Source organism: Bidens hawaiensis, unplaced genomic scaffold (genome assembly GCF_021521415.1).
Source record: "Bidens hawaiensis isolate Kalapana, Puna unplaced genomic scaffold, B.hawaiensis_p1.1 tig00012232_1, whole genome shotgun sequence".
In the NCBI taxonomy this organism is placed as follows: domain Eukaryota; kingdom Viridiplantae; phylum Streptophyta; class Magnoliopsida; order Asterales; family Asteraceae; genus Bidens; species Bidens hawaiensis.
Genome location: NW_027491991.1, coordinates 514,600 through 586,688, shown reverse-complemented (window position 1 = coordinate 586,688; position 72,089 = coordinate 514,600). Strand labels below are relative to the sequence as shown.

At 38.8% G+C, this 72,089-nt stretch overlaps 5 protein-coding genes and 1 pseudogene across 5 annotated transcripts; all 6 read right to left on the bottom strand.

Moving 5' to 3' along the window:
• Window positions 1–7,226: 7,226 nt before the first annotated feature.
• LOC143540481 (auxin-induced protein 15A-like) lies at window positions 7,227–7,526 on the bottom strand. Its single transcript, XM_077033529.1, has one exon. It carries the CDS (start codon window positions 7,524–7,526, stop codon window positions 7,227–7,229), a length of 300 nt encoding a protein of 99 aa, XP_076889644.1.
• Window positions 7,527–55,408: 47,882 nt separating this feature from the next.
• On the bottom strand, window positions 55,409–56,058 carry LOC143540470 (auxin-induced protein 15A-like). The gene has a single exon (XM_077033521.1). It carries the CDS (start codon window positions 55,803–55,805, stop codon window positions 55,476–55,478), a length of 330 nt encoding a protein of 109 aa, XP_076889636.1. The 5' UTR covers window positions 55,806–56,058; the 3' UTR covers window positions 55,409–55,475.
• Window positions 56,059–61,253: 5,195 nt separating this feature from the next.
• LOC143540480 (auxin-induced protein 15A-like) lies at window positions 61,254–61,553 on the bottom strand. The gene has a single exon (XM_077033528.1). The coding sequence runs from the start codon at window positions 61,551–61,553 to the stop codon at window positions 61,254–61,256; it is 300 nt and encodes a 99-aa protein (XP_076889643.1).
• A 4,405-nt stretch (window positions 61,554–65,958) lies between these two features.
• LOC143540479 (auxin-responsive protein SAUR19 pseudogene) lies at window positions 65,959–66,258 on the bottom strand (annotated as a pseudogene).
• A 3,203-nt stretch (window positions 66,259–69,461) lies between these two features.
• On the bottom strand, window positions 69,462–69,761 carry LOC143540478 (auxin-induced protein 15A-like). The gene has a single exon (XM_077033527.1). It carries the CDS (start codon window positions 69,759–69,761, stop codon window positions 69,462–69,464), a length of 300 nt encoding a protein of 99 aa, XP_076889642.1.
• Window positions 69,762–71,229: 1,468 nt separating this feature from the next.
• Window positions 71,230–71,529, bottom strand: LOC143540477 (auxin-induced protein 15A-like). Its single transcript, XM_077033526.1, has one exon. It carries the CDS (start codon window positions 71,527–71,529, stop codon window positions 71,230–71,232), a length of 300 nt encoding a protein of 99 aa, XP_076889641.1.
• Between the last annotated feature and the right edge of the window lie 560 nt (window positions 71,530–72,089).

Sequence of the window (72,089 nt, the reverse complement as noted above, 5' to 3'; positions counted from 1 at the left end):
CTTGATAATTTCGCTGATTTATATACTAAAGCGTTTGACAAATCAAGATTTCAAAACCTTGTTGAGTTGAATGGGATGATCAACATCGAGTAACCATGCTTTTTGTGCATATATATAAAAAAAAATGTCACTATCGCTTAAAATTATGTCGGTTATCTCAATTTGAAGGACATATCCTCGGATATGTTTGGTCCTCATTTTCTACTTGTAGAGTATGAGGGTTGCCATTAACCAGATGACTGAAAGTGACCGGGGCGATTATGATGTCTTTTTATTCTTTCGCTGAAAATTAGTCGATCATACTTAGTTAGAAGGACACATACTTATATGTGGTCGGTCCAGCTAATCCATTGGATTCGCAGGATAACCGTTTACCTGAAGACTTTGAACTGATCGGGGCGATTGAAGTCAAAAATTTTTTTAGGGAAATGAAATTATTTTTCAAGTCTACTACTTCGTAAGAAGTTACTTTACTATGTTTAACAGAAAATTGATCCAACCTTGGAAAGTGATAGATATACTGATTCTGTGTGCTTAACTAGTGAAGTTATTAGGCTTAAAAGGCTTTAGAAGAGTCATTGTATGTCATGGTAGCTTTTTATGGTGCGTAAAAGTAGATGTGATACAAACTAAATCTACTCGATTTTACGTGGAAACTCCTTAAGAGTTTTGCATGTCTTCATATATATCTTTCCGAATGATAGGCAGAAAAGCGATTACCCAGTCATACACGAGCCCGTAAGTGTTCTGATTCCCGTAAAGATAGTGTGTGAAGAAACTGCAGTGATCCAGATTCGGGACTTGCAGTTGTTTACTACTCTGAAGTCTATGTAAATGTTTATCGTAAAATTAAAAAAAAAAAAAAAAAAAAACCTTAAGAGTTATTGAAACATTCTAGAGCTGACAATGTCAAGACTTCTCAATCATGGAGTAAGAAAGAGAACGGGAAGCAGATGAAGAGTACTTACAAACTTAATCAGACACTATGGGTTGAAGTCAATTCGGGGTGACTTGGGGAAAGCCAAATACGCTTTGAGAATAGATAGGAGGCATCATAATCTCTGAGTTGTTGCCCACTTAATTTTTGAGCTTAATTGAACTTAACTCGTATCACAGAAACGATGAAAACCACTTAAGTTATTTACCTGCTTACAACCTGTTTCTTTATGTCATAATACAGCTGAACACGGATCTGTGTGACAGTCACGAAATTAGTATGATTCCTATTTGGATCTTTTCTAAAACATGGTAGTCCCTGTCGGGACTGAAATTTGATCCCGTGTACTTTAATTTTTCAAATTTTTGTTACTTTTGTAATTGTTTGATTTTATACCTGGTTACTTGGTCTTGATCGTATCATTTAACGCGTTAAAGGATGTTTTTAAAACTTTATTGAAAATATAGGGGTGTGTTTTGTAAATACAGGCGAACTTGTTGATAACTTCGCCTGGAATAGGCGAAGTTGTCGATAACTTCGCCTGTACTAACTTTGACCCTATATAAAGAAGTTTTAAGGTCAAATAGGATCATAATTTCAAAAACCCAGCGAACTTAACTCCCTGTCAACCGGCGAACTTATATCATCGATCATCTGTTATTTTTTACCTCGATTCAAATCAGATTAAAGGTGTGTAGGGTTCTATATTCGTATAATCATGGTCGTTAATGTTAATCACAGGTCGATTCGAACCGTTTCGTGACCTCGATTATTTGAAACCTAAACACCCGATTTTCAAACTTGATATTACGTGATAGTAATTTGCATGACGTCTATAACTTCATAAAATCATGTATTTCGGAGTCCTCGATCTCCGAAATCATCATCTACACGTCGTTCTAAATCCCTAACTGTTGCCGATTCAAATTCGGCGAAGTTACAGTTTAGGCGAAGTTATCCGTAACTTCGCCTGAGGTTTAACTTCGCCTGATTATTGATTTTGAAACAGTTTATGAGGCGATGTTGTGATTAGGCGAAGTTATCCGTAACTTCGCCTGGATCATTTTACTTAACTATTATCAGACGAAGTTCAAGTTGAAGCGAAGTTGTTTCCCAACTTCGCCTCACCTTTAACTTCGCCTATACAGAATTGATCACAACTTCGCTCATGGTAACAGGCGAACTTGTGATTCGCTTTGATGTTTATCTAACTTAACCTGTTTGTTGCAGATATGGCTGCTGTTGCTGGAGCAGGTGGTGCAGGCGGTGATGACGGAGGTGATCAACAAAGACAGTTCTTCCCGGGTCACAACATGTATATCACCTTAGACCCGGAAGCGAGCGGAATTGATGATTTCCGCGAAATCATCACCTTCCTTTTACGCTCGAGGATATTCCACGCCATTACGACAACTCTGCCGATTTCCTTGCCCAACATTGAGGATTTATGGCAGACGGTGGAATATGACTGCCGCGTCGACCCCCCGGTGATGCGTGCAACGGTAAATGGTCAGGATGTTCAGTTCTCGTCTGAACAAATCCGGGTGGCTTTGCAATTCGGAGAGGAGACGAGGGACGACCCGACAGAGTTTGTTGCTCCGTTCCGTGATGGAGCATTTCTACGAATGGGATATTCTGGTCCCTTGGGGGATACATAAAGAAGGAAAGGTTTCTTGCTCGATCAGTGGCGCTTCCTCATGCACGTAATGATTGTCTGCATGTCAGGGAGGAAGGCGGGCACTGACGGGATGGGCGCGACCTTGCAGTCGGCGATGACTGCTCTGACTTATAACAAGCGTTACAGCTTGAGTCAGATGGTCTTCTATGAGATTGATCGACAGCGAAGGGCAATGGGGCGTGAGAGATTCATCATGTATCCAAGATTTCTCCAAATGATCTTGAATCATGTTGCTCCCACGTTGCCTCAACGTCGCCCTATCAGATACGTGGAGAGTGTGAACAAGCGTATCTTTGCTCAATGTAGAACTTCGAGTGCTAGAAGCAAGCCTGAACTGCGTCCTAGGCATACTCCACTGTTTGGGTATTTAATCAACCCGGAGTATGTTCCTGCTAATGGGGACGAGTTTAGAGATCCTCAAACACAACAGGCGGGAGCACCTCAAGCTGTACCTGCTGCGCCTGTTGTGACAGCTGAAGAAGAGGTAGACCTTGACGCTGCTTTTGGCGGCCAAGGATTTTTTGACATGGACCGAGTTGATCTTCAAGAAAATATACAGGTCTCGGTTCCACAGAGTACGGGAGTAAATGTTACTAGAGCAGCTACGACGGTGGATGACTCAGATTTTGATGATGTAATGGATGAGGCAAGACGTATGATGGTGACTCAAAAGAGGACGTATGGGAAGAGAAAGAGGGCAGATTACAACAGTGAGTCAGAAGAAGAAGAAGACATTCATAAGTTGATCAGACGTTCAAGAAGGGACAGGACAGGTGCAGGTAGGGGAGCTGGTGAGAGCTCTAGAGTCATACGTTTTGCTCCGCCCGCACTGTCCGGTATGTCAATTGTCCCTACACCATTACAGGTCACAAGGCCAAGCGCCACGGACGTTTCCGTGCTGGCTACATCATCATCTGTTGGCCTCCCATCCATCACACTCCAGCTGACGACTCCAGATATTGTATCGTTGCCGCCTCCAACGCTTACTCCGTCGGAGGTTGTTGCACAGGTTATTGAGTCGACAGTGGTTCACACTGCAGGGTTGTCGGTCACGATACCACCTGCGGTTATGTCCACAGCTACTTCTGATGTCCCGGTTTCATTCGAAATCCCTCCTCAGTATGCTCAAGACATATCTCACATGAGGTTCGATTTCGATGCAACCCTATCAGACTCGGAAAGAATAGCTGCACTAGAGCGGGTCGTGGCAGAGCAATCTAGGATATATCTTATCCAGACCCAGGCTATTCAGCGCCTAGTAGCAGAAAATCAACTACAGTCTTCCCTCCTGGTTGAACATGGAAAATTATAGATGCTATGAAGGAGTTCTTGGCATCTCAGGGGGAGACGAGCTGTAAAGGCGACGAGCTCAGGACAAAGAAGAAGAATGACAGAGACGATGATCCCAATGCATCGAAAGGTGCAGGTGGTGAGTTGCCAAGAACTACTCAAGCTCTTGGGACAACCACAGCTCAGGGGGAGTCTGCAGGTGCAGCTGGCGGTTCTGGTGGTGATGAGGTGGTGATGGTAGATGACGAGGAGATGGGAGATGATGTGATCGATGCCTTGAAGGAGTTGGATGATGATATGTTAGATGATGATGATGTGTGTGATGATGATGTGCTGCCATTAGAAGAAATTGAGAAGATTGGTGCACAGATAGTGATAGAAGATGATGTTGAAGAAGGTGAAATTGTAGAGGAGAATGTTGAACACGAGCTTCCAACCGTTGAGAAGTCGAATGTATGTGAAGATACAGTAGTTGATGATACATAATGGGAGGAGCAGCCTAGATGGAAGGAAGGCTATGCTCATTGGTTTATCAAAACGAAGAAGCCAGTGGTACCTACAATGTTCAAGAAAAGTTATAATATTAAAGGGTACGCTGAGTCAAAGAAAGGCATTATCTGTTGGTTATATGATGAACAGCTAAAAGTGTTCGTGGTGAAAAGATATGATGGGATCCAATACTTTAAGAGGACGTTGAGATCTCTAAATACCTTACCTGAGTGTGAGGTAAAGGATTTGGCCAGACTGGAGTTGATTAATAGAAGTGATGATAATATGGCCAGAGTTATTGGGAAGATAGTATGGAAAGAAAGTATTAAAGAGAAAAAGTTTGAGTTGTTAAAACCACAGAAAGGGAAATTAGTTGAAGATACTGAAAGAGGAATGAGAGCAGATGGCAAACTTTGGATGGTGATGAAATATAAGCCGATTCGGTGTTTGAAAGAGGTTCCAATGAGGACTATGCCTCAAGATGTGCTGAAAGATCTGAAATGGTGGTATGTGGATTGCCAGACTGCTGAAGCCGTGATGGAAGACGAAGACGAACAAGAAGTGCTAAGAGTGTATGATCCGATGCATCTTGTTAATTTATCTAAAGCTGATCTGCAGGTGTTAAACGAGAAGAAGATATTCTATATTCCTGCTTGGAAAGGCGAAGCGAGGAAATATCAGCGAGTAGTCACGGTCTGTGTAAGAGAGGGAGTGCATGCATGAAGATTACAAGACAAGTGCTTAAAGATAAAGATATGAAGCTACTGCAAAGGGGGAGTCTGTTGGTGCATAATGTCAGTAGTTCATAGTCTAGTGTCTGTAATCCAGTCTGTAATGTTAATTGTGTTTTGTTTATGTTTAAGCGAAGTTACTGACAAGTTCGCTTATCAGGCGAACTTGTTAGTCAAGCGAAGTTAGCAACAACTTCGCCTGAACATATCAGGCGAAGTTGTCGTGTATTTATACGCTAGGTTACGGCTTGTTTAGGTTGTTGAAGGTAATCGTATACAGACGTGTGTGAGTCGAGAGACGTGAGAACCAGAGAGTATTGAGTCTGTATTAAGTGATTATATCACGTGTTTCGGTTATAATATAACGTGTGTTCGTTTATTCGTATCGTGTGTTTGTTTGAGTGGTGTTCTACGCTCGTAACAACCTACGGAGGGATTCCGCACCTGTGTAGATCGAGATATCCCGTGTAGATCCATCCAGGGAACCTACACGAGTACGAGTTGATGGGCCTTAGCAAAGAAGACATCCAAAAGCTCTACAACTCGCCCCTGCCCACAGCAGTAGCAGAAGACATTGGCCGTCAGAACACAGACAAGATAGTTGAAGCTTTCAACAAGTTTATCGAGAGACTTGTTGAGATTCCACTCTCTGAAGATGGGGTTCTGGAGTACGCCACTGACGGCTTCGAATACTAAAGACTAGAGGGAGATTGTTGGGCCTCGTTTTGTTTATTATTAGTCTTTTGTATTGTTAGTAGTATTGGGCTTATATTTTGTAATCATATTGGGCCCAAAGCCATGTACATAAGCCCATTGGACAATATATTAATGAAATCCATTCTCATGCAAGCTTCCCTATAAATAGGAAGCTTGTCATGAGAATACACAAGCTTTTGTAAAATCTTATCTTCTTATTCTCTCTTGTTCTCGCACAAAAAAGCCGAACATAAAAGTTCCAAGATACGAGACCAAGGTGACTCGGTGTGATATTCTGCTAGCACCGTGTTTGGTTGATCCAAGATTGTTGTTAGATCCACCCCTTCGGGACCAACAAACTCATTTCAAACAAACTACTCTCTTGAAAATAAAAGTTTCTCTCCACCCTTCACCCACTTTTTTCTTTTATTTTAACAAAACTAAGATCCGAGATCTGAGTGTTGTCAACCAACAACACATATTTGATCCGAGTGAAGTTGTGAAATCCATGTAGAGGACCTACAGTAACAAACGTCAATTAATGTGTATTGATCCTTTACCACATGTCGCTTTCCATTTGTTTCAACCGTTTTTTTTCTACAAGAAACACTCGTGAATCCAGGTACAAGAAGGCATGTCTTCTGAATTGCTTTGAAATAAAAACATAATTTGTTGATTATTTATAAATATGTCGGAGGAATAGTTTGAGTATGAAACGCAATGTCAATAGTGACAAAAGGTAGTGATTGAAAATTATCAAAGACTGCCTATGAACCGCAATGTCAATAGTGACAAAAGGTATACAACTTGGGCGATCGCCAGCTAGCTAATTAATTTACGTAACCCACACAACCTGTTTGTCGTTTTTAACCATGTATTGCGTTTTACGTAAAACAAATGTAATGTGGGTCGAAGCGATCTAGCTAACCACGTATTCTTCAATTTGAACTTAAGGTAGTCAAGCCTGAAATCCAACTCAATCAACATCCACATTGTTTATGATGACCAATGAATCGTTGTTGTTTCCGACCCAAACACAACGAATGAGACTGTAACAGACGTCAATTCCATAAATAATATGTGTATTGACAATTTACCTAAAGACGTTTTCCCTATGTTTCAATCTTTTTTTTTCCTACAAGAAACAGATCCTTAGGTAATCGTATACACTTCTATCGCGTTTTGTTTATACATTTGGTAAAAATTCAGCTACAAAAATTAAAGAACGTGAAATACGTATTTCCTTCATATGGTCATTGCTTATAGCAAAAGTTATATATAGTTCAATAAACTTGAGGTTGCTCCAAATTTGAATTTCACAAAACTTTGTTACGAATCTCTATTTACAAATATGTATAAGATCCTACGATGTTCTTTACAAAAATGTTATATGATAAACATGGTATCACAAGGCACCAAAACGTGATGCTAGATCAGCAAATACATCTTCACTACATGGAATGGTGAGCCCACCCATTGGATGGTCGTACTCAAACTGTTCCTCCGCCAGTTGCAGTAGTTCTTGAAATTCTGGCCGGCTTAACAGTGACACGTGAACCAGAAATCGGCTTTTCTCTTCTTCCCCGACATACACAGCAAAATATCCTTTAGGAATGTCCATGGGTGTTGCTGCTCTTGTTCCATTAGAGAACGATCGTCTCAGAATCTGTTTTGCTAGTGTGATTCGTGGCATAAAGATGGCCATTTTTGTCAAAAGGTTTAGTAGTGTTTCTACAACAAGGATGTTGATGTAGAAAAAGGACTCGGTAAAAGACTTTTTGGAGTACGGAAGTTGTGGTTGATTTGCTTTGAAACACTGAATGGCTTAAATAGCCAGCTGGTTGAACAAGATAGTAGACATTAACGCATGATGGAAAAAAGCTTCACATGGAATTGTCTCTCTTTATCGAAAAGACTCAAAATAATTTGAATGACATTTATGAACCCGAACGACCTGTTACAATATATATGTCGAACAGGAAATCCCTTATGGTCCCTGTCTGATGTTAGATGCCTAATCTTTAATATGTAGGACATTCCGCATTATCACCAAATAACCTATAAGTAATTTTTTGTGTGGACCAAATGTGACCTGTTTATGGCTTAGATTTCACATTTTGACAAACCTGTCCAAGTAATTTGTTAATAACTCAGCTGACATGGTTACAACATAAAGGACCTATTGACCTTAATTATTAATATATTAGGAGTATCTATATGCTATTAGGATAAGAGTAGATAATTAAGAGGTAGTTTTATTAGATTTCAACGGAATAACATCTGACTATAGAGATAGGCGACATATTTATATATATAGTCTATTATCCGCTTATGATTCGTGTTTCCATAGACCTAACGAGAATCTTTCGGTACCTTTAAGACGAAACACACACACTCGTGAATCCGGGTACAGGAATTTTGACGCTTATAGAAAGAGACATGCTGAATTGCTTTGAAATAAAGACATAATTTTTTGAATATTTAGGTTTAGAATAAAGGTAGTGATTGAAGATTATCAATGACTGCCTATGAACCGGAATGTCAATAGTGACAAAAGGTATACAACTTGGGCGATCGCTAGCTAGCTAATTAATTTACGTAACCTACACAACCTGTTTGTCGTTTTTAACCATGTATGGTGTTTTACGTAAAACGAATGTATTGTGGGTCGAAGGGATACAGCTAACCATGTATTCTTCAATTTGAAATTAAGGTAGTCAAGCCTGAAATCCAACTCAATCAACATCCACATTGTTTATGATGCACCAATGAATCGTTGTTGTTTCCGACCCAAACACAACGAATGAGACTGTAACATATGTCAATTCCATAAAAAATATGTGTATTGACAATTTACCCCAAGGATGTAGGGCCTCTAGATGGATCTCACAACTTTACTCGGATCAATCCGTGTTGTTGGTTAGCAGAAATCACCAAGGACACTCGGATCTCGGACCTTAGTTTGTTTATGTAAAAGAGAGAAAATGGAGAGAGGTGAGAGAATCTTATTTTCAAGAGTTTTTTTGAATTTGTGTTGGGGTTGTAGAGATTTGGACAAATGGGTAAGTGGCCCTTTATAGGGTCCCCATTTCTCCAATACTTACAAAATTAACTTACAAAATAAACGTACTTGGTATGTACTACCCTGACTAAAAGCAAACTAAAAACGACATATACAATCCTAAAAACAATATATAATATTGGCCCTACAATCTCACTCTAGGATTGAGTATGTCGAGGAACCTTTGTCAAGTTCTTTGCTTCGTCTTTATTTCTTGAAACTCAGTACTTGTCTTGATCCATGAGCTTGAACAAGATTGGATCTTGGACAAATCTTTATTTTCTGGTCTTGTAGACTTGAATTTCCATCTTATTTCTGGGAAGGATCAGCAACAGCAAATTTTAGAAACATCAGATGCGGGAGGCTCGACATCTGATTTTCTTTTGTTCACTTTCTTGAGCCGACTGGTTTCTTTCCTTGTCTTCGGATGCAATCAGTTCATTTTTAGCTTCAACCACCAACTTTCACGTTCTCATTTTCTTTTCGCTTGAGCATCTGCAACTCCAAGCACACTTGATCTTGATGTACGTGTCCATGTATAACTGAACAAAACTTATAACGAATAATATTAGTTCACAGACCCTTTTTAAGGGTCAAAGAAGAATTCATTCACAGGCCCTCCCAATTTCAGTCCCTCAACTTGTAAGTGATTTGTTTAAGTCCTAGGTTTCCACAAACTTTGGATGGACGATCTTAACAACAAAACACATGATTTTAAATAAAATAAGGTTTAATAAAATATGTATGAAGACAATAAAAATTTAAAATCTTTTTGGCATTTTCATATATTTTAAAATAACGAAAATATATACATAATATTTTGAAGTTGAAACATAAATAAAACAAAAAATAAGATAGGAGTAAAGATGAAATTAATATTATATATCAACAATATTTTTGTGAGAAAGATCACGACATGAAATAACATTATCTGTTAACGTTCTAGATCACACTTCTATTTGTACATTATTATACCAAGAACCTTGTAGATATAATTTGTCCACTTTAAACTTAACAAGTATTTGGATGTCAATGTGATATGTTAAGGTATGTATTAGGCACAATGCTTAAGAACCTTGTAGATATAATTTGTCCACTTTAAACTTAACAAGTATTTGGATGTCAATGTGATATGTTAAGGTATGTATTAGGCACAATGCTTGTATGGTCCCCATTTAATGTGACATGTTACAGACTCCATCATACCTTAGACTTAATTTGCTTTCACATGTCACCTCAACTTGACTTAAACCTTTCGTATCTGATCACAGTACTCTTATTAACACACTTGACACTTTATTTTTGTACACTTGACTCGATCTAAAAAGATTAAAATAAAGCGAAGTTCAGGGCCTTAACAATCAGGTCAGATAATACCATATTATCGCGCAGAGAAAGTCCAAGGCTTGAACAAAAGAAAGAAAATAAAAGAAAGCAGAAGATTCAGGGCCTTAACAATCAGGTCGGATAATACCATATTATCGCGCGGGAGAAAGTCCAAGGCTTGAATCAAAATAAAGAAATAAATAAAGCAGAAGTCAAAATTCCTAGGACTGACTTTCCTTGACTCTTTTTCATTATTTTTCTTTTTCTTTTCCGACTCCTTTTGTTTTTCTTTTCTTGACGCTTTTCTTTACTCAATAAAAATAAAAAATTAACACTGATTTTCATAAGACAACTGTGATCAGGTAAAGAGAGGCTCGGGTATGACATGTTTAATTACATTTCGGCCTTCATGGACATGACTTTAACGGAATCATGCAACCGCATCATAACATGTAACCACTATCATAGGCAGATATTTAAGTTTATATCACTATGACACTTACTCATTTGTCAAGCCTATTTACACATCAAGCAATGATCTTGTTGGCTTTTGATATACTCTTTTCATGTGCTAGAATCGTTAGAGATAATTTCTTATCATTTTCCAAGGGTCGGATCAATTTCTCAAAATTTGAAAATTTATTATATGACTCCCTCTAAGCAAGAGCTCCCTCTAAATGAGACAATTCCTTTTAGATTTTCTTACAAGTAATTTAATTTTTTTTTTTGTAAATCAAATGATTTGTTTTTACTTTTCTTAAGATAAATTGAATATCTTTTTGGTGAGTTATAAATAACTCAATTTTCTCCCTCTAAAATTGTGACATATTTTAAAAATATTTACAATTTTATATACAAAAAGATAGATAGGTTGTTTTAATCAAAATTGATCATGCCGAACGATCCAACCATAAATTCAAAACGAGCATGAGTGATGGTTTTAGTGAAAAGGTCAGCAAAGTTGTTGTCAGATGGACTATCTTAAGCATGCATTATCACATTGTATAACAAAGTTGAAGAGATATAAACCGAGACCCAACAGCTGATGCTGGATCCATCACTTGAGAGAAGCAGTTGGACGAGGCTAGTTTGAGAAACGCTTGATAAGTTGTTGTTGACCCATTTAAACAAGGCTTCCCTTCATTGAAGTTTGTCCTCCCATATCGCTTATGAAAGACTCGAATCCGCCATCGAATGGTTTAGCATCAAACAGCAAGGGTTCGTCTCCGGTGCAATCACTATCTAAGTACCTAATACTATTAATAGTCCTCCTTGATTAACCCTGCATGCACTAAGCGTTTAAATAGACATGGTTCCCGGGATACTTTTGCCCTTGGAAGGTTAACCAAAAATCGACCAAACTTGATTTTATTTCTTGAAAACCATTTATTTCTTGTTGGAGCCTCACTTGATGAAGAGTAGTCCTTGGGAATCCAAGCAAAAACTTGTTCCTAGGTTTTGGAAATTTTGGACTTCTCTTTTCTTAATTTTTGGATCCTTTTTGATTTTTATCCTTCTTTGTTTTCCAAAAAGGTTCTTTTTGTGTTTTACTTTATTTACTTTGGATCTCACATCCATTTCACTTGGTTCACTATTAGCTTGATCAGTCCTTGAATCCAGGCTATTAAAAGCTCCTTTTGGGGACAGACTAAGCCGCCTTTGAATATCAAGCTGTTGCTTGAACCAGTGCTTGCAATGTCTCGCAATGTGAGAAGAGTGACCACACACAAAACAACACTTTCTCCTAGGAGTTCAATAGAATTCATATGAACTATAATTTGGTTGGTGTGGTGGGAAAGGTGATCATTGGAAACGAACATGATTATAAAAAGCATTTGTGTAATATGGATCAACAAAAATTTTGTTGATAATAACCATAGTTGTTGTTGTCATAGAAGTTGTGTTAGACCCCTTTTGTTTATTTTAGTCTTTTGTATTGTAATTATATGTATTGAGCTTTAGTTGTTTGTTTTGCATGTATAGGCCCAAGGGAAAAACTTGTAATCAAGCCCATTGGGCATTATGGAAATAAAGTAACCTCTCATGCATGCTCCTCTATAAATAGGGAGCATGCCATGAGAAGAACATCCTTTTGCCAATTTGCGTCGTTGAGGCAAATTCGGAGCCACATGGTTCAAGATCATCTGGATGAATCTTGGATACATTATGAACCGCTCACGAGCCATCGCCCTCCTCTGTTTGTCGATCTCATAAAAGACCATCTGACTGAAGCTATAACGTTTGTTATAGGTCAGAGCAGTCATTGCGGACTGCATGGTCTCACCCATTCCGTCAGTACCCGCCTTCCTCCCAGACATACACACAATCATGACGTGCATGAGGAAGCGCCACTGATCGAGCAGGAACCCCTTCCGTCTCTGGGTATCGCCCAATGGACCAGAATAGCCCATTCTTAGAAATGCTCCATCGCGAAACGGAGCAACAAACTCCGTAGGGTCATCCCTAGTCTCCTCTCCAAAATGTAACGCCACCCGTATCTGTTCAGACGAGAACTGAACTTCCTGGTTATTGACTGTTGCCCTCATAACCGGGGGCTCAACACGACAATCGTACTCCACCGTCTGCCAGAAGTCCTCGATATTGGGTAAGGATATCAGCAGTGTCGTCGTGATTGCGTGGAATATCCTCGAGCGTAGGAGGAATGTGATTATCTCGCGATAATCCTCCACACCACTCGCTTCCGGGTCTAAGGTGATGAACATGTTGTGACCCGGGAAGAATTGCCTCTGATTATCTCCTCCGTCATCTCCTCCAGCACCTCCAGCACCGGCAACAGCAGCCATCTCATAGTCGCGCAATTGTTGTTGAATCCAAAGAACCTGGGAGCAGCAGTTGGATGCTGCCATGTATTTTGCTTCACAGGTTGAAATTGCGACCGAAGTCTGTTTCTTGCATTGCCACGACACCAATCTGCCACCAAGAAACTGACATCCTCCAGTTGTTGACTTCCGACTCTGATTGCACCCTCCATAATCAGAGTCTGTGTAAGCGACTAGTTCCAAGTCTCCTCCTCTCGGGTACCACAACCCCAGCTTCGGTTTGCCCTTGAGATACCGCAAGATCCTCTTCACACCCTTCATGTGAGATTCCTTTGGGTTTGCCTGAAAACGAGCACAAAGACAAACAGCAAACATTATATCAGGCCTAGAAGCAGTTAAGTACATTAAAGAACCAATAATAGCCCGATACTGAGTTGGGTCCACATCTGCATCACCGTCTGACTCAGCACCCAATTTGTGATTGACGCAGATTGGAGTGTCGAATGGAGTGCTGTCCTCCATCTTGAAGCGTTTGAGCACATCATGGACATACTTGGTCTGATGAATGAACATCCCATCCTTCTTCTGATCAACCTGCAATCCTAAAAAGAAAGTTAGTTCACCCATAGCACTCATTTCAAACCTTTTCTTCATGACGTCCTCAAACTCCTGACACATGGAGACTTTAGATGCAGCAAAGATAATGTCATCCACGTAGACTTGCACCAGCAGGAAGTCGCTTCCTTCTCTCTTAACGAACAACGTGCTATCAATCTTCCCTCTTTCAAAACCATTTTCAAGCAAGTAATCTGATAAAGTTGAATACCAGGCACGAGGTGCCTGATGTAGTCCATACAATGCCTTGCTCAACTTGTACACGTGATCAGGAAAGTCTGGGTCAGGAAAACCCGGAGGTTGCTCAACATACACTACCTCATCAACTTTCCCATTCAGATACGCACTCTTCACATCCAACTGAAATACCTTCATTTTCTTATAAGCAGCGAACGCCAAAAACAATCTAATGGCTTCCAACCTTGCGACAGGAGTGAACACTTCATTATAATCAATCCCCTCTTGTTGATTAAATCCTTTCACAACTAGCCTCGCCTTGTTTCTTATGATAATCCCTTTCTCATCTCTCTTGCACTTAAACACCCATTTTGTGCCTATCGCATGCACATGCTTCGGTTTTTCAACCAAAGTCCATACCTCCATTTTCTTGAACTGAGCCAACTCTTCTTGCATGGCTTCGACCCACGAGCTGTCCTTTAAAGCCATTTGATAATTCTTCGGCTTAATCTGGCTGATAAAGCAGGTGTACAAGCATTCATTGATTATCCCTGTCTCCTTGATGCTTGTGTAAACACTGGTGTGCTCATTCAAGCTACGTCTTGTTTGTACACCGGAGGACACATCACCAATCACATTCTCCAAAGGGTGATCTTTATGAATTCTCGTGGTCGGAACAGAACCGACATGCAAATTGTCTTCCAAGTTAGAAGAGAGCTCGTCAATGGTTGTTTCATGCTGAGAGTGAAATGGATTGAAAAATTCTTCTTCAGTCGAGGCAGTAGGGGTATCGACAGCATTTGATGAGGAAGGTTGACATTTATCGATCAGCTGTCTTTGCAATAGATTTTCTTCCTCATCAAGGATCATCTTCGTAGCAACTCTCTCTTCTTCTTCAGCAATATCCAAATATGGTATGTTAAAAGACTTAAAAAGTTTAACATAGTCGAAAAACTCAGCAGGTCCGTTGCTTGGTTTTGGCGGTTGGTAACTTGTGATATCGGTGTTACACACCACCTCAACCTTGCTGGTCGATGTATTGAAGACACGTCTGTTGGGAGTCCCAACAACATAACCGACTAAGATTCCTTCATCGGCTACTTCACCAAATTTAGAATTTGTCTTCAAAATCGAACAAGGGGACCCGAATGGTTCAAGACCACTCAAGTTGGGCTTTCTCCCATGCATAAGCTCATAACACGTTTTACCAAGTCTTTTAACAGTTAAGACTCTATTCAGAACATAACAGGCTGTAGAAACCGCTTCAGCCCAAAACACCACAGGAAGCTTCGAATCAACCAGCATAGTTCTGGCTCCTTCAATTAATGTTCTATTCTTCCTTTCAGCCACTCCATTCTGTTGCGGTGTATACGGAGCGCTGTATTGGTGTTCAATCCCTCTCTGAAGGCAGAAGATCTCCATCTCAAAATTCTTGAACTCCGTTCCATTGTCACTCCTGATGAACTTAACCCTTTTATCCATAACGTTCTCAACTTTGGTAATCAAATTCTTCACCATCTGAGCCGTTTCGTCTTTTGATTTAAGGAAATACACCCACGAATATCGTGAGTAGTCATCAGTGATCACCAAGCAATAAGAAGTTCCTCCTAGACTTTTTGCATTCACGGGACCGAAGAGATCCATGTAAAGCAACTCCAGAGTACTGGCAATTGAATTGACTTTCTTGGTGAGATGGGATTTCTTGTGCTGCTTTCCCTTCTTGCACGCTGTACATTTATCTTCAAAATTGAAATTCTTCAAGGGAACGCCCAGCACAAGTCCATTCCTGACAATGTGGTTCATCTTCCGAAGATGAATGTGCCCCATTCTCCTATGCCACAATTCGGACTCTGATTCACTCGCTTTTGTCATAAGGCATGATTCTGCCGTGGCCATTTCAGTTGATCTCATATCCATAATATATGTATTTCTTTCACGTGGAGCCTTCATCACAATCCACTCCTCTGGTATCTGAAAACCAGGTTTCAACACGATCGCCTCATTCTTTGTAAAGTGAACGGTGTACTCCATATCACAGATCTGCGACACACTCAGCAGATTGTGCTTCAATTCTTCTACAAAGTTAACCTTCTCCAAAGTCATCTTTCCGTTTGACACCGTTCCCATTCCAGTAATCTTGCCACCACTTTCACCGGCAAAGCTCACTCTCCCTCATTGAACAGGTTTCAAATCGTGTAACAAGTATTTGTTACCCGTCATGTGCCAGGAACAGCCGCTATCTACAACCCAAAGATTGTTGGCAGCCCTGTTCAACTGTTCCTGCACAATAAAGCAAAAGATTAGAATTTAGGGACCCAAGACCAATTGGTCTTGGATCTATACATCCCAAACTTTGGCTTTCCAAAGTTAGTATCTCGATCATTCCTGTAAGTCCCATTAGAATATCTCATTGAAGGTTGATAGTGAGGCCTAACAAACCTTTGTGAATTGAAAGAATTATAACCTGTGGTTTGGTTATTAGCAGTGTAAAACTGAGATTTGTTTCTATGAAAACCTGAATTAGTCACATTTTTGAATTTTAAGTGGTTTTCATTTTTAGCAGCATGATAATTACTATTAGGTTTATTCTCAGCTTTAGTAGGCCTTACACCTCTGAATCGCTGTTTCAGAGGGCAATTTGCAACAAGATGTCCTAATTGATTACATCTAAAACAACACCTATGCTCAACCTTTTTATCAACCGGTGTTTTAGATGTCGAGGCTATATTACCGCCCGTTCGTCTCACATATGGTGGGACGTACGGGTTTAGTGGAGTACTCCTTTTATTTGTTTTATCTTTTTCTCCACTCTTGGGTAACACAACCTCCTCTTTTGCCTTACCAGACTCGGATGACTTATCCGAATCTGATGAGACTGGACTTTGATCAGAAATTTCAACACTTGAAACAGGCGAACTTGTTTCGCCTCTACTAACATTTGGTTCTTTAACCGTTACTTTAATTGGCACTGTCTGAGCAACCTCAAAGTCAACAGATTTCTGAACACTAGGGTTAAAAGTGTAATTGTGATTATAAGGTGGTGGAACCTCATGATAACCGATTCCTCCTCTCTTAGCAGAGGAACCTTGATCACTAACAAAGTGATCAAGAATAGCAGAAGAATTTCTGAACTGCTCCAGTTTTCGATTTAGTTCCACCACTTTCACCTGGTGGTCAGCAATCTGTTTTTCTCTCTCAGCAATTAGTTTGGTCTTTTCTTCCAAAACTTCATAACTTAAATCAATCACTTCAATTTTTTCAGCAAGCTTTGTTTTTAGACTTTTAACATCTTTTCACAAGCTTTTATTTTAATTTTATACTTATTTTCTCTTGATTTAATAAAGTGATGATCTTCTTTTAAGGTTTTAAATTCAGCATCCAACCTAACATACTGATCGGTTATGGTTGCTAGTTGCTCGGACAAGTTCTCACATTTTGAACAAGTTGGTTTAGAACATACCTCGGAGAGCTGGTCATTAACGTCTGCCATTAGAGCTTTTTCCTCTCCGGTAACCTTCTCACTTTCTTCAGTTTCTACCTTTGCCAAATTTGCCTGCTCAAAAGTTTCTTTAGAAAGCAGGTTCCAGTTGTATTCACCATCTTCTCTGGACATCATGGCACTATAATCTTTTCTACCCTCACTTTGCTGTGGAGACCTACCCTGACTTCGTTCCACACGCTCATTCCTGCATTCTTTTGCAAAGTGACCGTTTTGTTGACAATTGTAGCATCTCACCTTTGCCTTGTCAAACCCCGGCTTTCCACCGACAAACTTCCTTCCAGTCTTATTCATAAACCTTTTCACCCTCCTCACAATCATGGCCATCTGCCATTGTAGATCCATTTCTTCCATATCGTCAGCATCAATCTGATCGTAATCTTCATCCAACATAGCTGGATCAACAATCTTCCCTTGAATATAGTTCTCATAGGAAGCAATAAAAGAAGCATAGAGACCAAACTGCTCTTCAGCAGACTTGACACTCATAGGCATCTTGGAGTAGTTGTTGCTGGGAACACTTGAAGAGAAACTACTCTTGCTTACCTGGGATTGAGAACCATTCGATCCTGCTGCTACATAGCAAACATCACCATTTGTGTTGACTGACACATGACCCTCATGTGATGAGTTTGCGCCCGACTCTCCCTTCGAGTAGTAGGCAGCCGATTCAGTCTTCGATCCTGAACTAGTGTTGACTTTAGCTCCATACATACCTGGATCTTGAACCTGATCCATAGGTGTCTCTTTCCTGACCATGTTAAGCTCAAAGGTTCTGAGCTTGTTGACTGTCGTTTCTAGATCATATGTGGGAAAGTCTTTGTCTTCCCTCATCAGCACAGTGTACATCTCCCATTTTGGTGGGAGAGCATCTAGAAGCTTCTCAACTATTTCTTCTTCTCGGTAGGAAATGGAATAGTTGCTCAATTCAGTCATCAGATGGTAGTATCGAGTGATAATATCATCTAAAGATTCATTCTTAAAATACTTGAAGACTGAAAACTGGGTTTTGAGCAATTTTATTTTTGAAGCCCGGATTCCTACATTCACTTCAAATCTGCTCTCAAGAGCTTCCCAAAGCTCTCTTGCTGGTGTGTACTTTCTAAACGTATGAAGGATCTCTTGTGGAAGAGCCATAGTAATAGCAGCATGATCCTTGCTCTCAGCCTCATACATCTTTTTCTCTTATTCTTCCATTTTACTATACTTCTTGATTTGGTCACGACCTTCATACTCCATAATTGGTGGAATATAACCATCCTGGATGCATACCCACATCTTCGCATCCTGGTATTTGACGTACTGTATGAACCGATCCTTCCATGCAACGAAATCGGTTCCCTTCAGCAATCTTGGGGCCTTAGTAGCTGACCCTGCTTCAACTTCCATCTTCACTAACTCAGAGATGTTGATTGACGACATCTTTCCCGAAAAGTAAGAAACCTGAAAAGTTAATTTTTTTTTTTTAAAGTACTGTAGGCGAAGTTACGGATAACTTCGCTTGAAGTAGGCGAAGTTGTAGAGAACTTCGCTGATAACACTGCTGATTAACTTCGCTGATTCTTAACTTCCCTTGAGGTAAGCGAACTTAAGAGGTAGGCGAAGTTGTAGAGAACTTCGCTTGAGTTAGGCGAACTTGAGAAGGTAGGCGAAGTTGTGGATAACTTCGCTTAACCTTATATCTTCGCCGAAACCCTACGCACAGTGATGGCAACTTCGCCTGATGAACACGGAAGATTTGCAGATCTGTAAATCGGATTTTAACGAGGTTTTTAACGGTGTAAAGGCTTGAACACAATGATAGGAGGTAAGAATGATCAAAAACACAGAAAACACATCCCGCGAATAGTCGAAACGGGACGATTTCTACACCCGCGTGAATATCCCGAACCACACAATCGAGCAAATGCTCTGATACCAATTGTAGGTTCCCTGGACGGATCACACGAGATATCGCGGTCTACTTAGGTGCGGAATCCCTGCGTAGATCGTTACGAGCGTAGAAAGCAAATCAAACAAACACGATACGATAAACGAACACGTTATATTGATAACCGAACACGTGATACTATATCACTATTACAGACTCACGTTACCGAACAAACTCGTTAACCAAAACTGCTAACCACTAACAACTCGATTAACCAACATCAAGCCGTAACATCTAATATAAATACACGACAACTTCGCCTGATATGTTCAGGCGAAGTTGTCCATAACTTCGCTTGTTCAACAAGTTCGCCTAGGCGAACTTGTTAACAACTTCGCTTAAACAAAAACATAAATAACATTACAGACTCGATTACAGACACTAGACTATGAACTACTGACATTTATGCACCAACACTTTTTGGTCCAATTCAAGCAATGGCAATAGGTCGAGAAGCCTATTGTCTGGTTATTACTAACGATTTCTTGCGTTTCAGTTGGACATTTCTGCTAGGGCACAAGGACGAGACATCACAGTTTCTGCTCAGGTTTATTGTGTTGGTTGAAAATCAAACGGACAAGAAAGCAAAATGTATCAGGAGTGACATTAGTACGGAATTCTGCAACAAAGTGATAAATGAATTCTGTCATAACAAGGGAATTATTTATCAACTCAGCGCACCTGACACTCCCGAACAAAATGGGGTGGCTGAACGAAGAAACCGTACGTTGGTTGAAGCCGCTAGAACAATGCTCTCATATTCCAAACTGCCATTGATTTGCTGGGGTAAAGCTATCTACGCTGCATGCTTTACCCAGAATCGTGTGCTTCTGAACAAAATATTGAACAAGACTCCGTACAAAGTATTTTATGGAACGAAGCCAAGGGTAAATTTCTTCAGAACGTTGGGATGTCCCTGTACCATACTCCAAACCAATGCTGGAACATCGTCCAAGTTTGCTGAAAAGACGGATGAGTGCTATTTTGTTGGTTATGCTGCCGACAAATGTGCTTATCGAGTATACCTCAAGAAAACCAGAGTGATCTTGGAGTCTTTCAACATTGATTGGCAAGAAATGAACCCTACCGATGCGCGAAATAGTCCGGACCGGATGTTTGATTCTGAAGGCTTGTTCAAGCAGTTTCGTGGAATGTATATGACACCCTTTGTACCTACGATTTCCCCTGTTGTTTCTGTTCCTGTTCAACCTGCTGATAATCAATCTATTTTGATGCATGCTGTATTGAGAAATCTTGGAGATGTTAATATAGCTACTCCTGCACCCGTACTTAATGTACAACCCGTGGCAAATCAACCAGTCCCAGTAAACAATGTACAGCCCTCTGTCGACACCACTGAAATGCACATTGTTGAAGACATGACTGATTCATATTCTGATTCATATTCATATTCTGATTCATATGTGTCAACGACAACAATGAAAATGTTCAAGCCGAACAAGCAGAGCCACCTCCGGCAGAACCAAGTGTGGTGGAATCTGTCCCCACACCTCTCTCAGAATAAGATACTCAAGGTCCTGCAGCGGAGGTTGATGCATCAAATGTGCAAGTTGTTCCAGTCAGAATGAAGCTTCTGATAACACCAATACAACCTCTGTTCCAGCTGTCATGGTGCCATTTTATAACAACCTATGGGAAGGTCCCATTGCACCAGAACACTTGGCCGATCAAGAAGAAGGTGAAATGAATCCTCAACCAAGTGCTTCTGTCCCTGCGACCACTGTTTTTCATCCCATAGAGAGCTTGACCATTCAGCTTGAGGCAACACCAGTCGAGCATGTCGATCAAATTCCACAGCTACCAATTAATCGTCGACATCCGACTGAGAACATCATCGAAGATCCGTCCGCTGGCATCCAAAATCGCAGTACTTCTGGTAACATTAACAGATGTCTTTTTGCTTGTTTTATTTCACAGGTGGAACCCAAGGACTACAAGGTTGCACTGAAAGAGAACTCCTTGGTGGAAGCCATGCAAGAAGAGCTGTTACAGTTCAAGAAGCTGAATGTTTGGAGGCTAGTGAAGAAACCAGAAAATAAGAAGCCTATCGGAAGGAAATGGGTGTTCCGAAATAAAAAAGATAACAAGGGGGTGATCATTAGAAACAAAGCCCGGCTTTTTGTGAAAGGTTTTTGGCAACGTGGAGGTCTTGATTATGAGGAAGTCTATGCACCGGTAGCCTGATTAGAAGCAATTCGTATCTTTCTTGCATACGCCTCGTACATGAACTTCAAAGTGTATCAAATGGATGTGAAGACTGCTTTCTTGTATGGGAAAATGAAAGAAGAGATCTATGTACCTTCAGGTTTTGAAGATCCAATTCATCCTAGATCACATGTACCGCCTTGAAAAAGCACTTTATGGTCTTCACCAAGCACCTCGTGCATGGTATGCCACACTGGCAGATCATTTAGTGAAGAATGGATACAAGAGAGGAATTGTCGATCAAACTCTCTTTGTCAAGAAGGTCAAGGGTGATCTGATTCTAGTACAAGTTTATGTTGATGACATTATCTTCGGGTCCACGAATGAGAATCTGTGCAAGGAGTTCTCTGAGGTTATGCAACAGGAATCTGAGATGAATTCCTTAGGGGAGATGACTTTCTTCCTAGGCTTACAAGTTGAGCAAAAGAAGGACGGGACTTTAATATACCAAGATAAGTACGTTCATGACATTGGTCAGAAGTTTGGATTCAAGGACTCAGCTTCTTTCATGACACCAATCGCTACGTGACCTGTTCTCGCTCCATCGAGAAAACCAGTCGATCAACACCTTTACAGGTCAATGATTGGTTCCCAGATGTATCTCACTGTAAGCAGACCGAAAATTATGTTCCCTGTTTGTCAGTGTGCCAGATATCAGACCTGAGAATCCCACATGACGGCTGTCAAGCATATTTTTCGATACTTGAAGGGTAGACCACGTTTGGGTCTTTGGTACATAAAGGAATTTCCCTTGGAGCTTCATGCTACACCGACAGTGATTATGGGGGATGCAACTTGGACGGAAAATCTACATCAGATGGATATCAATTCCTGGGAGACCGGTTGATCTCATGGCAATGCAAGAAACAAGTCACTGTGTCCACCTCCACAGTAGAAGCCGAGTACATTACCGCATCCAGCTGTTGTTCTCAAGTGATATGGATCCAGCATCAACTGCTGGATTACGGTTTTGAATTTCTATGGAACCACGATCAAATGTGATAATGAGGCGGCCGTTGCTATTGTTAAAAACCCGGTCCAGCACTCAAAGACTAAGCACATCGACATCCGAATACACTTTATTCGTGATTGTTTTGATCGTAAGCTTGTCGATATAAAAAGTGTCCACTCTGACTATAACTTTGCAGATGTGTTTACCAAAGCTTTTAGTTGTGCCCGATTTTTGTTTCTCGTTGAGTCATTGGGCATGATTTCCTTTGAGTAAATTTTATCTTTTAGTTTTTAAAATAGTAAATATTTTTCAAATATGTCACAATTTTAGAGGAAGAAAATGAGTTAACTTTAACTCACCAAAAAGATTTTAAGTTTACCTTTAGTAAAACAAAATTCAAGTCACTTAACTTAACAAAAAGATTTTACTTTTTATATCTAATATTTATTTCATCTTTACTCCTATTTAAGAAAATCTTAAGAAAACTTTGAAAGTGTTGTCCCGTTTAGAGGGAGCTCATTCGTAGAGGGAGTCGGATATTTAAAATTTTCGATTAAGAACTTGACCTGACCATGTGGAAAGTGATAGTACATTGGTATGTATTGATCCTAGCACGTCAAAAGAGTAGAACAAAAGGCTACAAAGTCATTCATTGATGTGTAGATAAGCTTCACAAACAAGTAAGTGTTGGGCGATATAAACTTAAACTACTGCCGGTGCTAGTGGCTATACGTTTAAGAAGCGGTTGCATGATTCCGAGAAGTCATATCAATGAAGGATTAAATGTAATTAAACATGTCATACCCAAATCTCTCTTTACCTGATCACAGTCGTCTTATGAAATATGTGTCAATTTTTAATTTTTATTGAGTCAAGAAAAGCTTCAAAGAAAAGTAAAAGAAAGAAAAACAAAATAGTCAAAAAAGGAAAATGAAAAATCAAGAAAAAGAGTCAAAAAAGTCAATGTTAGAAATTTTAACTTCTGCTTTATTTCTTCATTTATATTGATTCAAGCCTTTGACTTTCTTTGTTTGTAGTCATACAAGAGCTGATTGTTAAGGCACTGAATCTTCTACTTTATTTTAATCTTTCTAGATCGAGTCAAATGTGCAAAGCACAAAGTGTTAAGTGTACAGAGTACAATAAGTGAAGTACGTTAATAAGAATACTGTGATCAACTAAGAAAGGTTTATGTCAAGTTGAGGTGATATGCTAACACAAAGTAGGCCCGAGATATGATGGAATTAGTAACATGTTTGATTAAGTGGGGACCACATAAGCACCGTGCCTAATTGAACTTCAAATGTACACTTTAGCACCAAAACATTTGTCAAGTTTAATAAACGGACAATATTTGCAGTCAATGATGAATTTGTGTCATAATAACTTCAAAATGGAAACATGATCTAGGGCTGTGCAAATCAATATGATTCCATGTCGCGATCGTTCTTTGTAAATTAACTAAAGAAACAAACTATGTAAATTAATTCAATATTATTTTCAATTTTAGAAGGTTTTAAAATTTTCTTTTATTTTAGTTTATTTCGTTTTTGTTTTTTTTAATCTTAAGTACTTATAAAGTTTAATATTTGAAGTTTTGTTTTTATTTTTTTTATTTTTGTTGTTTTGTTTTTATTTTTATTTTTATTTATTTTTTATTTCCTTTTTATCTTATTTTTATGCTTATGTTTAAGAGATCGTAAGTGCAAAGATTAACAGTAACGGACTGATAAAAGAAAACTATAAAAAATAAAACAAAGTGCTTGGATACGGAGGGTAAATATTTTTCAGGTTTGAAAATGCAAATTCTTTTTTAAGACCGAGGACTGAGAGTGTATTTTCGGTGAACACTCGCGATATTTTGACCTTATCGCGAGATAGGCTGACCCTATATAAACGGGAAACCTAAATTATCTTTTACTATTCACCAAACACTTTTACGTTTCACTCTCTCTTTTCTCTCTCATCTTCAACATTCAAACCCTAACCTTTCTTAACTTTTTCAAAGATCCGGCCTACTTTTTATCGATTATGCCGTTGAACCCAGATCATGCTCCTTCGGTATAACTTCATAAAAACCTCCGTTCATCCTTTCATCTCTGTTTCTGGTTTCTCGTGGATCGAGACGGCGGTTCTTATGAACCGTCGGCTAGATCTAAGACATATCACATAATTTGTGATGTTCTCATGGACATAATATGTTATTAGGACATTAGATTTATGAATATCATCATTACTTGTTAGTTTTAGGTTTGTTTGTGTACAGGATATAGTTGTAGGGTTTGTTCATGTGTTCAAGGGTTCAATTGACAAAGCAAACCAAAGGGTTTCTGGTTCAATTTTTCCAGAAACCCAATTCGTGGCTACGCGACACCCAAGGAATAAAAGGGGAACCAAAATGGAACAAGTGGAATTTTTTCGCATAAGGTTGCGTTTCGCTTCGCATGACTGGACCCATGCGAAATTTTCTATGCGAAAAAGTTACTCTTAGAGAATTTTTTTTTCTCTTTTTAAGAGCTTTAACACCAAAACTACTAGACTGTTTGGACTCTTGGACTGTTTTGAACCTGATCATTGTACATAGTGGACTTGTTGACTTATTAGTTGACTAAAATTAACTTATTAGTTTTTTTTAAAACAAAAAGGTACATTATTAATTAACTTATAAAATTAATTCAGTTAAGAAATATGTAAATACTTATGGAATATGTATATATAACTTATTATTTTGTTTTGATTTCACTATAGGATGATTCTCATGATTTCATTGTCTAATTTCAGGGTCATAATCAATTTTGTGCCTTTGAGATTCCAAAATCTAAAAAGGACAAAGTGTTCACGTCTATGGTCAAGGGGCTTAAGCAATCACCTCTTGCACATGCTATCTCTGCTGATCCAGCTATTTACTATAAAGTTGCCAGGAAAGTTGACCATCACTGAAGCAGCCATTAGACGGGTGTTAAAGATTGCTGATGAGCCAGATTATACATATGAGAAGGGAGACAGAAAGAAGCTGGTTGAGTTTGTTACACAGATGGGATATGACACCGAATGGAAGAGCCTCGAGAAGAAACATCTCCCACCATACTGGAGGTTTCTATTCCACATTATCACTCATGGATTTGCGGACATTCATTGAGGGTTTGATAGCATGAGGGTTGAATGGGTCCGCATCATGTTTGCATTAATGACTCGGGAGAAGTTCAATTACTCTAGAAGAATATTCTTGTGTATGTGGGGAATATCAGGAGTGAGGCCACAAGGCTTATGTACCCGAGATTCGTACAACTGCTTTTGGATGATTTGATCCCAGATGTTCCAAGGCAAGGATTAAAGAAAGCTAAGGACAAAAAGTCACTTCTCGAGGCCTATCATGTGAATGAGATCAAGACGTCAATCTTTGGTGTGTTGCTGAGCACCAAAGGAAGGGGATATCAGTATGAAGGACCACGGCCGGGTCCTAAGATTGGTTTGTTTGAGGAAACAGAGACTGTGGGGATGGGGCGTCTGTCGGGAGTGAAGAGGATGATGAGCCAGAGGTTGAGGCTGAACAAGATTCGTCTGAAGTGCCTTCTGAGGACCGCACGAAGGCCAAACATGATTTAAAGAGGAAGGAAACAGAGAAGGGCAAGATTGTTGAGCTAGAGGAGGAAGAGGAAGACCAGCCGCCCTTGAAGCGTCTGAGGAAACTTGGGGACACCCAGAAGTTATCCAAGTTTCTTGTCAAGATTCCCTCTCAAGATAAACCCACGAACCAACCCAAAATCACCAAAGAAGCCTTAGTCAAAGCCCTCAAAGAATTGGACGTAACCAAAATACAGATCCCTACCTACAAGAAGCCAAAGACTAGAAAGAAAGCCAAATCCAAGAAAACCAAGACCTTACTCCAAGAAAACCACCCTCACCACCTAAAGACCAACCCATAACTCCAGTCAAACAATCAACCCAAACCGAACCCGAATCTTCCCAAATCACAACACCTCCCACACAACCAATCACCGAACCAACAACTTCCTCAGTATTCACATCATCAGTCTTCAACTCACCAATCCAAACAACCAGCTTATTGAGCCAAACAGTTATAACTTCCCCAACCTAATCCATAACACCACCTGTCACACAACCAACGCCAACCACCACTACAACTTCACCAATCCTTACCTAACCCATCACCCTACCTTTGCAAACAACCTCACCACCCATAATGTCCATCACACCACCATCCACTATCATTTCGCCCAAACCTATTGCCCAAGGGAAATCTTTGACACCTCTAGTATACGCCGATCCTATCTTCAATAGGATCGTCACACTGGAGGAATCCAACTCAAAAAGGGCAGAACGTGAAATGGGCCTTCTTCGTTTTATCAAGAATTTGAAAGTAAAGGAGATTGCAGATGAGAAGGAGAAGGCAGAGTTAAAAACAAGGGTACAGGTGCTGGAGGAGGTGAAGTCCATAAATGAGGCTCAACTGGAAAACCAAAGATTGTTGATTAACACTCTTTACACCAGACTCCAGAATCAACAACTGCTGCTGAACAACGAAGCATCTCAAAATGCCAATCTGAGGGCAGATCATTCCAGGCTGGCTGACAGATTGGTTACTCTTGAGAAAAACCTACCATCTACAAGTGCTCTCATGTCTAGCCTCAACAAGAAGATTGAGGATTCCACTCGAAGATGGGATGTTGAGAGTGAAGCTACAAACTCCAGAGTCACAAATTTAGAGAATCAGCTCACTTCATCCGCTTCCCTCGATACACTTAGAGCTGAAATAGAGGATGTTCAAGAGAAGATCAAGGAACATAATTGTCTAAACAAGCTTCAGCTCAAGACAAATGAAGAGCTGGTGAGCAAGTATCAAGTGGCCTCAGACCTTACCTTATGCGTATTCATGAGGATGACTTTCACGGTCTTGAGGATCGACTTGATTCAGTTTTCCAGAGTTGGAGAAGGTCTGGTGAGACTTCTCAGGCCGGTGGTTCGCAGCCTACCGCAGGTCCAAGTGTGGCTTTGCGATGAGTGAGATTTGTGGCGTCTGAAGGTGAGGCAACTGTTGGTCGTGTGGTACAACAGGGTGGCCAAGCTGCTAGTGGGGTCAGTACCAGCTTGGGTCCTAAACAACAAGCACAGCCTCAGGACCAAGCCGGTGATGATGGTGATGACGAAGATGAGAATGAGGATGATGATGATGAAGAAGAAGACGATGACGATGATGACGTTCATGATAGCTACGATGATGATGACGACGATGGTGATGATGATGGTGGGAATGGAGGAGATGGAGGGGCGGATCAGTGGGAGTGGGAGTGGGAGTGGGAGTGGGAGTGGGAGTGGGAGGTGGAGGTGGAGTTAACACTCAATCACCTCCACACGCTTAATATGAAGTTCAAGACCCTGCTGATCACGACTCGGCCGGCAAAGTCAGGCAACACGACACAGAAATTGCCGACATGTATAAAGATTTGTTTCTTGATGATTTTGCAGGCGTTATGGATGACTTTATTGAAGCGGGAAAGAACTTAGGGCAGCTTATTGAACCGAATACAGAGGAGGGGGTTGAAGATGACTACATCAACTACTCGCCCAATCTAGACACGCCTCTAGCTCAAGTTCAAGCTTCAGAGACTCCTGCCGCTGATCCCGTCTCCAATCCAACGGCCGACTTGACACAGTAACCACCAAAGAAGAAGAGAAAGAATCATATTATGTCAAGTCTTGCATGTGCCCGCGAGCTCATCTACCCTTACCACGATGATTCGTTGATCATCTACGCGAAATATAATAAGGAGAACGAGTGTTGGGCCATCAGACGATATAGTGGTGATCTGATCTATCTCAACCACCGCGAGCTGAAGTCATTACCAGAACTTAACATTATTTATCTCCGAAAAACTCTAGGCCATGGTGCAGTTGGTAGTACGTTGGAAAGTTGGGTCCCGGATTATCTTCATCATCAATCGAAAGTCGACTACAAAGATTTAGAGCTGAATAAGGGTCGCAGCTACAAGAACCCAAGGGAGATAGACCCAGCCACCGGAGAGCCACGCACAATGTGGAGATACAGGGCATCAAAGGATTCTCATATCATCTACCATGGTGAACCCTATATTCCTAACATCCTCCGAGACTTCATTGGATGGGAATTTGATAACACGACAGGGGAGGCCGTCATACGCTGCAAAAATCAGTCTAAGATTCGTGTATTTGAATAGCACGAGCTAATGGAGCTACACATAGAAGATATCAAGAAGCTCTACAATTCTCCCCCGGGAACCGTCGAGGACATCGGTCGACAGAACACATAGACCGGATAGTTGAAGCCTTCAACAAGTTTGTTAAGAGAGTTGTTGAACTTCCACTACTCGAGGACGGCTTGCTGGATTACGACACCGACGATTTTCAATACTAAAGACTAGAGGGAGATTGTTTGACCCATTTTGTTTATTTTAGTCTTTTGTATTGTAATTATATGTATTGGACTTTAGTTGTTTGTTTTGCATGTATAGGCCCAAGGAAAAACTTGTAATCAAGCCCATTGGGTATTATGGAAATAAAGTAACCTCTCATGCATGCTCCTTTATAAATAGGGAGCATGCTATGAGAAGAACATCCTTTTGCCAATTTGTCTGTCACACTCTCTTACTTTCTTCTTTTCGTCTCTCTCTCTACCCGAAATAACCTCTCAAGATCCAAGACCGCTTAGGTGGCTTAGTGTGACTTCCGCTAGCACTAAGCTCAGTTGATCCAAGAACATTGTTAGATCCACCCGCCACGGGACCTACAAGTTGTATGGCTAAGGATTTCTAAATTGATTGGTTGTTTGAGAAAATGATCGTTTATTTGGTGGAACATATTTACACGAAGTACTTGCCTTTTCATTTTCAAAAACTTTACTTTCACTTCAGTCTCACAACTTGATGATGAACAACTTGATATGTTCACCTCAACAGGTCTACTTTCATTGACACATTTTTCAACAAAAGGTTCATCAAAGACGGTTTCATAATCACAACTTGTGTCTGTTTCCACTTACCCACTTTCTTCAACACAATCTGCTAAACAAGATGAATCACCACTAGAATCAACAGTCACAGGTATTGGAGCAGCTTCTTCAGTAGTTGGAGGAACACATGTTACTGGTTTTAGTACCCTCGGGAGGAGTGTTATAACTAAAGTGATGTAGGCTAGTATAATTATAATTCAAAGGAGGTGGTACAACGCTATAATCATACCCCAGGCCAGCCTTTAGTTTAGTACTTCTCTGAGCACCAATAATCTCATCCAACTGACCTAATGCTGTTTCGAATCTCTCGACTACCCTTTCAAGCTTTCTTGTATCAGAAGATCGAGTTTTAACTTTTCAATTTCATCTTTCAATTCAGAAATTATGTTTTTATAATATATTACTTCTTGTTTAGCTTGAAAAATTTTTAGTCCAAGATTTTCTACATCATGATGGTGAGTTTTAATCTTTTCAATGTAGATCTTGTCGGCTTTTACATACTCAGTATTTAACTCTCGAAGTTTTGCATTTTCTTTCAAGACTTCATTCTGATGGTGTCTATAATATGTAACCTTGTTAATGCATGCTTGAGAGCAAATATTGTGGTTTACCTCATCGCAAGGTGATGTGTCGGGAATGATAGGACATTCATGACTGCTTTCATCTGCAACACTTGTCCCAACTATATTTTCTTTGGACTGATTGTTCATTTGGAGCTTATCTTCTATTATTTCACAAAATACTTGATGGTAGAAGCCAACTCTGAGAGTGTCATGGTATACAGGTTTTTGGTTATTTTGATGGCAACCACATTGATATTCCATGTATAAGGCAGTGAATTCAATAGCTTCATATTGATCTCATACAAACCATTGATGATACCGACACTTCTCATTTTGGTGATGAGTGACTCAAATCTGTTGATGTGAGAGACAACCGATTCTCCTTTAATATATGTAAACATGTCGAATTCTCCTTTTAATATTTTCTTTCGGCTTTCTCCCATATCCAGATTTCCTCCAAGCTCAGGTTCGTAAGACATATATATATATATATATATATATATATATATATATATATATATATATATATATATATATTAACTCGATTAGTTTTTATTTTTGAAAGAGAAAAAAATTTTAATTTTTTTGCTACAGTACCAAGTTGCTACAGTACCGAGTCGCTAAAGTACCCGATGCGAAGCAATTTCTACAGTACCCGTGCGAAGCGAATCAGTTTGCTACAGTACTCGTGCGAAGCGATTGCTAAAGTACCCGAATGCGATTGCTACAGTATCCCGACAATTGCTACAGTACCTCGATGATGCGATTGCTACAGTACCCGCGATTTTTATTTTATTTTTTTGAGAATATAACACCAAAACTTCCAAAAACTCAAACACTTTAGTCTAAAAAACAATAAATCGGACTAGATCTGAGTTTTTAGCCGAATCTGAGCTAAGACACAAAAACTTAGAACACTAAATACTTAGATTTAGTGATTCTCGTGTATTTCTGTGGGACTCCAAAAGAGACGAGTAATACGAAATCAACCTCAAATCCAACAAAAACTAAGATCAAAACCTGAAAAGTTTGACAAGAAAAACACAAAAAGTCGAGCCGAAAGCTCTGATACCACTTGTATGTTCTCTAGATGGATCTCCCAACTTGACTCGGATCAATCCGTGTTGTTGGTTAGCGGAAATCACCAACGACACTCGGATCTCGGATCTTATTTTGTTTATTTAAAAGAGAGAAAATGAAGAGAGGTGAGAGAAACTTTTTAGTTACAAGAGTTGTTTTGAATTTGTGTTGGGGTTGTAGAGATTTGGGGAAATGGGTAAGTGGCCCTTTTATAGGGTCCCCATTTCTCCAATACTTAGAAAATATACTTACAAACTAAAAGCGACATATACAATCCTAAAAACAATATAATATTGGCCCTACAAAGACGCTTTCCCTTTGTTTCAATCTTTTTTTTCTACAAGAAACAGATCTTAGGTAATCGCATACACTTCTATCGCGTTTTGATTATACATTTGTTTAAAATTCAGCCTACAAAAATTAAAGAACTTGAAATACGTATTTCATTCACATGGTCATTGCTTATAGCATAACTTATATATAATTCAATAAACTTGAAGTTGCTCCAAATTTGAATTTCACAAAACTTTGTTACGAATCTCAATTTACAAATATGTGTAAGATCCTAGCTGATGTTCTTTACCAAAATGTTATATGATAAACATGGTATCACAAGGCACCAAAACGTGACGCTAGATCAGCAAATACGTCTTCACTACATGGAATGGTGAGCCCACCCATTGTATGGTCGTACTCAAACTGTTCCTCAGCCAGTTGCAGTAGTTCTGGAAATTCTGGCCGGCTTAAGAGTGACACGCGAACCAGAAATCGGCTTTTCTCTTCCTCCCCGACATAAACAGCAAAATATCCTTAAGGAATGTCCATGGGTGTTGCTGCCCTTCTTCCGTTAGAGAATGATCGTCTCAGAATCTGTTTTGATTGTGTGATTCGTGGCATAAAGATGGCCATTTTTGTCAAAAGGTTTAGTAGTGTTTCTACAAGAAGGACGTTGATGTAGAAAAAGGACTCGGTAAAAGACTTTTTGGAGTATGGAAGTTGTGGTTGATTTGCTTTGAAACACTGAATGGATTAAATAGCCAGCTGGTTGATTTGCTTTGAAACACTGATAGTAGACATTAACACATGATGGAAAAAAGCTTCTCATGGAATTGTCTCTCTTTATCGAAAATACCCAAAAAAATTTGAATGACATTTATGAACCTGAACGACCTGTTAAAATATATATGTCCAACAGGAAATCCCTTATGGTCCCTGTCTGATGTTAGATGCCTAATCTTTAATATGTAGGACATTACGCATTATCACCAAATAACCTATAAGTAATTTTTTGTGCGGACCAAATGTGACCTGTTTATTGCTTAGATTTCACATTTTGGCAAACCTGTCCAAGCAATTTGTTAATAACTCAGCTGACATGGTTACAACATAAAGGACCTATTGACCTTAATTATTAATATATTCGGAGTATCTATGCTATTAGGATAAGAGTAGATAATTAAGAGGTAGTTCTTTTAGATTTCAACAGAATAACCTCTGACTATAAAGATAGGCGACATATTTATATATATAATCTATAGTGATTGTTTTATCCGCTTATGATTCGTGTTTCCATAGACCCAGCGAGAATCATTCGGTACATTTAACACGAAACGCATACATTCGTGAATCTGGGTAGAGGAATTTTGACGCTCGTAGAAAGAGACATGCTGAATTGCTTTGAAATAAAGACATAATTTTTTGAATATTTAGGTTTAGAATAAAGGTAGTGATTGAAAATTATCAATGACTGCCTATGAACCGCAATATCAATAGTGACTAAAGGTATACAACTTGGGCGATCGCTAGCTAGCTAATTAATTTACGTAACCCACACAACCTGTTTGTCGTTTTTAACCATGTATTGTGTTTTACGTAAAACGAATGTATTGTGGGTCGAAGCGATCCACCTAACCACGTATTCTTCAATTTGGACTTAAGGTAGCCAAGCCTGAAATCCAACTCAATCAACATCCACATTGTTTATGATGCACCAATGAATCGTTGTTGTTTCCGACCCAAACACAACGAATGAGACTGTTACAGAAGTCAATTCCATAAAAAATATGGGTATTGACAATTTACCCCAAGACGCTTTCCCTTTGTTTCAATTTTTTTCTACAAGAAACAGGTCCTTAGGTAATCGCATACACTTCTATCGCGTTTTGTTTATACATTTGGTTAAAATTCAGCCTACAAAAATTATAGAACATGAAATACGTATTTCATTCACATGGTCATTGCTTATAGCATAACTTATATATAGTTCAATAAACTTGAGGTTGCTCCAAATTTGAATTTCACAAAACTTTGTTACGAATCTCTATTTACAAATATGTGTAAGATCCTAGCTGATGTTCTTTACAAAAATGCTATATGATAAACATGGTATCACAAGGCACCAAAAAGATCAGCAAATACGTCTTCACTACATGAAATGGTGAGCCCACTTGTTTCTTTACAATGGACCATGGCCCAAACATACATAATCATGCAAATATACATACAAGGGCCTAAATACATAACTTCCTATACAAAAACTTTGTAATACAAAACGGGACCTAACAATCTCCCTCTAGTCTTTAGTACTGGAAACCATCGGTATCATATTCCAAGAATTCGTCCTTGAAAAGTGGAAGTTCAACAAGTCTCTTGACAAACTTGTTGAATGCTTCAACTACCCGGTCTATGTTCAGTGCCTAGTCAGTTCGCAGGAGGAGGCTGTAGACTTTATAGGCAATCCAAACCAAAATCAAAATTATTTCAATTCTTATAATTCGGGATGGAGAGGCAATCAGAATTCCAACTAGAGAAGCAGGAATCAGTCCGGTTACCAGCAACGTCAGAGTCTATTCCAGGATGTAGGTGAAGGAGCGAGCAGTGGGGAGAAGAAGCCCACTTTAGAGGAGATAATGGCGCAGCAGACGCAGATGTTTTCGCGGCTTATGACACGAGAGGACACCCATCATAAAGAGACCCAGGAGAACTTTCGTGAGCACGAGTCATTCGTGAGGAATCAGGGAGGATCGATTCAAAGTCTTGAGTTGCAGATGGGAGAGATAGCTAGTCGTTTGAACGAGAGGCCGCAGGAAACGCTACCGAGTAATACCGAACAAAACCCAAAAGGATTCGCGAAAGCTATGATGACGAGGAGCGGTGCAGGGGCACGAGATGAGCCCGTGATTCAGGAGAGGTCTAGAGGAGAAGTAGTTGAGGAGCCTGCAGTTGTTGATAGAGAGGAGCAGGTGGATGAGGAGATTCGATGGAGTCTCCGCTGACCCAGGTGCATCAGAGGTGCAGCTCAGGAAGTACCACACAGGCCGAGAAATAGCAGTTACCGAGCGAACCACCGAGATTCTACAAACCTAGAGTATCATACCTTGAGAGACTCCGTAGGGATAGAGATGAGGAGCAGAACTCCAAATTTCTTGATCTTTTGAATTAGCTTCACCTTAATATTCCATTCCTAAAGGCACTTACTCAGATGCCAAAACATGCGAAGTTCCTTAAGGATATTCTCTCGAATAAGGAGAAGTTAGCTGAGGTCGCTTCCATCCCTTTGAGTGCTAGTTGTTCTGCTGTCTTGCAAAGGAAGTTACCGGAGAAGATGTCCGATCCAGGGAGTTTCACGATTCCCTGCATCTTGAGTGATGATACGGTGATTCATGTGCTGGCTGATCTTGGTGCCAGTATTAATCTTATGCTGTATTCCGTGTACAGAAAGTTGGGTTTAGGCGAACCAAGGCCTACTAGGATGAATATCCAGCTTGCTGATCGTTCTATGAAATACCCTCCAGGGGTGGTCTAGAACATGCTTGTTCGTTTCAAAAAGTTCATCTTCCCGGTGGACTTTGTCATTCTGGACATGAACGATGATGATAGTGTACCGCTTATCTTAGGCCAACCATTCCTTGCAAATGCACAGGCGTTGATCGACATCTGCGAGGTTAAGTTGATATTGAGAGTTGGGGATGAGAACGTCACCTTTGATGTTCGACAGTCACTTAAACACCCCAATCCTGCCGATGACTTCTTGTACTTTATCGATACCATCATGGAGCATGTTGGGGAGTTTTTCAGCGAGATCTGTGGAGGATCAGCCTCCGACACTCAGATTCTCGATAGGGACATTCTGGAGATTGAGATGGTTGCCATGACCGATCAGTCAACGGATGATGACCGAGTCACATGCCCTTGAGTATGAAGTGTCTGCTGTGATCGACCTTCCGTCAAGAGTCCCCCTCCTTCCTTAGAGCTTAAGGATTTGCTCGCCCATTTGGAGTACGCGTTTTTGGATGAGGAGAGGAAGTTGCCGGTTATTATTACATCTGCATTGACAAAGGTCGAGAGAGAGAGAGAGAAGTTGTTGAGGGTGTTGAGAGAGCACAAGGAGGCTATTGCATGGAAGATTATCGACATTAAGGGTATCAACTCTTTGTTCTGCACTCATAAAATCCTCATGGAGGATAATTTCAAAACTGTCGTTCAGCAGCAGCGGTGGCTTAATCCGAAGATGCAGGAGGTAGTGAAGAAGGAGATAATCAAACTCCTTGATGTGGGGATCATTTTCCCCATTTCTGATAGTTCATGGGTTAGTCCGGTCCAAGTGGTTCCTAAAAAGGGTGGCATGACTGTCGTCACCAATGAGAGGAACGAGCTTATTCCCACTAGGACTGTGACCGGTTGGAGAGTCTGCATTGATTACCGCAGACTGAATGATACTACAAGGAAAGACCACTTTCCTTTACCTTTCATTGATCAGATGTTGGAGCGTTTGGCAGGTCAGCAGTATTACTGCTTCTTAGATGGTTTCTCCGGGTACTTTCAAATTCCGATTGCTCCCGATGACTAGGAGAAAACCACGTTTACCTGCCCCGGGACGTTTGCTTATAGAGGTATGCCGTTCATACTATGCAACGCTCTAGCCACATTTCAGAGGTGCATGGTGGTTATTTTTCATGACATGATTGAGGACTCCACAGAGGTGTTCATGGAGGTTTTTTCTTTGTTTGGGAGCTCTTTTGATCAGTGTCCCTCCAACCTTGAGAGGATGATGGCCCGATATGCTGACACCAACCTAGTCCTTAACCTGGAGAAGTGTCACTTTATGGTACGCGAGGGCATCGTTTTGGGGCATCGGGATTTCGAGTGCGGGGATAGAGGTTGACAGAGAAAAGGTCGAGACCATTTCTAATCTTCCCCTACCCACTTCTGTGAGATCCATTCAGAGTTTCTTGTGTTTTCCAAGCAGTGTATTAAGGTGTTCAATCTTTTAAAAGACAAACTCGTTAACGCCCCTATCATGGTTACTCCCGATTGGTCGCTTCCCTTTGAGTTGATGTGCGATGCGAGCGACTTTGCAGTCGGAGCGGTTCTTTGACAGCGGAAGGAAAAACACTTCCATCTGATTTACTATGCTAGCCAGACCTTGAATGGTGCACAGGAGAGTTACACCACCACCGAGAAAGAGCTTTTAGCTGTGGTGTTTGCATTCGATAAATTCAGGTCCTATCTAGTTTTGTCCAAGACAATTGTGTACACGGATCATGCTGCCATTCGTTATCTCTTCAGCAAACAGGATGCTAAGCCTCGTCTTATCCGATGTATCCTGTTGCTTCAAGAGTTTGATATTGAAATCCGTGATAAAAAGGGGGCCGAGAATGTGGCGGCCGATCATCTTTCACGTCTTGAGGGAGCTGAGTTAGGAGAGACGGGGTCAGGATTAATGACCACTTCCCGATAGAGAGTCTCATGTTTGTTACAGCTGAGGATGAGGGTTTTCCATGATTCGCCGACTTCGCGAACTATCTTGCGGACCTTTACCTCCTGAAGATGCCTTACCAGCAAAAGAAGAAATTCTTTACTGATGTCAAGTTTTACCTTTGGGACGACCCGTATCTCTTTCATGTAGGTGCTGACCAGTTGATCAGGAGGTACGTTGATGTTTAGGAGGGATGACAGATTCTGAACCATTACCATGCAGGACTGACAGGAGGTTACCATGGTGCGAGCTTGACAACGAAAAAGGTATTTGGTTGTGGTTTTTATTGGTCTTGGATTTTTAAGGATGCGCACGTGTTCGTTAGGAGTTGTGGTCATTTCCAGCATGTCGGCAAAATTTCGTCAAGAAATGAAATGCCCCAAAATGCTATTCAGGTTTGTGAGGTTTTCGATGTATGGGGCATTGATTTCATGGGACCGTTTCCATCTTCGCGTGGGAACAAGTACATACTCGTGGCTGTTGATTATGTTTCGAAATGGGTTGAGACCAAAGTCTTACCCATGAATGATGCCCGAGTTGTAGTCAGTTTTCTCAAGAGACTTTTTGCTCGTTTTGGTGTCCCGAAGGCGTTGGTTAGTGATAGAGGTACTCACTTCTACAATGTGCAGATGCAGAAGGTTTTGCGACGCTATGGGGTCACCCATAGGCTTGCGACCACCTACCACCCACAGACTAGTGGGCAGTTGGAAGTGAGTAATCAGGGGATCAAACGGATTCTCGAGAAAACGGTTGGTTCGAATCATCGGTATTGGTCCAACAAGTTGGATGATGCGTTGTGGGCCTTCCGTATAGCCTACAAAACTTCGACTGGTTCCACACCATTTCTGATGATTTATGGGAACGGTGAGGTGGCTCCATAAGCTTTTAGATTTGATTGGTGAGCTAAAGACAGGTGAGGTGAATGGTGAGGTGGTCAAGACTTTGGTTTGGGTTGGTTGTTTGGGTGGTGTGGTTGTTTGTGGTTGGTCTTGAGGTGGTGAAGGTGGTATTTGTAGTAAGAAAGTTGAAATAGGATGGTCTTTTGGTGAGGGTCCAGGTGAAGGGCGAGTCGTGTAGCATGGTTTTTGTTGGTTTGGACTTGGCTTTGATTCTAATTTTGGGTTTCTTAAAGATAGGTATTTGAATTTTGTCTATGTCTAAGTCTCTTAGGGTTTTGGCTAGGGTTCTAGGTGAAACTACTTGAGGGTCAGGTTTAGAGGATGGCTTACCTTTCGTAGAAACCTTGACAACGAGCTTTGAAGAATTGTGGGAGTCCGCAAGATTCTTTAATCGCTTTAAGGGCTGTCGTTCCTCTTCCTCCTCTTCTTCAGTAGCATTGTCTTTCCCAGAAGAACTACCAACGGAAGGTTTGTCAGTGGCCTTCTGCTTCAGGTTATGTTTTGCCTTGGTTCTATCTTCCGGTGCCTCCTCAGATGAGTCACCTTGTTCACAGTACAAGAAAACTGCGTATTAGCGGCGACATATGTCGCCGCTAATAGATATGAAAGTCGCCGCTGATAATTTGTCTCTAATAGTTATTCTGTCGCTGTTAATAATATATTTCGCCGCTAATAAACCGGGTTTTAGCGGCGACAAATGTCGCCACTAATAGTAGCACTGCTCGATTTTCGGTTCCTTTTCTGACCCGTTTTCCTGATTTCATGATAATTAACAGATTTTCAAAACAACACAAATCCAAAAAATTTCATCGCATATATCACAAACATAAAACATCGTCTAAGTAAAGATAAAACACGAAAACAACCGTATTAAACGTAACAATCGTCTAGATAAAACATCGTCCAAAATACTCTCACTCATCCTCATCCATGTCATCTACGTCGAATAGATCATCATGATTCCTTGATACCTTGTTCGATGAGGCCGAGGCATTATGTTGTGACATACGAGCTAGAAACTCCGGGTCGCTAAAAATTCGATCTAGTTGAGCCTATAAGTAAAAAGAATAATTAATTACTAACATGTATGGGTCAAAATTACCTAAACCAAATTACCAAGATAAAATATATATATATATATATATTTTTACCGGTGTAAAGAATGGCTGTGGTGTCGGCTCCTTATCACATTGATCTGCGACACTCGAAGATGCGGCTATAGAAGGTTTAGGCCCAATACCTCTCGTACACCCAACACCTTTTCAAATATTCTGACCGCATTTGAAATCGGCTCATCAGTTTCTTCAAATTCGCCTTCGCTATTAGGCTCAGTTTGCTCCTCGATCTCTCTCCTTAATTCATTCTATATTTTAGAACAACACAAAAGATGATTAATATATTTGAAAAATATACTTTAACAAATATATGTGAAAAATATACTTTAATAAATACATACGTATTGACGCTCCGCCACCTCACTATCAAAAGTGCCATCACGTCGACAATGAGCTTTCTTAAAAACTTGGAGCTCGTTCAGGCGCTGTATAACATTAAATATTAATATGCAGACAATAAATATATATATATAATTTTTGTATATGTGTATAAAAATATAAATCCATTACATTTTTGTAGCCATAGCTGCTATAGGATGCCGTCCCCCCGGTTTGTGTATTGTTGCTTTTGTCGGATGGCTGTGTTGACTAACAACCGGTTTTCATGTGACATGGTCTGGAAAAGGTCGATAGATTTCTTCCGGTTTTCTTCACTCATCTCCGTGGAGGTTTGCTCTTTGTTAAATCTATATTAGCCTTTCCACCCACAGCCTTATAATGGCCTTTTGCTTTGCTTTTTCGATCTCTATATCGCTTTGAGATCACAAAGTCAATGCCACCCTTTAACAGATTTTTTTGTGGATCTTGCTCTATCTCTTGTAAATTGAAGTATCGCTAGAAGCAATTAAAAGAAATTAGTTAATTAAGTAAAAGACAAATAATTAAATGAAGAATATTTAAATTAACAAATCACTTACACCAAGATGCTCGAACAAAGCATTTTTCTCCGCTTCAGACACATTCGCCCAACTTTCCTTCTCAAAGGCGATGTTCCTCCCATGAATATTCCCACATCGAGAATAAACATGCCGGCAACCTCACCAATCGGAATGAATGTAGCACTCCTATCAAATATGAGAGACAAAGGCCCCCCATTTTTCTTGTATGTAGCTACCAGTTTCTTATTTTTGGCAGGACCTCGTCCCTTACGTCGAGGAGGTAAAGCTACAAATACAATTAAAATTTATTAGTCACAACATGTATAAATATAACAACATATGTATTTATAATAAATGAATAAAATATAGTAAATAAATAAATTATAGTAACCCTTACCATCCTCCTCGTGAACACCTCGCCGAAAACTACCCGGAGGTGGCGGATCGTCGGCACCGTCGCCGCCATGTCCTCGAGGCATGACGTCCGCCATGATCTGAAAAGTTATAAGATATGCAATACAAATATATAATACAATTCAAGTTTTCAATTGCTACATAAAAATACAAAGTTTTCTTATAACCACATACAAATAAAAATTGCAACTATTATTTTAATCAAACTCTCCCTCGGATTCTTTAGTGTCTGCCTCTGATCCCTCCGTGTCGTACTAAAATCATCCTCGTCATTATCACTCTCGTCATCAGACAATGTATTATCGGTAACCACTGTTGGCGGGTTAACTTCACTTGACTTCTCACCCACAGTGACATGAGAAGACGTGTTTAACAAGTATTGAGTAAAGTCAATGGAAAGTAAACAATTAGCTAAAGAATTGTTATGAACAACATCAAGATCTTCTAATAAGTCATTGTCAACATTTTGAGCATTTTCAACACGGCCATCGTTTAATGTAGGTAGATCCCAAATTTTTCGATGATTAACATTCTCGACAACCCATCGGTGGTTATTAATTTGGTTTCCTCGACAAGGTTCTTGAATGTAAAACACTTGTTTGACTTGCGAAGCAAATATGAGTGGATCTTCTTTTGTCCCATTCGTGCTCTGTGTGTTGATACTGGTGATATTATTATCATGTCTTGTTACCCTTTCGAGTATCAAACCACTTGCACCTAAATAGGACAGTTGAATACCCATTTCCATAACACAACTCAATGATCTCTTCTACTTGGCCATAGTATTTCTCATGGTTCACTACTTCTGCTAGAACCCCGGAGTTTTGCATTGTTCGTTCTACATCACCACCACGCACCATAAACCGAACACCATTGACTATGCAAGCACTTTAAGTAAAGGCATTTATTTCTACACCCATTGAAAGAGCATACTCTGGGTGGGATTCAGGAGAATTTTGTACTTTCATTGAATATAACTAACAAATATAAAATAATGCATTACTTCATCAGCTAAATGCTTAAATAAATGAAAAGGGAAATACCTAATAGATTATATGGATTACCTTCTCGAGAAACCACTTCGGAAATTTAGTTTTAACGTCATCTTGGGGATGTTCATATTTGCATTCACTAAGTCGACGACAAAAATATAGACCTAATAAGGAAAGAGAAAATACTTAACAGATTATAAAAAGTTAAAGAGATGAGCACTTACTTCATATAGTCCCTAACTTCTTGACAGCTATCGACGACAAACCATTCGAAATTGAGCTTCTCGTTGATAGTAAGATATTTGATCTTCTTTGCGCTAGCCCGGCAACATTTAGACTCAAACACCCACAACTTAGTTTTTCAACAATGGCATCTTCGTTTTTGTCAGGGCGATTGAACCGAGTTTGAACATCTCGAAGATACATCGAACAAAATGATAGAGCCTCTTCAGCAACATAACCTTCAGCTATAGAACCTTCTGGCCTTGCCTTGTCTCTGACATAATGTTTTAGTTTTTTCATATACCTTTCAAACGGATACATCCATCTCATACAGACTGGACCTCCACGAAGTGCTTCATCTGGTTATGCAAAACTAAATGAACCATAATGTCAGAAAACGCTAGAGGATATATCAACTCTAACTTGCATAATATCAAAAGAATGGCTTTCTTTGCTTTCTTCATATCATCTACCAATAGTGTTCTTGAACAAAGCTGCTTAAAGAACGTGCAAAGGTCTACTATAGGCATATAAATATCTTTGATCAAAAACCCTCGAATACCAATCGGTAATAAGCATTGCAAGAGAATATGACAATCATGAGATTTTAACCCAGTAATGTTAGAGTTGTTATCTGTGACTCTCTTGCTGATATTAGATCCAAACCCATCCGGCAGTTTAACATCTTTTATAAATTGGCAGAAAAGCTTTCGATCACCGACCTTTAATGAGTATTTTGGGTGGGGCCTATAAAACTTGTTACCCTTTCATTCCAACCATTGTGTTCTTCGAATATTTAGATTTTTCAAGTCGACTCGTGCATTTGCCGTGTCTTTGGTTTTATCATTCATTAGAAGAGTACCCGGTAAACTATCGCACATATTTTTCTCGATATGCATTACATCTAAGTTGTGCTTCAGCGGGAGAGAGGACCAATACTTAAGTTCAAAAATATGCTTCGTTTGTTCCAGTTCAACTCTAAATCCTCTCGCTTTCTCTTAACACCTCCAAAATCGGGATACTTGCCCGGTATAGAGTAGACGACTGAGTTGATCTTCTATGTCAGCAGCACTAAATTTTTTCGGAGGGGATCTTATCTCGGGCTCGCCGTTAAAGTCCAAACTTTTTCTCCACGCATGGTTAGCATGTAAGAATCGGCGGTGACCGACATATACGACTTTATTTGTTACATGCATTGAAGGAGTGTCTTCATTACAAGTCGGGCATGCCTTGTAGCCCTACCCGCTCGAACCAGATAGACTACTATGAGCTGGAAAATCGTTTATGGTCCATAATAGCACCGCCTTCATTGTGAAGAATGTGTTTGTTGCCGCGTCTTTAGTATGTACGCCTTCTTGCCACAAATGCTTAAGCTCACACACCAAGGGCTTAAGGAAAACGTCCATGTCCTTTTCGGGTGATTTAGGGCCAGGAATTAGCAAGGTTAACATGAATGAGGACTCTTTCATACATAGCCATGGAGACAAATTGTATGTGGTGAGTAAAACTGGCCATGACATGTTACCAAACGGATTGAAATCGTAGCTGCAAGCCCTAGGCGAACATTTCGGGGTTCCCTCGAGAAATTAAGGTACTTTTTATCAAATTCTTTCCATGAAGATCCATCGACATATTTCCATGAAGATCCATCGACAGGATGACACATCGTACCATCTTGTGAGGTATCTTTTTGCCTTGTGCCTCGAACAATACAAACGTCTTATTCTGGGGTCAAAGGAAAGTATCGTAACACCTTGTGAGGTATCTTTTTGCCCTTTATTTTTGTATCAACCCACCGACTCTCATTACAAACAGGACAATTCTACAACGATTGGTGTTCAGCCCAGAAGAGAGCACAGTCATTTTTGCACACATCTATCGACTCATACCCTATGCCAATCTTCTTTAATGTCCTTTTTGCTTCATAATGCGAAGCGGGAATCTTGTTGCCTTGTGGATGTGAAGATTGCAACAGCTCGAAGAGCTCATCAAGTGAACTATTAGTCCATTTGTTTTTCACCTTTATATGCATAAGCTTTGCTAAAAAGTTAGAGGGAAGAAAACTTGGTAAAACCAGGATATAATTCTGACTGGGCTTCCTTTAACAACTCTTCAAAATCATCACGGACATCACTACTGTCTGAACCCGAGTCCCTATCATCAACGTTGGTATCCTCTTCCCTACGCTCATTCATAACGTCTTCGATAACATTGGCCATATCGTTAGTCGGCGTAATCTCGTCTACAATCACAACCGGAGGAAATAAACTTTCGCCGTCATAGATCCACTCAGTGTACGTCCGACAAAAGCAATATGCACACATATGAACTTTCATACTTTTGTAAGGTATTACTACATAATTCTGACATTTTGCACACGCACATCTTACATAGCCTCTGCTATCAACTTGGTTTTTGCACATCTCGATAAAAGATTGGAGTCCTTGCTGATACTCAGTTGATCTAATGCTTGGATTGGTAATCCAATTTTTATCGGCTGACATGATCAGACAACTGAAACATAATTTAGGGTTTCAGGCTATGGGAAAATATTAGATGATTGTTTGGACGGCCGATTAAGTATTTACAAGGGTAGGCTGCTAAACCCACCTTTTGAATACTTTATCTCATATATGAATATGTATTACACGATTGTTTGTTTAAGAAAACTTCGGCAGCATTTCCCCTTAGCTCCCAAGTATATATATATATATCTACCCGAGGAGCAAAAGGAAAATGACAACCGAATCTTTCTGAAATGAATAATCATGTAATACACATTCATATCCTAAATGAGATAAAGTATTTAAAAGGCAGTCCCAAAACGGGGACAACCCAAAATTGATTTCTAAATCAATTTTGGGCGGGTATTCTAAGTTCGTGATGATTCAAGTGAGTGGAAAAGATGTAAACAAATATAAAAAGAATATTAATTTCGTAACAACGAAACTTGACTATAGAGCCGTAACCGGAATAGAGCAAGCATAAGCAAAACCCCTTAAGTGCATATAAATAGATAAAAATAATCCTTTGGGCTCGCGGGCCGCTGCAACTAAGGCTGTATTGTGCCTTAAAAATATTGTTTTATAATATAATTTGAAGTTTATTACCAATTATTACAAAATAAAAATAATCTTTTATAACCATTATAACTATTCTTTATTGGATGGTTTTTAATTATATGACAATTATTACAAAATAAATTACAATACACTATATGTATATAAGCATCTAAATAAATTAGTGATATCATTAAAAATTTAAAGTAACTTATGAAGTATTAATACAAAGTATAAATTTGATTCGGATTTAAGTTTCAACGTTAAAATTATTATACAAAGTATAAATAACTTACGATACACAAAGCATTTAAATAACTTACGATACACAATTATATACAAAGTATAAATAATATCTATCATACATAAGTATTAATTTGATTTGTGTTTAAGTTTCAACGTTAAAATTATTATTTATTGAACCCAATTTTGGTTTAAGGGTTTTTAGTTGAGACTAGAAGCTAATAAAAAGGTAATGTGAGTCTGTGACCATGAGCATTGATGGTTTTTGAATTGGAATCGATAGTCATTGTATAAATTATCTATATTTTGTTTTGCGTTTTCCATTGTTATGTTGCTTGCTTTATTTTTTGGTATGAATGGTTACAAATCAGAAATTAAACAAGGTATGGACCTTAAAACGTATCACTTGACACAAGATTAATTTTATGAAACTGAGGGTGTTTTTATGCATCACTTGCCTTGATTATAAGTTTAAAACCTCACATTGACAGCAAAGAAACAGATAAAGAAGTAAAATTCAAATTCCAATTATATTAAAACCCGTCGTTTTAAGTTTAAACGGATCGGTTTTGGTTTTCGATAATCAAAAACCATCGGGTTTACTGTTTGACCCAAAACCGTCAAAACCGAACCGCGAACACCGAGGCAAAAATCAGTTATCAATAAAAAAACCAAGGCAAAAACCAATAACACCATTTGGCTAGCTCAAACAATATTCGAACAATTTCCAGGCAATTTAACAGATCGGCAATTATACATAAACAAAGAATATCTTACAGTTTTTTAGAGTGCTAGCCTTGGATCGAGTGGTGGCCGGCGTATGAGGAGCAGCACCTAACAATACAAACCACGGTGGAGACGAGTGGTGGCCGGCGCTGTTTCGGAGTGGTGGACGGAGTGGTGCCCGGCGTGGTGGCCGGAATGGTTGCCGGCGTCGGAGGTGAAACCCTAGCTTCACTCCAAACACAAAACAAACATCAAATTCACAGTAAGATGGAAGAGAGGGACGACAGCGTCTGAGACACAAAACATACAAAGAAAAGAGAGGATGACGGCGGCGACCTAATTGGAGACGATGGCGGCAAAATGGAGAAGATGAATCTCCAAAAAGAGAAAAAGAGAGGGAAGGAAAATATATTTTCCCAGGTGACTATTAGCGGCGACGGCCCAGACATAAAACCATAGCCATTGGATCAACACTGCAATCAACGGCCCAGATTTGTTAGGACGCGGATCAAGGGGGTCGCCGTTAATAACCCCGTCGCCGCTAATAATGTCGCCGCTAATACGAGTTTTTTTTGCAGTGTCAGCTTCAACCTCAGGCTCAGACGGTACATGTTCCCCACTTTCCACTTCACCCTCATCCTCAGCATGCTCAGTTTCCTCAAACAATCCAAATTTGGGTCCCAGTCTTTCACCTTGGTACTGGTGACCCTTCCCCTTTGTACTCAACAGAACTCCAAAGATTAACTACTTAATTTCATTGACGTGGTAAGGCTCAGGCAGCGACTTCTTATCTTTAGCCTTCTTGTGAGGTGGTCTGGTGCATCGGGAATCATGTCATCAAGCAACAGTTGCACAAATCTTGGATACATTAGCCATGTTGACTCATTCTTTGCATTGGCCATCATGCACAAAAACAATCTCCGAGAATAATTGAACTTCTCCTGGGTTGTTAGTGCATACATAATCTGCACCCAATCAACCCTCATGCTATCAAAACCGCCACGTATGTCCGACAGACAATTAGTCACTATGTGGAATAGGAATCTCCAATAAGCTGGCAAGTGTTTCTTCTCCAAACTTTTCCATTCTGTATCATATCCCATTCTCGTCACAAACTCACTCAGCTTAGCCCTATCACCTTTCTCATACAAATAGTCAGGCTCGTCTTTTATCTTCAATGCACTTCTTATGTCGTATTTAGTGATCTTCAAAGTTTTACCCGCCACCTTTGTATTGATTGAAAGAGCATCGTCAGCAGGTGTAGCAAAAGCCAGAACTCTATAACCCATTTAGAGTAAATGGCCGGGTTAGCAGTGATGGCATACTCAAGGGGTGACTGCCTTAGCCCCTTGATCATTGAGGTGAACACCTTGTCCTTCTTATCTTTTGGTTCCTCGAGAAGACAATACAAATTATGTGCATGAAATCAAGACTTAGAAACATGAGAATCATCATTTATAGCATAAACCAACACAAGATAGAATGTATACAAATGCTTAATTATGTATAAATTACTCATTTTGATATACATTGTTGTTTAATAAGTTAAAAAGTAGATTTTAGTCCATTAATAAGTTAATAAGTTCAATATATACAAAGTATGTATGTCCAAAGTAGTCCAAGGGTCAAACAGTCTTTAAGTCCCAAAACAGTCCTGAAGCTAATCAGTCCAAAAATCTGAACATTTTACTAAGTGTCAAAATTTCACATAAGAATTTCGCGTAGGCCCTTAATTCGCTTCGCATGGCTATGCGAAGTGAAACACAAAATCCATTCGCTTCGCATGGGGTGCGAAGCGAACACGAGATTCAGTCGCTTCGCATGGACGTGCAAAGCGAAATAGATTCCTATTTGCTTCGCATGAGATATGCAAAGCGATCTAGGAATATATTTCGCTTCGCATGGTGATGCAAAGCGAAACACAAATATATTTCGCTTCGCATGGCGATGCGAAGCGAAAACCCTTCTTCATGCGAAAAATTTCACTTAGCCCCCTTTTTGATCCTTTTTTCTTTCCACATGGTCGCCTAGACCGAAATTGGCTTTCTGGAGAGTTTGACACAAAAACTCTTTGGTTTGCTTGGTCAATCGGACCCCGGCAAGTCCGAACAAACCTTAGATCTATAACTGTACAAATTTAAGCCTAATACTAAGATCTAAAGATGATTTTCAAGATCTAGAAGCTTGATAACAGTTGTACAACATGATGATAACAACATATATGAAGATCTGTCCTTAGATCTAGCCGACGGTTTATTTAAACCGTCGTCTAGATCTACGAGAACCTAGAAAGAATAATAGCAGATGATGATGGTGTAATACCATGGGTGTGGGTTCCATATTCATGATTAAAGTATGATAAAGAGGGCTGGATCTTGAAGATTAAAAGAATTAGTGTTTGGATGAAGACGGAGAGAGAGAGAGGAATTTGGTAAAGTGAAAATGTGAAAGTGAATAGTGAAAGATATTTTAGGAATGGGTCAGCCTATCTTGCGATAAGATCAAAACATCACGAGTATTCACCGAAAATACGCTCTCAGTCCTTGGTCTTTAAAAACTTTTGTTGGTCCATAACTGTTAACTTTTGCATAGACGATCTCCTTGACAAAATAAACTTAAAATAGAAATAAATAAAAATAAAATAAAAGTTTTTTTTAAATAAAAAATTTAAAATTAAAAATAAAATTAAAATTAAAAGTAAAATTAGAATGAAAATAAAATTAAAATTAAAATATTAATGTACATAATATTTTACAAAACAAAATAAAATTAAAAACAAAAATAAAGTAAAACTAAACTTAAAAACAAAATTAAAATAATAATATTAAATTTTGAAAATATCTTTTAAGAGAGAAAATTAATATTAAATTAATTTACATATTGTCGTTAAGAACGATCACAACATGAAATCATATTGATTTGAAAAGCCCTAGATCGCGTTCCCATTTTGATATTATTATGTCACAAACTCATCACCGACTGTAGATATTTTCCGTTTGTTTAACTTGACAAGTGTTTTAATGCCAAAGTGATACGTTTTAAAGTACAATTAGGCACAGTGCTTATGTGGTCCCCACTAATCAGACATGTTACTGATTTCATCATATCTCGGGTATACTTTGTGTTAACATATCACCTCAACTTGACTTAAACCTTTCTTAGTTGATCACAGTACACTTATTAACACTTTGGACATTTTGTACTTTATTTTATACACTTGACTCGATCTAGAAAAATTAAAATAAAGCAGAAGATTCAGGGCCTTAACAATCAGATCTTGTATCTTGTGTGACTACAAATAGAGAAAGTCCTAGGCTTGAATCAAAATAAATGTAGAAATAAAGCAGAAGTTAAAATTCCTAAGATTGATTTTTTTACTCAATAAGAATTAAAAAATAGACACGAATTTTATAAGACGACTGTGATCAGGTAAAGAGAGGCTTGGGTATGACATGTTTAATTACATTTTTGCCTTTATAAATATGACTTCAAGGAATCATGCAACCGCTTCATAATCGTATATCCACTAGTACAGGTAGGAATTTAGGTTTATATCACCTAACATTTACTTGTTTGTCAAGCCTATCTACACATCTGTGAGTGAATTTGTGGACTTTTGATCTACTCATTTCATGCGCTAGGATCATTTCATATCAATGTACTATCATTTTCCAAAAGGTCGGATCAAATTCTTAATTGAAAATTTTAAATATCTGACTCCCTCTAAGCGGGAAAAATCCTTTTTGAGTTTTCTGAAAATTTTCTTAAATAGGAGTAAAGATGAAATTAATAATATATATAAAAATATAATCTTTTTTTTTAAGTCAAGTGACTTAATTTTGTTTTTCATAACGTAAATTTAAAATATTTTTGGTGAGTTAAAGTTGACTCATTTTCTCCCTCTAAAATTGTGACATATTTTAAAAATATTTACAATTTTAAAATAAAATATAAAATTTACTCAAAAGAATTCATGCCCAAAGATTCAACGAAAAATAAAAACCTGGCACGACTAAAAGCTTTTTTAAAGAGATCAGCAAAGTTAAAATCAGAATGGACCCTTTTATGTTGACAAGCTTACGATCAAAACAATCACGAATAAAGTGTATTCGGATGTCGATGTGTTTTGTCTTTGTGTACTGGACCGGGTTTTTAACAATCTCAACGACAACTTCATTATCACATTTGATCGTTGTATCATAGAAATTCAAACCGTAATCCAGTAGCTGATGCTGGATCCAAATGACTTGTTAGCAGCAACTGGATGGGGCGATGTACTCGGCTCAGCGGTTGAAGTGGACATAGTGACTTGCTTCTTGCACTGCCATGATATCAACCGGTTTCCTACGAATTGGCATCCTCCCGATGTTGACTTTCTATCTAAATTGCACCCCCGATAATCACTGTCAGGAAATGCATGTAGTTCCACGAGAGACTCTTTTGGATACCAGATTCCCAATCTTTGTTTTCCCTTCAAGTATCTGAAAATATGTTTGACAGCGATCATGTGAGATTCTCTTGGATCTGACTGATATCTGGCACACTGGTAAACAGGGAACATGATGTCCAATCTGCTTGCAGTGAGATACATTAGTGAGACAATCATGGACCTATACAGGTGCTGATCGACTGGCTTTCCCGATGGATCAGGAGCAAGGACAGGTCTTGTAGCGATTGGAGTAATGAATGCGGTTGAGTCCTTGAATCCAAATTTGTGAACAATGTCATGAACGTACTTCTCCTGGTGTATCAAAGTCCCGTCCTTCTTTTGTTCAACTTGTAGGACCAGGAAGAATGTAATTTCCCCTAAGGAACTCTTCTCAAATCGCTTCAGCATTACCTAAAAAAACTCCTTGCACAAATTCTCATTCATGGACCCGAAGATTATATCATCAACATATACTTGGACTAAATCAGATCTCCCTTAACCTTCTTGACAAAGAGGGTCTGATCGACAATTCCTCTTTTGTAACCGTTCTTTACCAAATGGTCAGCCAGTGTGGCATACAAGGGACGACGTGCTTGGTGAAGACCATATAGTGCCTTGTCAAGACGATAGACATGATCAGGATGATCTGGATCTTCAAAACCTTGAGGTTGGCTAACATAGATTTCTTCCTTCACCTTTTCGTACAAGAAAGCAGTCTTCACGTCCATTTGATATACTTTGAAGTTCATGTACGAAGCGCATGGCAAAAAGATACGGATTGCTTCTGATCTTGCCACGGGTGCGTAAACCTCATTGTAATCAAGCCCTTCACTGTGCCAAAAGCCTTTTATAACAAGCCGGGCTTTATTTATGATGATAACCCCCTTGTCTTCCTTTTTATTTCGGAACACCCACTTCGTTCCAATCGGTTTCTTATGTTCTGGTTTCTTCACTAGCCTCCAAACATTCAGCTTCTTGAACTGTAACAGCTCCTTTTGCGTGGCTTCAACCCAAGAATTCTCTTTCAATGCGACTCGATAGTCCTTGGGCTCGACCTGCAAAATAAAACAAGCAAAAAGACATCTATTAATGTTAGTGGAAGTACTACGTGTTTGAATGCCAGCAGATGGATCTCCAAATATATTCTCAGTCATATGTCATCGGTGGATAGGTAATTGAGGAATTTGCTCGACTTGCTCGACTAGTGTTGCTTCAAGCTCAATGGATAAGTTCTCTATGGGATGAAAAACGGCAGTCACATTAATAAGAACATTTGGTTGAGGATCACTTGCATCTTCTTGTTGATCAACCAAATGTTCTTGAGCAATAGGACCCTCCTATAGGTTGTCATAGAAAGGCACAACGATGGCTGGAACATAAGTTGAATCGGTGTGGCCAGAAGCTTCATTCTGAACTTGTTCAAACTGAGTAGCCTTTGTGTTAGATTCCTCAGCTACACCTCGATTTTCTTCTTTTGAGGGAGGTATGGGAACAGATTCCACCACACTTGGTTCAGCTGGAGGAATTTCAACTTGAACGGTGTGGTCATGTTCCACATTATCTGCTGACACGTATGAATCGGTATCTGAATCTGTGGTATCTTTGATAGTGGGCATTTCAGTAGTGTATGCGGCTGGCTGTACTTCATTTACTAGGGTTGGTTGATTAGCCATGTGTGGAGCATTGAGTACGGGAGTAGGAGCATCTACTTGAAAGTCTTCCAGACCTCTTAACACGACTTGCATCAAAACTGACTGATCATTTTCAGGTTGAGCATGAACAGAAACAATAGGGGAAATCGGTGGTACAACTGGTGTTATGTACATCCCTTGAAACTACTTGAACAAACTTTCATAATCGAACATCCATTTAGGATCGTTGTGTGCATCTGTATGGTTTAATTCTTACCAATCAATAATCAATGTTGAATGATTCCAAGAGTTACTTTGGTCTTCTTGTTGTAAACACCATAAGCACTTTTGTTGGCTGAGTAGCCTACAAAGTAGCACTCATCCGCCTTCTTAGCAAACTTGGAAGTTGAAGTGGCATTTGTTTGGAGCACTATACAAGGAAATCCAAACGTTCTGAAGAAGTTAACCCTTGGCTTCGTTCCATAAAAGACTTCATAGGGAGTCTTGTTCAATCTCTTGTTCAGAAGCACACGGTTCTGGGTAAAGCAAGTAGCGTTGATCGCTTCACCCCAGAAAACCAATAGAAGTTTTGAATATGACAGCATTGTTCTTACAGCTTCTACCGGTGTACAATTTCACCTTTTCAGCCACCCCATTTTGTTCAGGAGTGTAATGGGCACTGAATTGACGAAGGATTCCCTTGTTGTGACAGAATTCATTCACCATCTTGTTGCATAATTGTGTTCTGTTGTCACTTCTGATGCACTTGACTCTTTTCTCCGTTTGATTCTCAACCAACACAATGAACCTGAGTAGAAATTGAGATGTCTCATCCTTATGCCCTAGCAGAAAAGTCCAACTGAAAATGCGAGTAATCATGAGTAATAACTAGACAATAGGCTTTTCGAGCTATTGCAGATGGTTGGATTGGACCGAAAAGATCCATATGTAATAGTTGAAGAGTGGAGTTTATGGAATTGGCAGTTTTAGGTATGTGAGGAAGTTCGTGTTGTTTGCATTTAGAGCAAGATAAACATTTTTCAGCACAATGAAAGGATTGTTCGTGTTGTTTGCATTTAGAGCAAGATAAACATTTTTCAGCACAATGAAAGGATTTCACAGGCAAACCCCTCACGTGGTCACCTTTAACCAACTTATTTAAGTTCTTAAAGTTCACGTGACCCAAATGTCGATGCCATAAGGATGAATCGTTCTCCGTGGCCTTGGATAGCAAACAAGAAGTAGTTCTCATAGACTAATTGCTTCTCATGTATCATTTTGCCTCGGAGTTCGCATCAAGATCCACTCTTCAGGGACTTTAAAACCAGGTTTAAGAATAAGGCATTCATTTTCTGTAAAGAGAGTTGAGAAATGCTTATCGTAGATTTGAGAGACACTGAGCAGGATTGTGGTTGAGCTGTTCCACAAGTTTGACTTCATCAAAGGTCAATGTACCATTTGAGACCTTTCCCTGTTTCGTGATTTCTCCTCCCAAGTCACCGGAAAATGAGTCATGTCCGCCGTCGAATGGTTTCACATCAAACAGCAGGGACTCATCTCCTATCATATGTTGGGTGCAGCCACTGTCCAAGTACCAAATACTATTGACAGGCCTTCCAAGCTGACCCTACACACATGAATAGCTAGTTAGTAGAGGGGTCCCGAGACATACTTGTCTCGGGAAAATTAAACAGAAAATCACCAACTTTAATTTTATGATTCTTGAAAATATAATCTTTTGGTGAATCACAATCTGAAGGGCAATCCCTTGAGGAACTTGAGTTATGATTTCCTCAATTTTGAAAAGGTTTTCTGGATTGTCTTCGTTTTGGCTTGGGCTTAACCACAAATTCTTCTTGATTAGTCTTTGTGAAAACCTTTTAAAGATTCTTAGGCTTTTCAACTAACCCTTTGCTAACCTTTTTGTTTCCCTTTGGGTTAGCCAAAACGGTTTCTTTGGTTTTTTCCCTCCCTTTGATGTTGAATCAGTCTCACTAGTAGAAGAGTGAGCTTGGTGAGTCATTTTCTTATAACACCGAAGCTTCTCTTTTAGATCTCCTTGTTCAAACTGCGGTGGCAACGGATTTCCTTGTATTAACTTTTCATGGCTTGACAGGAATGCATGAACCAGTGATACATTTGAGTCATTCAATATTGGGAGTGCTTCACAACAATAGCTGGAACTTCTACTTTGCTGAGTCTTTGAAGAAGAGGAAATCCCATGAGCTTTCAAGGCTTGTTCAACAGCACTATCAACTGCCTTTTGAAATGAACTGGAACCAGATGACACAGACTGATTGCCAGTTGAGATAAATAATGTGTTTTGTGGTGGCATAACCGAAGAGTACTTTGGAGTTTTTAATGGATACATGTTTTGCTGGGTTTTGCTTATGAAATCAGTAGGCAGTAGGCATTGATGAAGCAATGTTCATCCCAACTTGATTTAGAGAACTTAAATGGTTGTTCATCCTCATTTGCTCATCCATTTCAAATGACTTGATAGTGGATATCAAATCAGTATTTGGCATTGCATTCAAGTTGGCAGTTCTCTTGATTGTCATAGTGTTTGTACTCCAGCTGTACGGCAAAGACTTCATCAACTTGTTGTTGATTTCAGATTTCATGATGTTGACACTTGTAGCTCTGATTCTTACCATGTTCTACAAGAAGGACGTTGATGTAGAAAAAGGACTCTATAAAAGACTTTTTGGAGTATGGAGGTTGTGGTTGATTTGCTTTGAAACACTGAATGGCTTAAATAGCCAGCTGGTTGAACAAGATAGCAGACATTAACACATGATGGAAAAAAGCTTCACATGGAATTGTCTCTCTTTATCAAAAAGACCCAAAATAATTTGAATGACATTTATCAACCCGAACGACCTGTTACAATATATATGCCCAACAGGAAATCCCTTATGGTCCCGGTCTGATGTTTGATGCCTAATCTTTAATATGTAGGACATTCCGCATTATCACCAAGTAACCTATAAGTAATTTTTTGTGTGGACCAAATGTGACCTGTTTATGGCTTAGATTTCACATTTTGGCAAACCTGTCCTAGCTATTTGTTAATAACTCAGCTGACATGGTTACAACATAAAGGACCTATTGACCTTAATTGTTAATATATTAGGTGTATCTATGCTATTAGGATAAGAGTAGATAATTAATAGGTAGTTCTATTAGATTTCAACAGAATAACCTCTGACTATAGAGATAGGTGACATATTTATATATATAATATATAGTGACTGTTTTATCCGCTTATGATTCGTGTTTCCATAGACCTAACGAGAATCTTTCGATACCTTTAACATGAAACACATACACTTGTGAATCCGGGTACAAGAATTTTGACGCTCATAGAAAGAGACATGCTGAATTGCTTTGAAATAAAGACATAATTTGTTTAATATTTAGGTTTAGAATAAAGGTAGTGATTGAAGACTATCAATGACTGCCTATGAACCGCAATGTCAATAGTGACCAAAGGTATACAACTTGGGCGATCGCTAGCTAGCTAATTAATTTACGTAACCCACACAACCTGTTTGTCGTTTTTAACCATGTATTGCGTTTTACGTAAAACCAATGTTTTGTGGGTCGAAGCGATCCACCTAACACGTATTCTTCAATTTGAACTTAAGGTAGTCAATCCTGAAATCCAGCTAAATCAACATCCACATTGTTTATGATGCACCAATGAATCATTGTTGCTTCCAACCCAAACACAACAAATGAGACTGTAACAGACGTCAATTCCATAAAAAATATGCGTGTTGACAATTTACCCCAAGACGCTTTCCCTTTGTTTCAATCTTTTTTTTCTACAAGAAACAGATCCTTAGGTAATCGCATACACTTCTATCGCGTTTTGTTTATACAATTGGTTAAAATTCAGCCTACAGAAATTTAAGAACGTGAAATACGTATTTCATTCACACGGTCATTGCTTATAGCATAACTTATATATAGTTCAATAAACTAGGGGTTGCTCCATATTTGAATTTCACAAAACTTTGTTACGAATCTCTATTTACAAATATGTGTAAGATCCTAGCTGATGTTCTTTACAAAAATGCTATATGATAAACATGGTAACACAAGGCACCAAAACGTGATGCTAAATCAGCAAATACGTCTTCACTACATGGAATGGTTAGCCCACCCATTGGATGGTCGTACTCAAACTGTTCCTCCGCCAGTTGCAGTAGTTCTTGAAATTCTGGCCGGCTTAAGAGTGACACGCGAACCAAAAATCGTCTTTTCTCTTCCTCCCCGACATAAACAGCAAAATATCCTTTAGGAATGTCCATGGGTGTTGCTGCACTTCTTCCATTAGAGAACGATCGTCTCAGAATCTGTTTTGCTTGTGTGATTCGTGGCATAAAGATGGCCATTTTTGTAAAAAGGTTTAGTAGTGTTTCTACAAGAAGAACGTTGATGTAGTAAAAGGACTCGGTAAAAGACTTTTTGGAGTATGGAAGTTGTGGTTGATTTGCTTTGAAACACTGAATGGCTTAAATAGCGAGCTGGTTGAACAAGATAGCAGACATTAACACATGATGGAAAAAAGCTTCCCATGGAATTGTCTCTCTTTATCGAAAAGACCCAAAATAATTTGAATGACATTTATCAACCCGAACGACCTGTTACAATATATATGCCCAACAGGAAATCCCTTATGGTCCCAGTCTGATGTTTGATGCCTAATCTTTAATATGTAGGACATTCCGCATTGTCACCAAGTAACCTATAAGTAATTTTTTGTGTGGACCAAATGTGACCTGTTTATGGCTTAGATTTCACATTTTGGCAAACCTGTCCTAGCTATTTGTTAATAACTCAGCTGACATGGTGACAACATAAAGGACCTATTGACCTTAATTGTTAATATATTAGGTGTATCTATGCTATTAGGATAAGAGTAGATAATTAATAGGTAGTTCTATTAGATTCAACAGAATAACCTTTGACTATAGAGATAGGTGACATATTTATATATATAATATCTGTTTTATCCGCTTGTGATTCGTGTTTCCATAGACCTAACGAGAATCTTTCGATACCTTTAACACGAAACACATACACTTGTGAATCCGGGTACAGGAATTTTGACGCTCATAGAAAGAGACATGCTGAATTGCTTTGAAATAAAGACATAATTTGTTTAATATTTAGGTTTAGAATAAAGGTAGTGATTGAAGACTATCAATGACTGCCTATGAACCGCAATGTCAATAGTGACCAAAGGTATACAACTTGGGCGATCGCTAGCTAGCTAATTAATTTACGTAACCCACACAACCTGTTTGTTGTTTTTAACCATGTATTGCGTTTTACGTAAAACCAATGTTTTGTGGGTCGAAGCGATCCACCTAACATGTATTCTTCAATTTGAACTTAAGGTAGTCAATCCTGAAATACAGCTAAATCAACATCCACGTTGTTTATGATGCACCAATGAATCGTTGTTGCTTCCGACCCAAACACAACGAATGAGACTGCAACAGACGTCAATTCCATAAAAAATATGCGTGTTGACAATTTACCCCAAGACGCTTTCCCTTTGTTTCAATCTTTTTTTTTTCTACAAGAAACAGATCCATAGGTAATCGCATACACTCCTATTGCGTTTTGTTTATTCATTTGGTTAAAATTCAGCCTACAAAAATTAAAGAATGTTTATACATTTGGTTAAAATTCAGCCTACAAAAATTAAAGAACGTGAAATACGTATTTCATTCACACGGTCATTGCTTATAGCATAACTTATATATAGTTCAATAAACTTGAGGTTGCTCCAAATTTGAATTTCACAAAACTTTGTTACGAATCTCTATTTACAAATATGTGTAAGATCCTAGCTGATGTTCTTTACAAAAAGCTATATGATAAACATGGTATCACAAGGCACCAAAACGTGATGCTAAATCAGCAAATACGTCTTCACTACATGGAATGGTTAGCCCACCCATTGGATGGTCGTACTCAAACTGTTCCTCCGCCAGTTGCAGTAGTTCTTGAAATTCTTGCCGGCTTAAGAGTGACACGCGAACCAGAAATCGTCTTTTCTCTTCCTCCCCGACATAAACAGCAAAATATCCTTTAGGAATGTCCATGGGTGTTGCTGCACTTCTTCCGTTAGAGAACGATCGTCTCAGAATCTGTTTTGCTTGTGTGATTCACGGCATAAAGATGGCCATTTTCGTAAAAAGGTTTAGTAGTGTTTCTACAAGAAGAACGTTGATATAGAAAAACGACTCGGTAAAAGACTTTTTGGAGTATGGAAGTTGTGGTTGATTTGCTTTGAAACACTGCATGGCTTAAATAGCCAGCTGGTTGAACAAGATAGCAGACATTAACACATGATGGAAAAAAGCTTCACTTGGAATTGTCTCTCTTTATCGAAAAGGGCCAAAATAATTTGAATGACATTTATCAACCCGAACGACCTGTTACAATATATATGTCCAACAGGAATTCCCTTATTGTCCCTGTCTGATGTTTGATGCCTAATCTTTAATATGTAGGACATTCCGCATTATCACCAAGTAACCTATAAGTAATTTTTTGTGTGGACCAAATGTGACCTGTTTATGGCTTAGATTTCAGATTTTGGCAAACCTGTCCTAGCTATTAGTTAATAACTCAGCTGACATGGTTACAACATAAAGGATATTGACCTTAATTGTTAGTATGTTAGGTGTATCTATGCTATTAGGATAAGAGTAGATAATTAAGAGGTAGGTCTATTAGATTTCAACAGAATAACCTCTGACTATAGAGATAGGCGACATATTTATATATATAATCTATAGTGGCTGTTTTATCCGCTTACGATTCGTGTTTCCATAGACCTAACGAGAATCTTTCGATACCTTTAACACGAAACACATACACTTGTGAATCCGGTTACACGAATTTTGACGCTCATAGAATGACACATGCAGAATTGCTTTGAAATAAAGACATAATTTGTTTAATATTTTGGTTTAGAATAAAGGTAGTGATGGAAGAATATCAATGACTGCCTATGAACCGCAATGTCAATATTGACCAATGGTATACAACATTGGCGATCGCTAGCTAGCTAATTAATTTACGTAACCCACACAACCTGTTTGTCGTTTTAAACCGTGTATTGCGTTTTACCTAAAATGAATGTATTGTGGGTCGAAGCGATCCACCTAACACGTATTCTTCAATTTGAACTTAAGGTAGTCAATCCTGAAATGCAACTGTAGGTCTCTATTCAGGTGGATGTAACAACGTCTTTGGATCAACCTAACTTAGTGCTAGCGGAAATCACACAAAGCAACCAAGAGGTGTCGGATCTTGAGTTTATTTTCGGTTAAGGAGAGGAGAATGAGAGAGAGAGAGTCAAGTGAGAGAGATAGAGTTTTTGCAAAAGGTTTTCTTTTATATATCTAACTTCAACTACTCATGCTTCTCATGACATGCTTCCTATTTATAGGGAAGCATGCATGAGAAGTAAAAGACTTCTAATGCCCAATGGGCTTCTTTACAATGGACCGTGGCCAACAATGTACAAAATGACCTATAGGCCCAAATACATAACTAAATCAATACAATACAAAAGACTAAATATACAAGAACGGGCCAACAATCTCTCTCTAGTCTTTAGTATTGAAACCTGTTGGTGTCGTATTCGGCCAGTGGAAGTTCAACAAGTCTACGCACGAACTTGTTGAAGGCTTCCACTATCCGGTTGGTATTCTGACGTCCCAAATCCTCGACGGTTCCAGCGGCTTGTTATAGAGCTTCTTCACATCTTCAACGTGTAGTCCCATAAGCTCGTGCTCGCCGGTTGTGTTATCGAACTCCCAATCTATGAAGTCTCGGAGAGTGTTGGGAAGATAAGGCTCGCCATGATAAATCTCGTGACATTCTTTCGGCGCCTTGTATCTCCACATAGTGCGAGGCTCTCCGATAGCAGGGTTTATCTCTCTTGGATTCTTGTACCTGCGACCCTTATTCGGTTCGAAGTCCTTGTAGTTGACTCTTGATTGTCGCTGCAGATAAGTCGGGACCCAACTTTCCAGCGTACTTCCAGTAGCACCAGGACCTAGAGCTTCCTGAAGATAATTCAGATCAAGCTCAGGTAGAGTCTTCAGCTCGTGATAACTAAGATAAATGAGATCCCCGCTGTAGCGTCTGATGGCCCGGACTTTATTCTGCTGATCATACCTTGCATACACGATCAGCAAGTCGTCATGATATGGATAGTTGAGCACGCGGGTAGACACGCAGCTTGTGACAATATGTGTCTTTCGCTTCTTCTTTGGTGGTTGTACAATGACAGGATCTGTTGCAGGAGCCTCTGAAGCTTGAGCGGGAGGAGTATCCGAATTTGGCGATTAGTTAATGTCATTTGTTCATTCACTGCCTTCTCCGTTTCCGTCCCCTCGATGAACTCCTCAAAGCTCATACCTGCATTAATAAAATCAGCGATCACACCTGTATTGTCAGTCGAAGAGATGATATCTTTGTACAACCTGTCAAGTATTGAATCATCCTCTCTGACTTTGCTAGCTGAGCCGGGGTTAGCAGGGTCTTAAGTATCGTGTTGAGAGTGTGGAGGTGATTGAGTGTTAGCTCCACCTCCACCACAACCATTGCCACCATCTTCATCATCATCAAGCGAAGCGAAAGAATCCCAAGCGAAACGAAATGGTCCAGAAAGAAAATCTTCCTTGAGATCTGTTTCACCCACTTTTGTCAGTACAAGTACGATGTTTGGTACAATGCTTGAGCGAAGCGAAATTTTTACTTTTCAAACTAACACACTTGAAACCCGTAAAAACCACTTTTAATACTTCAGACTTTCACCAAGAACATTTCTAAGACGTTTTATGAAGTTTTTGCCAATTCTTTTTGTATTTTTGATAATTTTCTTTGTCAAGAACACTTGAACACTTATTTTCTTCTTTTCAAGATCAAAACCCAAGGTTGTGATCCAAAAACCCTCAACTAGTGAGCCGAAGCTCTGATACCAACTGTAGGTCCCTATTCGGGTGGATCCAACAACATCTTTGGATCAACCTAACTTAGTGCTAGCGGAAATCACACTAAGCAACCAAGAGGTCTCGGATCTTGAGTTTATTTTCGGTTAAGGAGAGGAGAGTGAGAGAGAGAGAGCCGAGTGAGAGAGATAAAGTTTTTGCAAAAGGTTTTCTTTTGTATATCTAACTTCAACAACTTCAACTACTCATGAATCTCATGAAATGCTTACTATTTATAGGGAAGCATGCATGAGAAGTAAAAGACTTCTGATGCCCAATGAGCTTCTTTACAATGGACCGTGGCCCAAAAATGTACAAAATGACCTATCGGCCCAAATACATAACTAAATCAATACAAAAGACTAAATATACAAGAACGGGGCTCAACACTAACTAAATCAACATCCACATTGTTTATGATGCACCAATGAATCGTTGTTGCTTCCGACCCAAACACAACGAATGAGACTGTAACAGACGTCAATTCCATAAAAAATATGCGTGTTCACAATTTACCCCAATCTTTCTATTTGTTTCAATCTTTTTTTTCTACAAGAAACAGATCCTTAGGTTATCGCATACACTTCTATCGCGTTTTGTTTATACATTTGGTTAAAATTCAGCCTACAAAAATTAAAGAACGTGAAATACGTATTTCATTCACACGGTCATTGCTTATAGCATAACTTATATATAGTTCAATAAACTTGAGGTTGCTCCAAATTTGAATTTCACAAAACTTTGTTACGAATCTCTATTTACAAACATGTGTAAGATCCTAGATGATGTTCTTTACAAAAATGCTATATGATAAACATGGTATCACAAGGCACCAAAACGTGATGCTAAATCAGCAAATACGTCTTCACTACATGGAATGGTTAGCCCACCCATTGGATGGTCGTACTCAAACTGTTCCTCCGCCAGTTGCAGTAGTTCTGGAAATTCTGGGCGGCTTAAGAGTGACACGCGAACCAGAAATCGTCTTTTCTCTTCCTCCCCGACATAAACAGCAAAATATCCTTTAGGAATGTCCATGGGTGTCGCTGCACATCTTCCGTTAGAGAACGATCGTCTCATAATCTGTTTTGCTTGTGTGGTTCGTGGCATAAAGATGGCCATTTTTGTAAAAAGGTTTAGTAGTGTTTCTACAAGAACAACGTCGTGTTTCCATAGACCTAACGAGAATCTTTCGATACCTTTAACACGAAACACATACACTTGTGAATCCGGTTACACGAATTTTGACGCTCATAGAATGACACATGCTGAATTGCTTTGAAATAAAGACATAATTTGTTTAATATTTAGGTTTAGAATAAAGGTAGTGATTGAAGATTATCAATGACTGCCTATGAACCGCAATGTCAATAGTGACCAAAGGTATACAACTTGGGCGATCGCTAGCTAGCTAATTAATTTACGTAACCCACACAACCTGTTTGTCGTTTTTAACCATGTATTGGGTTTTACGTAAAACGAATGTATTGTTGGTCGAAGCGATCCACCTAACACGTATTCTTCAATTTGAACTTAAGGTAGTTGATCCTGAAATCAAACTAAATCAACATCCACATTGTTTATGATGCACCAATGAATCGTTGTTGCTTCCGACCCAATCACAACGAATGAGACTGCAACAGACGTCAATTCCATAAAAAATATGCGTGTTGACAATTTACCCCAAGACGCTTTCCCTTTGTTTCAATCTTTTTTTTTTCTACAAGAAACAGATTCTTAGGTAATCGCATACACTTCTGTCTCGTTTTGTTTATACATTTGGTTAAAATTCAGCCTACAAAAATTAAAGAACGTGAAATACGTATTTCATTCACACGGTCATTGTTTATAGCATAACTTATATATAGTTCAATAAACTTGAGGTTGCTCCAAATTTGAATTTCACAAAACTTTGTTACGAATCTCTATTTACAAACATGTGTAAGATCCTAGCTGATGTTCTTTACAAAAACGCTATATGATAAACATGGTATCACAAGGCACCAAAACGTGACGCTAAATCAGCAAATATGTCTTCAATACATGGAATGGTTAGCCCACCCATTGGATGGTCGTACTCAAACTGTTCCTCCGCCAGTTGCAGTAGTTCTTGAAATTCTGGCCGGCTTAAGAGTGACACGCGAACCAGAAATCGTCTTTTCTCTTCCTTCCCGACATAAACAGCAAAATATCCTTTAGGAATCTCAATGGGTGTTGCTGCAGTTCTTCCGTTAGAGAACGATCGTCTCATAATCTGTTTTGCTTGTGTGATTCGTGGCATAAAGATGGCCATTTTTGTAAAAGGGTTTAGTAGTGTTTCTACAAGAAGAACGTTGATGTAGAAAAAGGACTCGGTAGAAGACTATTTGGAGTATGGAAGTTGTGGTTGATTTGCTTTGAAACACTGAATGGCTTAAATAGACAGCTGGTTGAACAAGATAGCAGACATTAACACATGATGGAAAAAAGCTTCACATGGAATTGCCCCTCTTTATCGAAAAGACCCAAAATAATTTGAATGACATTTATCAACCCGATCGACCTGTTACAATATATATGTCCAACAGGAAATCCCTTATGGTCCCTGTCTGATGTTTGATGCCTAATCTTTAATATGTAGGACATTCCGCATTATCACTAAGTAACCTATCAGTAATTTTTTGTGTGGACCAAATGTGACCTGTTTATGGCTTAGATTTCAGATTATGGCAAACCTGTCCTAGCTATTAGTTAATAACTCAGCTGACATGGTTACAACATAAAGGATATTGACCTTAATTGTTAGTATATTAGGTGTATCTATGCTATTAGGATAAGAGTAGATAAATAAGAGGTAGTTCTATTAGATTTCAACAGAATAACCTCCGACTATTGAGATAGGCGACATATTTATATATATAATCTATAGTGACTGTTTCATCTGCTTATGATTCGTGTTTCCATAGACCTAACGAGAATCTTTCGATACGTTTAACACGAAACACATACACTTGTGAATCCAGGTACAGGAATTTTAAAGCTCATAGAATGACACATGCTGAATTGCTTTGAAATAAAGACATAATTTGTTTAATATTTAGGTTTAGAATAAATGTAGTGATTGAAGACTATCAATGACTGCCTATGAACCGCAATGTCAATAGTGACCAAAGGTATACAACTTGGGCGATCGCTAGCTAGCTAATTAATTTACGTAACCCACACAACCTGTTTGTCGTTTTTAACCATGTATTGCGTTTTACGTAAAACCAATGTTTTGTGGGTCGAAGCGATCCACCTAACACGTATTTATTTGAACTTAAGGTAGTCAATCCTGAAATCCAGCTAAATCAACATCCACATTGTTTATGATGCACCAATGAATCATTGTTGCTTCCGACCCAAACACAACGAATGAGACTGTAACAGACGTCAATTCCATAAAAAATATGCGTGTTGACAATTTACCCCAAGACGCTTTCCCTTTGTTTCAATCTTTTTTTTTCTACAAGAAACAGATCCTTAGGTAATCGCATACACTTCTGTCGCGTTTTGTTTATACATTTGGTTAAAATTCTGCCTACAAAAATTAAAGAACGTGAAATACGTATTTCATTCACACGGTCATTGTTTATAGCATAACTTATATATAGTTCAATAAACTTGAGGTTGCTCCAAATTTGAATTTCACAAAACATTGTTACGAATCTCTATTTACAAATATGTGTAAGATCCTAGCTGATGTTCTTTACAAAAATGCTATATGATAAACATGGTATCTCAAGGCACCAAAACGTGATGCTAAATCAGCAAATACGTCTTCACTGCCTGGAATGGTTAGCCCACCCATAGGATGGTCGTACTCAAACTGTTCCTCCACCAGTTGCAGTAGTTCTTGAAATTCTGGCCGGCTTAAGGAGTGACACGCGAACCAGAAATCGTCTTTTCTCTTCCTCCCCGACATAAACAGCAAAATATCCTTCAGGAATCTCCATGGGTGTCACTGCACATCTTCCGTTAGAGAACGATCGTCTCACAATCTGTTTTGGTTGTGTGGTTCGTGGCATAAAGATGGCCATTTTTGTAAAAAGGTTTAGTAGCGTTTCTACAAGAACAACGTTGATGTAGAAAAAGGACTCGGCAAAAGACTTTTTGGAGTATGGAAGTTGTGGTTGATTTGCTTTGAAACACTGAATGGCTTAAATAGCCAGCTGGTTGAACAAGATAGCAGACATTAACACATGATGGAAAAAAGCTTCACATGGAATTGTCTCTCTTTATCGAAAAGACCCAAAATAATTTGAATGACATTTATCAACCCGAACGACCTGTTACAATATATATGTCCAACAGAAATTCCCTTATTGTCCCTGTCTGATGTTTGATGCCTAATCTTTAATATGTAGGACATTCCGCATTATCACCAAGTAACTTATAAGTAATTTTTTGTGGTGACCAAATGTGACCAGTTTATGTCTTAGATTTCACATTTTGGCAAACCTGTCCTAGCTATTTGTTAATAACTCAGCTGACATGGTTACGACATAAAGTATATTGGCCTTAATTGTTAATATATTAGCTGTATCTATGCTATTAGGATAAGAGTAGATAATAAAAAGGTAGTTCTATTAGATTTCAACAGAATAACCTCTGACTATAGAGATAGGCGACATATTTATATATATAATCTATAGTGACTGTTTTATCCGCTTATGATCTGTGTTTCCATAGACCTAACGAGAATCTTTCGATACCTTTAACACGAAACACATACACTTGTGAATCCGGGAACAGGACTTTTGACGCTCACAAAATGACACATGCTGAATTTCTTTTAAATAAAGACATAATTTGTTTAATATTTAGGTTTAGAATAAAGGTAGTGATTGAAGATTATCAATGACTGCCAATAAACCGCAATGTCAATAGTGACCAAAGGTATACAACTTGGGCGATCGCTAGCTAGCTAATTAATTTACGTAACCCACACAACCTGTTTGTCGTTTTTAACCATGTATTGGGTTTTACGTAAAACGAATGTATTGTTGGTCGAAGCGATCCACCTAACACGTATTCTTCAATTTGAACTAAAGGTAGTCAATCCTGAAATCCAACTAAATCAACATCCACATTGTTTATGATGCGCCAATGAATCGTTGTTGCTTCCGACCCAATCACAACGAATGTGACTGTAACAGACGTCAATTCCATAAAAAATATGCGTGTTGACAATTTACCCCAAGACGCTTTCCCTTGGTTTCAATCTTTTTTTTTTCTACAAGAAACAGATCCTTAGGTAATCGAATACACGTCTATCGCGTTTTGTTTATACATTTGGTTAAAATTCAGCCTACAAAAATAAAAGAACGTGAAATACGTATTTCATTCACACGGTCATTGATTATAGCATAACTTATATATAGTTCAATAAACTTGAGGTTGCTCCAAATTTGAATTTCACAAAACTTTGTTACGAATCTCTATTTACAAACATGTGTAAGATCCTAGCTGATGTTCTTTACAAAAATGCTCTATGATAAACATGGTATCACAAGGCACCAAAACGTGACGCTAAATCAGCAAATACGTCTTCACTACATGGAATGGTTAGCCCACCCATTGGATGGACGTACTCAAACTGTTCCTCCGCCAGTTGCAGTAGTTCTTGAAATTCTGGCCGGCTTAAGAGTGACACGCGAACTAGAAATCGTCTTTTCTCTTCCTCCCCGACAAAAACAGCAAAATATCCTTTAGGAATCTCAATGGGTGTTGCTGCACTAATTCCGTTAGAGAACGATCGTCTCAGAATCTGTTTTGCTTGTGTGCTTCGTGGCATAAAGATGGCCATTTTTGTATAAGGGTTTAGTAATGTTTCTACAAGAAGAACGTTGATGTAGAAAAAGGACTCGGTAAAAGGCTTTTTGGATTATGGATGTTGTGGTTGATTTGCTTTGAAATATTGAATGGCTTAAATTGCCAGCTGGTTGATCAAGATAGCAGACATTAACACATGATGGAAAAAATCTTCATATGGAATTGTCTCTCTTTATCGAAAAGACCCCAAAATAATTTGAATGACATTTATCAACCCGAACGACCTGTTACAATATATATGTCCAACAGGATATCCCTTATGGTCCCTGTCTGATCTTTGATGCCTAATCTATAATATGTAGGACATTCCGCATTATCACCAAGTAACCTATAAGTAATTTTTTGTGTGGACCAAATGTGACCAGTTTATGGCTTAGTTTCACATTTTGGCAAACCTGTCCTAGCTATTTGTTAATAACTTAGCTGACTTGTTTACAACATAAAGGATATTGACCATAATTGTTAATATATTAGGAGTATCTATGCTATTAGGATAAGAGTAGATAATTAAGAGGTAGTTCTATTAGATTTCAATAGATTAACCTCTGACTATAGAGATAGGCGACATATTTATATATATAATCTATAGTGGCTGTTTTATCCGCTTACGATTCATGTTTTCATGGTTCTAACGAGAATCTTTCGATACCTTTAACACGAAACACATACACTTGTGAATCCGGGAACAAAAATTTTGACGCTCAAAGAATGACACATGCTGAATTGCTTTGAAATAAAGACATAATTTGTTTAATATTTAGGTTTAGAATAAAGGTAGTGATTGAAGATTATCAATGACTGCCTATGAACCGCAATGTCAATAGTGACCAAAGGTATACAACTTGGGCGATCGCTAGCTAGCAAATTAATTTACGTAACCCACACAACCTGTTTGTCGTTTTTAACCATGTATTGCGTTTTACGTAAAACGAATGTATAGTGGGTCGAAGCGATCCACCTAACACGTATTTTTCAATTTGAACTTCAGGTAGTCAATCCTGAAATCCAACTAAATCAACATCTACATTGTTTATGATGCACCAATGAATCGTTGTTGCTTACGACCCAAACACAACGAATGAGACTGTAACAGACGTCAATTCCATAAAAAATATGCGTGTTGACAATTTACCCCAAGACGCTTTCCCTTTGTTTCAATCTTTTTTTTTCTACAAGAAACAGATCCTTAGGTAATCGCATACACTCCTATCGCGTTTTGTTTATACATTTGGTTAAAATTCAGCCTACAAAAATTAAAGAACGTGAAATACGTATTTCATTCACACGGTCATTGCATATAGCATAACTTATATATAGTTCAATAACTTTGTTACGGAATCTCTATTTACAAATATGTGTAAGATCCTAGCTGATGTTCATTACAAAAACGCTATATGATAAACATGGTATCACAAGGCACCAAAACGTGATGCTAAATCAGCAAATACGTCTTCACTACATGAAATGGTTAGCCCACCCATTGGATGGTCGTACTCAAACTGTTCCTCCGCAAGTTGCAGTAGTTCTTGAAATTCTGGCCGGCTTAAGAGTGACACGCGAACCACAAATCATCTTTTCTCTTCCTCCCGACATAAACAGCAAAATATCCTTTAGGAATCTCCGTGGGTGTCGCTGCACTTCTTCCGTTAGAGAACGATCGTCTCACAATCTGTTTTGCTTGTGTGATTCGGGGCATAAAGATGGCCATTTTTGTAAAAAGGTTTAGTAGTGTTTTTACAAGAACAACGATGATGTAGAAAAAGGACTCGGCAAAAGACTTTTTGGAGTATGGATGTTGTGGTTGATTTGCTTTGAAACACTGAATGGCTTAAATAGCCAGCTGGTTGAACAAGATAGCAGACATTAACACATGATGGAAAAAAGCTTCACATGGAATTGTCTCTCTTTATCGAAAAGACCCAAAATAATTTGAATGACATTTATCAACCCGAACGACCTGTTACAATATATATGTCCAACAGGAATTCCCTTATTGTCCCTGTCTGATGTTTGATGCCTAATCTTTAATATGTAGGACATTCCGCATTATCACCAAGTAACTTATAAGTAATTTTTTGTGGTGACCAAATGTGACCAGTTTATGTCTTAGATTTCACATTTTGGCAAACCTGTCCTAGCTATTTGTTAATAACTCAGCTGACATGGTTACAACATAAAGGATATTGGCCTTAATTGTTAATATATTAGGTGTATCTATGCTATTAGGATAAGAGTAGATAATTAAAAGGTAGTTCTATTAGATTTCAACAGATTAACCTCTGACTATAGAGATAGGCGACATATTTATATATATAATCTATAGTGACTGTTTTATCCGCTTATGATTCGTGTTTCCATAGACCTAACGAGACTCTTTCGATACCTTTAACACGAAACACATACACCTGTGTATCCGGGAACAGGAATTTTGACGCTCATAGAATGACACATGCTGAATTTCTTTGAAATAAAGACATAATTTGTTTAATATTTAGGTTTAGAATAAAGGTAGTGATTGAAGATTATCATTGACTGCCTATGAACCGCAATGTCAATAGTGACCAAAGGAATACAACTTGGCCGATCGCTAGCTAGCTAATTAATTTACGTAACCCACACAACCTGTTAGTCGTTTTTAACCATGTATTGTGTTTTACTTAAACCGAATGAATTGTTGGTCGAAGCGATCCACCTAACACGTATTCTTCAATTTGAACTTAAGGTCGTCAATCCTGAAATCCAACTAAATCAACATCCACATTCTTTATGATGCACCAATGAATCGTTGTTGCTTCCGACCCAAACACAACGAATGAGACTGTAACAGACGTCAATTCCATAAAAAATATGCGTGTTGACAATTTACCCCAAGACGCTTTCCCTTTGTTTCAATCTTTTTCTTTTCTACAAGAAACAGATCCTTTGGTAATCGCATACACTTCTATCGCGTTTTGTTTATACATTTGGTTAAAATTCAGCCTACAAAAATTAAAGAACGTGAAATACGTATTTCATTCACACGGTCATTGCTTATGGCATAACTTATATATAGTTCAATAAACTTGAGGTTGCTCCAAATTTGAATTTCACAAAACTTTGTTACGAATCTCTATTTACAAATATGTGTAAGATCCTAGCTGATGTTCTTTACAAAAATGCTATATGATAAACATGGTATCACAAAGCACCAAAACGTGATGCTAAATCAGCAAATACGTCTTCACTGCATGGAATGGTTAGCCCACCCATCGGATGGTCGTACTCAAACTGTTCCTCCACCAGTTGCAGTAGTTCTTGAAATTCTGGCCGGCTTAAGAGTGACACGCGAACCAGAAATCGTCTTTTCTCTTCCTCCCCGACATAAACAGCAAAATATCCTTTAGGAATCTCCATGGGTGTCGCTGCACTTCTTCCGTTAGAGAACGATCGTCTCACAATCTGTTTTGCTTGTGTGGTTCGTGGCATAAATATGGCCATTTTTGTCAAAAGGTTTAGTAGTGTTTCTACAAGAACAACGTTGATGTAGAAAAAGGACTCGGCAAAAGACTTTTTGGAGTATGGAAGTTGTGGTTGATTTGCTTTGAAACACTGAATGGCTTAAATAGCCAGCTGGTTGAACAAGATAGCAGACATTAACACATGATGGAAAAAAAGCTTCACATGGAATTGTCTCTCTTTATCGAAAAGACCCAAAATAATTTAAATGACATTTATCAACCCAAACGACCTGTTACAATATATATGTCCAACAGGAATTCCCTTATTGTCCCTGTCTGATGTTTGATGCCTAATCTTTAATATGTAGGACATTCCGCATTATCACCAAGTAACTTATAAGTAATTTTTTGTGGTGACCAAATGTGACCAGTTTATGTCTTAGATTTCACATTTTGGCAAACCTGTCCTAGCTAGTTGTTAATAACTCAGCTGACATGGTTACAACATAAAGGATATTGGCCTTAATTGTTAATATATTAGGTGTATCTATGCTATTAGGATAAGAGTAGATAATTAAAAGGTAGTTCTATTAGATTTCAACAGAATAACCTCTGACTATAGAGATAGGCGACATATTTATATATATAATCTATAGTGACTCTTATATCCGCTTACGATCTGTGTTTCCATAGACCTAACGAGAATCTTTCGATACCTTTAACACGAAACACATACACTTGTGAATCCGGGAACAGGAATTTTGACGCTCATAGAATGACACATCCTCAATTGCTTTGAAATAAAGACATAATTTGTTTAATATTTAGGTTTAGAATAAAGGTAGTGATTGAAGATTATCAATGACTGCCTATGAACCGCAATGTCAATAGTGACCAAAGGTATACAACTTGGGCGTTCGCTAGCTAGCTAATTAATTTACGTAACCCACACAACCTGTTAGTCGTTTTTAACCATGTATTGTGTTTTACTTAAACCGAATGAATTGTTGGTCGAAGCGATCCACCTAACACGTATTCTTCAATTTGAACTTAAGGTCGTCAATCCTGAAATCCAACTAAATCAACATCCACATTGTTTATGATGCACCAATGAATCGTTGTTGCTTCCGACCCAATCACAACGAATGAGACTGTAACAGACGTCAATTCCATAAAAAATATGCGTGTTGACAATTTAACCCAAGACGCTTTCCCTTTGTTTCAATCTTTTTTTTTCTACAAGAAACAGATCCTTAGGTAATCACATACACTTCTATCGCGTTTTGTTTATACATTTTGTTAAAATTCAGCCTACAAAAATTAAAGAATGTGAAATACTTATTTCATTCAAACGGTCATGCTTATAGCATAACTTATATATAGTTCAATAAACTTGAGGTTGCTCCAAATTTGAATTTCATAAAACTTTGTTACGAATCTCTATTTACAAATATGTGTAAGATCCTAGCTGATGTTCTTTACAAAAATGCTATATGATAAACATGGTATCACAAGGCACCAAAACGTGATGCTAAATCAGCAAATACGTCTTCACTGCATGGAATGGTTAGCCCACCCATTGGATGGTCGTACTCAAACTGTTCCTCCACCAGTTGCAGTAGTTCTTGAAATTCTGGCCGGCTTAAGAGTGACACGCCAACCAGAAATCGTCTTTTCTCTTCCTCCCCGACATAAACAGCAAAATATCCTTTAGGAATCTCCATGGGTGTCGCTGCACTTCTTCCGTTAGAGAACGATCGTCTCACAATCTGTTTTGCTTGTGTGGTTCGTGGCATAAAGATGGCCATTTTTGTAAAAAGGTTTAGTAGTGTTTCTACAAGAACAACGTTGATGTAGAAAAAGGACTCGGCAAAAGATTTTTTGGAGTATGGAAGTTGTGGTTGATTTGCTTTGAAACACTGAATGGCTTAAATAGCCAGCTGGTTGAACAAGATAGCAGACATTAACACATGATGGAAAAAAAGCTTCACATGGAATTGTCTCTCTTTATCGAAAAGACCCAAAATAATTTAAATGACATTTATCAACCCGAACGACCTGTTACAATATATATGTCCAACAGGAATTCCCTTATTGTCCCTGTCTGATGTTTGATGCCTAATCTTTAATATGTAGGACATTCCGCATTATCACCAAGTAACTTATAAGTAATTTTTTGTGGTGACCAAATGTGACCAGTTTATGTCTTAGATTTCACATTTTGGCAAACCTGTCCTAGATAGTTGTTAATAACTCAGCTGACATGGTTACAACATAAAGGATATTGGCCTTAATTGTTAATATATTAGGTGTATCTATGCTATTAGGATAAGAGTAGATAATTAAAAGGTAGTTCTATTAGATTTCA

Bases quoted from the DNA above. Each gene is read 5' to 3' on its own strand.
- LOC143540477 (XM_077033526.1), bottom strand. From the start codon at position 71,529: ATGGCCATCTTTATGCCACGAACCACACAAGCAAAACAGATTGTGAGA.
- LOC143540470 (XM_077033521.1), bottom strand. From the start codon at position 55,805: ATGGCCATCTTTATGCCACGAATCACACAAGCAAAACAGATTCTGAGA.
- LOC143540481 (XM_077033529.1), bottom strand. From the start codon at position 7,526: ATGGCCATCTTTATGCCACGAATCACACTAGCAAAACAGATTCTGAGA.
- LOC143540478 (XM_077033527.1), bottom strand. From the start codon at position 69,761: ATGGCCATATTTATGCCACGAACCACACAAGCAAAACAGATTGTGAGA.
- LOC143540480 (XM_077033528.1), bottom strand. From the start codon at position 61,553: ATGGCCATCTTTATGCCACGAACCACACAAGCAAAACAGATTATGAGA.